The following is a 72089-nucleotide window of genomic DNA, read 5'->3' as shown; positions in this document are numbered from 1 at the left end:
CTCCTCTCAGTGTTGACTGCGATGTCCGCACTACAGTCAACACTAAGGGGAGCGCCCTTAGTGTTGACTGTGGTGTTGATACTACAGTCAACACTGAGGGGAGAGCAAATTGTAGCATGATAACTTTTCTGGGTAATGATGTAGTGTCTGGCCATACCCTTTTCTCTGCGCAAAATATTTTTCATGACCTCCTCTACCCTTTATCACACATCCCTAATGTTCCTTTTTGTAAAAATTGCGTTCCGGCCCATTGATTACACTTTATCTGGTCCGAGCGGGAGATTATGGCTCAAGCGGTAGATTATGGAGTACGGTCCGGGTGCAAGACAGTACGGTCCGGGTGCGGGGTTTCCGGCCCGACTGCGGACATAAAGTTAGGAGTCGTAAGTGATTTCTGTGAATACCAAAAATCATAAGTGACTTCTGTGAATACCAGAACTAATAAATTACGATTTTGTCTCAGATTAGTTCTGTGAATCGGCCCCTTAATCTTCAATTTTTCAGTCAATGAAAAGCATTTCTTTATGTGGGATGGTTATAGGCACCTGCAAAATATAAAGTTCTGTCTGAGAGCCATCACCATTTAATGTTTTTTGATTCTCCCCAAACAGATGGCTGTAAATGTTCACATTTATTGAAGTATCTTTTCATTTGTGTTATCAAAATCATCAAATTGTTGACAACCACATTAGTGGTTGAAAGTTTAAAAGACAGATTTGATAATAATCATTCAAATGGGATTCTGGTCATACCCATTGCCTCTTTGTTCAAACAATTACTTTTTTAGCCAGAAAAGGTGGCAAATTTCAATATAGTATCTACTAAAACAGGGATAGATAGGTGCTGTGAAGAAAGGGTTAGCAAGAAATCATCTGCATTTAGCATGGTTTTTATTTTCCTGGCATTTGAATTTCGTTGATATTGAGTGATTGAGAGTTAGCTGGTGCTAGTCAATCGAGAGCCAGCAAGAACATGAGCGGTGATAAAGAACTGTCTTGCTCAGTCCCTCTGCTGACCTTATTCTCTTCAACTAAAAATCCATTACACGTCACATGTACTGTTGGATTCCTATACAATATTTGAACCATTGTTAGAAAACAAGCCCTTGAGCCCTTTCTTTACAGAATTAAATAAAGATAGTCCCACTCCACTCTATCAAACACTTTCTCAGGATTGAGATGCCTGCCAATGTAGGTGAGTGAGGGTGCATAGGTGGTTCTTTAAAGATATTCTAGGAACAGAGTGTCCCAGATGTTTGTGCATCAGGAGAACAGTCACTCTCTTCCGTCTATTAACAAGCACATTTGCCAGTATTTTTACATCAAAGTTCATGAGAGATGTAGGTCTGTGATTTGAGCACCTATGGTGATCCCTGTCTGGCTTAGGAGTTAGGTAGATTTGTGCTTTACTGAATCCAACATATGTTACTTTGTTTAATTGCATCATGGAATACAGTAGGGGAATAGCTGATTTAGATGTAATTATTTGTTAAGGAGAGCTGCCTATTTGAAATAACTTTTTGTGCTTGGTTTACATTCAAAGCCAAAAGTGAATCACTCCAACATGACAAAAATTAATTAGCATTTCATGTTTAGTTTCTACCCCTGGTTATCATTTATTGATTAACTTTGATATCAAAATTCCATTTGACATTAATAATAATTATGTGCCGATAGAATTCCACAGGACTTTACAAACTTAGCTCAACACCCACATGGGTAACTACTTGTGGAATAACAAGTGAAACAGAGTTCAAAATTCCAAGGGATGTGTCCTTATGAAAATCATATATTACAATATATAATTTCTGGTTCCAAGATACCTTTTATTGACTTAATGGAAGAATAAATGCCAGAATTCCAGCAACAAGTCCTAGATGCAGCAACTATGTATAATCACCTGCCTTGCAGAAAAGATGCTCTGGGCCATGAGGATCTTACAATCTATGCTTCCAAGATGGCCTCCTTTGGCAAGTCTCAGGCTATTCCTGTGCACTCATGGTACATTTAGCTTTTCTTGTGTTGACGAAGGTGTTTAAAAAAACATGACCAAGCAGTACCAACACCCTTCCATCTTCTTCTGTTCCTGAAGATGTGCATGATACAAAGCCTCAAAATAACACTTCAGTGAGACAAGAGTTGTACTGTTAAATGCGTCCTATGCTGCATCCTGGGAGTTACTGTTTCACAAACTCATTGAATTTATCTCTCACTCACCCATCTACCTGCTCCCTGTAGGAAACTGAATTTGTAAGCACTGGGGAGGCAGGATGCTCTCTTGATTTGAGCTGTAGTTTAACTCCCACAAAGCCCAAAATAAATTGATTCCTACGAGATAAATTTTTTGAATTCGAAATATCCTACTTACTGTTGTGTTAGTGCCACTAGAGCAACTTGCTGTACAATGGCTGAAACTGCACCAACTGGCACGGCTCCTCCCACTGAAGCAGTCCCCAAGAAAAACAAGAAGCAAGGGATTATTTAGAGGGGAATGGTTCAAGAACTTAATTAACTTGAATGTGGCTGGGGTAAAACCTGCCTCTTCGAACTTAATTGGAGTTTTGACTGGGAAGAAGGCGTTTTGTACCCCAGGGACAATTGTAGCTGGGCTAACTCAATTCCATTGAGAAGGGGAGCTGATGCAAGAGCCAATTTGGTATGTTCAGGAAGAGTGTACTGCCCATTTCTCTGGACACTCTTTGGGTGGGCCTCATTCTCCTCCCAGTGCAGTAAGATTCTCACATCTTGATTTCCATGAGAATGATGCACTGTGGGGTAGCCTGCAGTAAGACAAACAGGATGTGCTGTACAATGGGTAAGGTTTACCCTCAGGAACTTGTTGACCACATTGGTTAATGGTTAGGAGTCCACCCCACCCATAGTCCAAAAAAGAATCACCCCAACATCCAGGGATTTTAACTTGTTCCCAAGGAACACAAACTAGAGTTATTTGAGGACTGTATTCTTTTTTTCATAATGAAACTGGAAACATTACTTGCTGGTCTTTTTTTCCAGGAACTCAAACAGTTCGAGAGGTTTCTGGGTTTTAGATAAATGTCCCTAAGTCTTTCGTGCTTCGGATCTTGGAAACCCATGCCTGATTCAAATAAGAGCTATGAAACTTATGGTTCCACTGGGTTTTGCTACTCCCTTCAATATTTAGGTGTTAATTTGTCAAAGGAAACAGAGATGGTCTATGAAGACAACATCCCTCCACTACTGGACACACTATACAAAGACCTCTATGGATGGGGGCAGATGGAGGTCTCTTGCCTGGGAAGAGTTGACTGTATAAAGATGAATTTTCTTTCATACCTGCTCTATGTCTTCCATGCCCGGCAGCTCCAATGCACCATGTATCAGCCTAAAAAATTGAAAATAGACTCCTTACCTTGGTGTGGGGCAACAAATATCCCAGAGTATCCCAACTTATGCTTTACTGCATATGGAGGGGTGGGAATTCACAATGTGGCTGGTTATGTCCTGGCAGCCCAACTCATGCTAGTACTGGAGTGTCACCAAACCCCTACTGCCACTCTTTGCTCAAGAGTAAAGGAATAGTAAGCCCAGGTATCCCATCACACATACCGTGACTCCCAGACAAACACAGACCGAACAACAATACACTTCTCCACTTGACTGCTATCCTACTGGCCCTATGAGACACAGTGTCCAGTATCCACAGATGAAACATGACCACATACCTTTCATCAATGAACCCGATCACTCACAACTCAGGCTTCCCACGGGGCATGACTTATCCATGCTTCTCACAGTGGAACAATGGATATGAGGGAATCCCCTACAAACAGGGTACTTGTATATTGATAGGACATTAATGGACAGGGACCACTTCCACCTCCAAGTACCAGGTGAATACAGATACAATGTGCTGGTAATATAGAGATCCACACACAATCAAACAGGGATAAAAACATCATTTGAGACTCTATTTCAGTACAAAATAAGAAAAAGAGAACCTCTCTCTTGTACTCAGCAATAAACTGCTCTTATACAGGTAAGGACCGCTCTTACAAAATTGCATGAGTAGAGACCTAGAATGGGAGATACCAGCTGACACCTGAGCACCATATGGACTAGGAAAGTTACATCGTCGATATGTGTACAACGTAAAGAAAACTCACACAAACTTCTCAGCTGATGGTACCCTTGCCCCAGTTAATTTGAAAGCCATAGGCAGGGGTTTTCAATCTGTGTTGGAGAGGATGCAGGAGAAGAGAGACATGCTCCACATGTGGTAGACCTGTGCCAAAGTTTGTTTCTACTGGGAGGAGAAAATACCAATGGTGGAAGCAATCACAAGAGTGAAACTCCCAGCTGATCCACTTCTTGTTCTGTTTTGGGCCCCAGGAAAAAACACTACATACTTGCTCACGAAATCCTCGTGCAAACTCATAACTCACCTCTTCCTTGTCACCAGTCTCACATTAGCACATTTTTTAAAGCAAGATGTGACACCACCACTACATGTACGGTGGGCCAATATCTCCAAAGTCTATGCGAGTGAGAAATGTACTGCCCCTTATGTAAGACACAACACAAATTTGAGAAAATGTGGTCCACCTCTAAAGACCTATATAAAAACCAGTAATCTTTATAAGGGTGGCCCAATGGGCAGATCATCTGTCCGACAACATTTAGGGATAAATGGGATGTCCTTAACTTCAGAGTCCTACCTGTCAAACACCGCAATTTGACCCTTCATGCAGTTACAAGCACAGCTCTGCAAATGCAATGTACTCCCCCTGGCACCAAGGCACTTTAATACCACTTCTTTGTTATGCATCATGGAGACAATTTGATTTCTTTCCCGCTCCACCTTCGTTATATAATTACAGGAATCCTTTAATTGCAACACTATACATAATTAACATTTCTTTCTGGACACAATATGTATGATGTTTATTTTCATATACTTGAGGATACTTATTGAATTAAATAAAGATAGAAAATAAATTACTCCATTGCCCTGGCAGAGGTCTGGACTTCCAAATTACAAATTTTGAAAGGTCCATCTGCCTGCAGGCATTTCAATCACTGACAGGAACTGGCAAGAGAATATATATTTGTGAGATATTGTGTTGCTGGGTGAGGGAGGTGAGACCCTACTAAAGCAACAGCTACAGTCCTTGTTTGGGTAAAAGCATACAATGTCACTAAATTAACCTGTGGTTGGCACAAAAGCAGTCAGACTTAACTTAAAGGCAGTGTGTATTTATGGAGCACACATATAGTAATAAAGTGAAGAAATAACACAAGAAAAATCCCATACCAATCTAGAAAAAAAGAGTGGAATTCGGTATAATATTTGACAACAAGAATCCAATCAGTAGAACCGGAGATATGCAATTTCAAAGATTTAAGGGAAGTATAGCGTATAAAAGCACAAAGCGCCTCTCCTGGATATCTGAAAATCTGGCAAGACCGGGTGATAGTCACAAGTTCAGGCCGACCACATGGAATGCGGGCGGATATAGGGACCAGGTTATTCAAATGAAACAGTTTCCTTCTCAAGTACAGCATGAAGAGTTTCATTCATGGTGGAGGAGGCAACGAGAAGTCGGGAGAGTGTTGATGGTGGTTGTTGCTCTAGTAAGAACAGCAGGCCAGGTGTCAAAGACGGATGTTGCAGAAGATTTGTGCTGTTGGTCACTGGGGTCTGTTGATGCTGTAGCATGACGTGCAGATATTGTATTGGCAGTATTCACTGTAGCACCAGAATTCAGGCTCACCAGAGCTTCACGTTTGCATGTGGTACGGGTGGCAAGACCTTTGTGCAAACGGGCAAGTGTGCAGTTGCGAACAGCCCAAAATTTCAGGATTTCACTCTTTCTTCAAGAAGGAGCTCAAATGATGTCACATATACGGTCCAGGACCTGAGGGACACATCTTGGGGATTTGGAACACACTACAGCAGAGGACAGAAGGACTCATTCAGTTCCAATTACAGATTCAGGTAGCAGGTCAGCTGGGAAGTTGCATGGAGTCAGGCTAGAGCTTGCTGTGTCCCTGTAGATGAGAACTGGAGGTCATTCAGATGACCCTTGGAGTTTCTTCAGCCTCCAATCAAGGGTGAAGGTCAAGTCTAGCTTCTCAGCAAGCAGGGAAGGCCTCAAGCAACAGAGCAGCAGAGCGTTCTTCTTCTGTAGTGTCCATAGGTCCATAAATGCACAGAATAGTGGGTCTGAGGCCCCCTTTTAATACCTAGTGCTCACTTTAAAGTGGGAGAAGCTTCTAGAGTTTTCCCCAAATGAAGTGTCTGGCATTTCCTGCCTCTCTGTCCTGGTCCCGATCTGTGTTTGCGCACAATAGGCTAGTGTGAAGTCCTTTGTGTGTGAGCAGGGCCAAAGCCTTGAAAGTGCAAGTGTAGTAGGTGACAGCTTTGCTTCCCCGATTAAGCCATGATGACACCTGCCAACACCCAGAGCATCTATTATGATGCTTTCTGGGAGGACTACACAATGGACAACTAAACCTAGTCATGTAACTGAAGAAAAGACTGTAGGTAACAAATGGTTAGGGCAAGAAACAGGTACCTTTCCTCAAAAGGCACATTTCTAAGATCTGTTACTTAACATATGCCAGAGTTTTAAATTACAATACATCAGACACCAAACATAACATTTCTACCTGCTCCTCCATCAATGTATTGCTTAATAAATGTAATAAGGCAACCCACTGTATTCCTATGGGAGAGGTAAGCCTTGAAATAGTGAAACATGTATTTAGTAGAATTTCACTACCAGGGAATGTAACTATAAAGTGCATGCCCAACTTTTTAAATACAATGCACCCTTTTATAAAGTGCATGGCCAACTTTTTAAATACAATGCACCCTTCCCTATGGTCTGTTTAGGGCCTATCCTGGGGTGACTTATATGTATTAAAACAGAAGGCTTAGGCCTGGCAAGTCCTTTATTTTACCAGGTCGAAATAGCAGTTTTAAATTGCACACATGCTGCAATAGCAGGCCTGGGACATGTTTTCAAGGCTTTCTTAAGTGTGTGGAAGAATTTGTCCTTCAGGCCCACTTGCAGCATTCAATTTACAGGCCCTGGGTACTAGTAGTACTGCTTTACTAGGGGCTTATAAGTAAATAGTAAATTAGATGTGTCAAATGGGTGTAAGCCAATATAACTATATTTATGGAGAGCACACTTAAGCACTGGTTAGCAGTGGCAAAGTGTGAAGAGTCCTAAAGGCTCAAAGTAACAGGAGTTCAGAAAACAGGTGGGTTAGGACAAAACGTTTGGGGTGACCCTTCAGAGAGGGCAAAGCCCAACAATATAGCAATAATTTGATTTCTCTATGTTGGTGGATGTAAGAATCAGGGTTGAAGTTCCGCAGAGCGGACAGGATTTTCTCGGCCCCAACTGTAACAACTGAGTTTCTGTTTACACTACTGTTCTGAGACCCTGTAATTCAGACCCTCCAACTGGGAATTAAGTACCGCTTTTTAGCACTTTTACACTGAGACCTCAGCAATGTAACAAACAATGCTTAATAAAATCACTTTACAGCTGGTGCTTTTCTCATAAATAGGAAACTCATTTTATTAAACAGATTGCTCAAAACAATGTACAAATTAACAAATAAATAGAGAATGACAGGAGGAAATGCCTATGATGAATCCCTCAAAGGAGCCTCACAACCAACAGGCAGTGCACCCTAAAGAATGGCCCCATGGCTCAGATAAACCTAAAAATAGACCCTGTACACCCACATTGTGGAGACCTTTAACAATTTGCACACCAGCAACCCAAAAGAAACAAAACTCAGCTACACTGCGACTAATAATGATGGCGGTGAGGTATTTTCTGCCTCTGACTACATGCATGAGCTAAGATGAAACCATTATGACACTTCTGGTGAGAGTCTCTCCAGATTCCCTCTGGGCTGAAACTGAGGAAGAGCAGGGAGAAGGCATTAGGTCGCATCCTCTTTGGAAAGCGCTCGTCCTCCATTTGCAGACTCCCTCTTACCATAAATCAAATATCTGTGAACACCTACGAACAGCCCTTACCTGTGCGGACTAGCAATGTTAATAATCTTGTTCCTTAATTGAGGAATACTAGTCTATGTGAGGGAATAAACCAGTGATAAATGCAAGTTAGTTTGTGAACATTACATTTTTCTTAAAGAATATAGGCACAAGTGAGTACATGTCACCCCGAGCCATCGGACTTCAATGTATGTAATGAGGCCAGCAGGTAGAATTCGTAGGAACACTTGGGCACTCCAAAAACCGCCAATTAGAAGCCAGAAACAAGGCCTCAATGTAGGCGTCTTTGCAGGGCTACCTCCTTGAAAAAACGTGTGAGGTCATGAATGAAAGTCACTCCTCCTAAGAATGACCAAAGCAATGACACAAAGGCACCTTATCTGAAATTTAAAGAGGACTCTATGAATTAGGGGCCTCAGAACCGTATGCCTAAGTTAAGAGTAATTCAGGGGACACAGAAACGGTAGAATGCATGCAAGGGACAGAGAAGCAATATTTACCATCACAGCTGTGAAGCAAAGGCAATGCAGATGTAAACTCATGCACAATACAAGCACGCCCGATGTAATGACCCATGATGTACCCACCTGTGAAGACCTATATTCGTCTAGTGCATGTTCCCAAGCACTCTGCAATGACCTTCCTGGTTGTTGTCTGCAAAAATATCAAAATCATCTATGAAAAAGTAGCTTGACACCCATAGAGCGCTGGGTCAACTACCGAGGTGAACATCTTTCCTACAGCCATTACTGCCCAGCTTCTTTTATATCAGAAGAATGTCCCCACAGTCCTGTGTAATTTAAAATCTTACTCAACTCTTTGCTTAAAAAGAACAATCAAGAGAAAACACCCGTCAAAGAGATATTCGAACACCAAGCTTTGTCAGTGTTGTTTAACATCAAGCGTCGCTTCATGATTACCGTAGAAAGACAGGAATTTGAACTCATTGTTTTGCTGTGATTGTTCTTGTAGAAAATTAGATTTGGTGAGCTAGAACTCTGGCATTTCCTGCTGAATCATTTTATTCTCAGCAGGAAACATTTCATCCATCCTTGAAGGCAATGTATCAGATTGTTGGAGTGCTGTAAAAATGGAGTTGTAGATTCACGGAGTAGCACCAAAGAGGAATAAGATGAATGTGTTTTTCTTCTTGAATTTCTGTTTGTACCTGTGGTGTTTAGTTTCTTGGCTCGATAAGTTGCTGAGACATTGTGTAGGGTTTTGTAGGTTATGCATGCAGTGCTAAGAATGCATGGTCTGTACATTTTAAGCTAGTTTGGTGACCTCTTAGATATGGGGAATATGAGCTGTATTTTTCATGTTATAGATTAGACTTCCTGCTGAGTTCAGGTCTGCTGTTAGGAGTGAAAGGCTGGCATTGGGGATCTGTGAAAACTTCAGGTCTATTGCCCAGGTTAGCTGGAATTAGGGACTTCTCTAAGGCCAGAATGTCTTCAAAAGCGACTTACCAGTGAGAAAATGAACTTGTTATTATAGCAGTATAACAGTGCAAGACCGAAGTAGGAATAGTCATAGAAAACACATTAATGCGGCCTATGAGGAGCTGAGTGAGTGTGACAAGTAAAGTAGGCGATGATCAGTTTAAAGACAAGCACGTGTGGGTGACAGCTTCAGGGGCAGATAATCAACAGCTTTTTCTATCATTCAAAGATTCGATTTTGTCTTTTCTACTACTTCTGTGTGGTAATTCTGATAAATTGACATTTCAAATCTGCTTCTCTTACAAATGGACAGGTCAGTGAGATAGGTGGGCCAGGTATTTCTTCCTACCAGACTCCTGAGTCCATGGATGCCAGACAAGCTGCCCACAGGGAAACTAGCTTTAACAAGTTGAGCAGTTCTGCTCTCAACATTTTTAGGTTTTGCTTCGAGCCCACCCAATACTTACCATTGGTTGGCTTCCAGGTCACTCTCATTTCCTTCCTTCGGTTGGTCAGTGCCTCCTCCTGCTTCGTGCTCGGCTACGTCCTTGCTGTGGAGCTTGGACCAAGAACTGCTTTAGGTGGCCAGTGACCTTCAACTGGTCCTGCACTTATAACATACTTCATTTTATTTTTTACTTTGCAGCATCTACAATCTGTTTGTTGCTTCTCTACCACCACCTCACATAAGTTGCTGCATGCCCCGTCTCCATATGCCCCTTCTCCATCTGTTGCTGGCCTGTCCCTCCCACCTCCTCGCTCCTGTCACTGCAAGCTCCTTCCCCACCTTGTCACTAGTTGCCTCCCTCCTACCCCCATCATAGCTTGTTTTATATAGCATGAAGTCGACTGGAAAGACTTGGAGTTCTTTACATGAGTGCCAGTTACATTACACAAGGACACACTCATTTTTACAGGCATTGGGAGATTAAGTGATTTGCCCATAATCACAGGATGTTGAGCCAGCACTAATACTCAAACCTGGTACCCCAGCTCCAAAGTCAGCAGCTCTGGCGTAACACCAAAGCCTCTCCATGCTCTGTGTTCAAGCTGCTAAGTGCAATGGGCATTTGTTCAAGAACATACACTGCATAAAATGTATAGGAAAAATACAAATTTTACCTAGTTTGTCTTTACACTTTTTTTTTACTTTTAAGTGTCTGCATTATGTTTGTTGCTTGCCCGTCCCTACCACCACCTGAATTCCATTGCTGCATGCCCCTTCCCAACCTTCCCCACCTTCCCTACCACCACCTGAATTCTATTGCTGCATGCCCCTTCCCCATGTATTGCTGGCCTGTCTCTCCCTCCTGCTTGTTTTCGGTTCAGGGAGGACCTGGCTTGGCAGTTCGGGCTGGACTGTTCCCATGAGGCACAGAGCCAAGACTGATTTGCATATGGCCAGGTCTAAACTGCGGTGGCATGGTGAGTAAAAGAATGATGGATTTAACCTAGATCTCTTGACTGGGGGTGAATATATTGATTGGCTCTGCATTCCGTCCATCAATTGTGTGTCTTTTGCTTTCTCGCCCTAAGTGCGCCGGGTATGCCCAGACGTGGGTCCTGGGCTCACTGTGCCACTGGATTCAAGCTATCCTGGCTGAAGAGGGGTGAAACCCCAAAAACGGTCCTAGGATGATTTTTTCTGGTCCAGGGAGGACCTGGCTTGGTAGTACGGGCTGGACTGTTTCCATGAGGAACAGGGCCAAGACTGATTTGAATATGGCCAGGTCTAAGCTGGGGTGGCATGGTGAGCAAAAGAATGATGGATTTAACCCAGATCTCTTGACTGGGGGTGAATGTATTGATTGGTTCTGCATTCCGTCCATCAATTGTGTTTCTTTTGTTGTCCCTCCCTCCGTCTCACTCCCGTGACTGCATGCCCCTTACTCACCCTCCATACTCCATTGCAAAGTTGACCGGAAGGGCTTGGAGCGCTTTACATGAGCGCTGGTTACATTGCACAAGGACACATTCATTTTATGGGCATTGGGAGATTAAGGTCCTGGTTTAGATCCCGACAGACAGGTTACTCCTGTCCGCCGACATATAAATCCCATCATATCCTATGGGATTTATATGTCGGCAGACTGGATATCAATCACTGTTATGACGGAGTAACCCGTCTGACAAGATCTAAATCCGGCCTTCAATGATTTTACCAGAACCACTGGATGCTGTAACGCCGCAGCTTCTCCATGCTCAGTGTCCCAGCTAGCTACACTTTGACACTCTGGTAACTGCAATGGGCATTTGTTCAAGAATATAAACTGCATATTAAGTGTAGGGAAAATAACAAAGTTTGAACGTGCAAAGCTTAAAGTAAAAAACAAAAGCGCTATGATGCAGTCTAGGCACGTCTTATCTCATTACTTTAAGCTATGTAGCCCAGCAGCCCGCACTGCAGTGCAACATTTAAAATAAAAACATTGACAAAGCCAATTCAGATTGTGTAGGTGAATCCTAATGGCTTTCCCAATGCTAGTTTAAACAATCTACTTAACCCCCAATGACAGCTTGTAAATGGGTATACTTCCTCAAATCCAGCTGATAGGACATTTCAGTGAACTTGTAAAGATGCGAGTGTAGCCTGTATGTGCTAGGTTTGAATACTACCGGCCCTCCTCAGCCTTCCATCCTTCTGAGGTCGATAAAAAGAAGTGTAATCGAATTTGTTAGGAATTAAAAAAATGACACTCTCACCTTTATAAGCCTAGAAAGGGTTGATATTCTTAAATCCTATTTAAATGCCCAATTTATTCAACTGAGAGTTTTGTGCTTGCTCGTGAGTGAAGAACAGCTGCCAAGCCATCAGATAGCCACCTTAGGGCCAATTAAATGCCAGTTGCAAAGACACAAAGGCAATAAGCTGCACTAATGAATATAATATTAAAAACAGCAATACACTGAGAAAATGTATAAGTGTAAAACTGTACAGCAAGCCTTGATAACAATCTCGCCCTCACTCGGTGAACTGATGCCCCCACTGCGAGGGCGTTCACGAATCTACCTTGGGGGATCGAGTGCTTTGCAAAAGAGCCTTCGATGCTGTCGTATAAGCAGGATGAATACTTAGATGAATACATGGGCGGGAATATCAATCTAGAAGCGAGTACTTCAAGTTACAAATGTATCTCACGGACCACAGAGCTTTATTTATATCACGTTCATGGAACTTGTCTTCGAGTGATTTAACTTTGAACCTTCCAGTTGTATATGACTTTCACTTACTAAAAGAATCATCTTTTTTTTTTAGCAAGAAATCTACGTTAAGTGCTATTTTAAAAGCATTTTCCGACGCTTTAAAGTTGGCTGTTCGCAACTTTAAAAAAAGACACTCAAAGAAGGCAACAATTTCAGGGAATTGCCTAGTATCACCGATCCGGAGAACTTGCTTTGAGGCTCACTTTTGTGTGAAACTTTGTAAAACTGCTCAAAATTAATCAAAAATGAAGATATTTCTTCCGATCTATCTGCTTTGCATCTTTTATACTGTTTCATGGTTAAAGGGCAGAGAAGAGGGAAGTCCCCAAAGGAATCTTCCTCCATCGCCAAATTGGATTCTTCAAAACAAGCAACAAGCCTGCCAGTTACTCTCGGGACAGGCGATGCTCATCATCCCGACTACATCAAAGCTACCAGCAAGAAGAGCTTGGAGCTGCGCTCCCCCGATGAAAAGACACTGTTTTGACTCTCTCCATCTAATGTGAAATAAAAAAACAAGCTGAATAGTCAAATGGCAAACAAAGAAATAGAGGCGCGGGCTGCCGAGGCCGAGCACCCCGCATCCGCTGACAGCACAATCGGGAGCGCTGCGGCAAATGAGAGAAATCCACTCAAAATAGAGAACAGGTGATTGGGGTCAGGGAAGAAGCGCGGCATACGGCCTGCTCCAGCTCTAGTCACAATATGACCGGTAGTGGTCGCTGTTCGAGGTGGGTGACCACATACCAACAACTGATCGGTCGTATCTTTATTCATTTTAATCTGAAAGCAATCGTTCGACATTTACAGTGAACTTTGGCATTTATATTGAATTTATACATTTGCAATGCGTTTGTGCTTCTATAAGTTGCATTAGTACACAAAGAAGGACACATTTCAAATTGCTACTCCCATTTAGAATACATGTTGTCCAATCATCAATAAGGTGATTTAGCATACACTCCATGAATGCGACGTGCCTGCCCCTTCACTCGGTGTGCACGGGCATGGCGGAAGGGAAACATATTGGGTAGTACAGCAACTGTTCATTTCTTAAAAGTTGAAACTGGGAATGTATGCATCGCAGGGCATTATGAAAACTGGCAATGTGACAGCTTCAGTGTCCTTATAAAAATTGATAATATATGTGCACATCATGGACCATAATGGACATTGGTAATCGCTGTGTGTTCCCGGTTTAAGGAAACTGGTAATGCCTGAGCATTTTTTGCCAGTATGGAAACAGGCAAAGGCTTTAAATTCTGGTAATTTATCAAAGTTGGCAGCATATACATATTTGGCCTATAGGTGAATTTCTAAGTCCATTGACTAATGCAATCCTTTGCAAGTCTGGAACGTGTGTATATCACTATCAGACAAACATGAAAACTATTAAAGTGTACTAATGGTCGAATTGTGAAAACTGGCAGCTTGTGCTTAGTGGTGAAAGACATGTTGCTCCCTCTGACCCTCCTTAATTTGTCCATTCCTGCTCCTACTCTGCAGAAGATATTCCCCAAATTAAGAGAGCCAGAACCTGACATATCTGCAAAGCAGCAACACAAAAGATGATGGACGGAATGCTGAACATTGTCAAACATTCACCCCCAGTCACAGATCTAGGTTTAATCCATCATTCTTTTGCTCACAATGCCACCCCAGTTTGGACCCAGTCATATGCATATCAATTTTGACCCTGTTCCCATGGTAAAAGTCCAGACCAAACTGCCAGGTCAGGTTTTCCCTGGACCGGAAACAAGCTTCTTGGGCTGGTTTTGGGTCATCACCCCTTATCAGCCAGGCTAGCTTGAATCCGATGTCCCAGTGAGCATGTGACTCACATCAGGGCATACCCTTCCCACATAGGGTGACTACAGTAACACAAAAAGATGATGAACGGAATGCTGAACATTGTCACACAGTAGTGGCCCGTGGAGGGAGTTCGGTGGGGCAGTGAGGTGGGGCGGGCGGGGGAGGGGCAGGGTGGGGAAATGTAAACACCGGAATATGGATGAACGGAGGTAAGCACACATTTAAATAAATAAAACAAATTCCTTTGCGCATGCTGCATCGCAAAGCGCTAGTTGCAAAGAAACATCATTGAAGGCTCTTCTGTGGCAAAGGCATGTAGCGAAACAATGCACACTGTCCTTTACTATTGGTCTCAGAGGGAAAAAATACTATTTAATACCAAATTAATTACAGAGTTATTGATTATGGTCCTGATAAAGACACTATAAACTGTTAAATATATTGTTGGGGGCTGATTTAAGCTACTCTTTCTCCAGTGAAACTCTTTAGTTATTGTCAAGCACATGGGTCTATTTCAGGTGTATTAGGCTGTGCCCTTAGCTACAAATATCATGACTCATGTTAAGGTTTCTTAGATAATCTTCATAGCCGCACCACCTTTAGGACTCCCTCTTGCGACCTATTTTATCCCACGCTGTCCTGGATCAAACGTTTAGGAACACCAGAGCTGGAGTTGAACGGGAATGGCATTGGCTGTGCTGGAAGCCTAAATGACCCAGACAGGGCTTTAAGTGGTTCGGGTCTCACCGGTGCTGAGCACCAGCAGTTTTTTAAAGAGGGCTTCAAAATGGGTCTCTATTGGGCTCTGTTGTGTGCCCTGGCACAGGCGGTCTGCTTTTTTCTGGACTGTAGTGACAGCAGGCACATCCATGTGTGCGTCCTCACACTGCTCACTTCTCACTAGTGGAGAGGTTACGGTATGACATCATGCCAGGTGCCAGGTGAGAATTGTAGGGGAAGGGAAATACTTTAAAGAGTCATTTTCTCTTTGGATTTCGCTTCTCTTTTTGAAACTCGGAAGCAGCAACATTGTCGTGGTTTCGCCAGGGCTTTAGGTGGAAGCTTTTTCAATATTATGTACAAGCCATAGCCGCTGCTTATTTATCTTATGCAACTAACAACTATTGACAAAGCCAATAGTCCTGACTTGTTGTAGGTATGATGTTACTTGTTGTATCATATATCTGGATGCAATGACAGAAACATCAAAATACAAGTCGGGCGGCACACTATGCTAAGCACAGGTTTTTAGCTTAGGTGTTTTAAGCCACGCCCTTAATGGCATTGACCACGCCCCTTTGCGAGACCTCACAGTTTTTTCATCCCACTTAAAGCCCTGGACCAAGATCGTCACATGTTTTCACGAATCATTTGGATATAACAATGAAATAACATCAATTTGAGGATAGAATTGTAAGATGAAGAAATATTGAAATGTAGTACTTTCCCAACTGTTCGTTGCGTACGTTTTGAAACCATTTGCTGCCACCTTCCCATAAGAATACAAAGCAATTATCACAATCTAGGCGAGTCACACCAAAATGAAATTGAATTTGCAGCAGGCCTAACTGCCATGTCCACAGATGCACTTTATGCTATGCAAATTACATTCCTTACACCCTGGGCCGATTTGAGTCCACCTCTATATTTGTCCCCACTCAAGTCTGCTCGGGAGCACATTCTAGAACAGGAAGTCAAGTTTTAAAACCAGTGAGAGAGTACACATCTGGGGCTCTTCGAATGCTGGTAAATGAGAGAATGGGTGCAAAGGATTAGTTGCATTCAGGGGAGTAGCTTCCATTGGTACAGCAGGTGAAGTGGCATCGGGTCCCGATGCAAGAGGGGGACCACACACTGGTTCATAATTCAAGCAGCAGCCAAGGGCCCATTTTCTTCTTTGCACTTGCCCATGACACACTCGATATACTAATGGCGTAATCTCATTGTAGAATGTTACCTGTCAGAGAGATAGAGAAAACAAAAGAATTAGAATGAGAGGCATTCCAGCATGATACTAGTCAACGAGCAGAACCAGGGGCGTAATGCATGTCCCCGCAGCCCCCATGGTGCAAGGGGACCAGGATTCCTTGTTTTGGAGAGAGATCCCCTCAACCTCTTTAGCCATGCTATTACATGTTTAGCAGAATGCGTCAGTGCTTAACTTGTAAAAAAAAAAAAGTGCCAGGGCTCATCAGGAGGCCACTGCAGCTTGCACCACACCTTGCCCCTGCTATGCTGCCAATGATAGTAACAACACCACTACTAACCATCACACTTCTATAAGTGTGACAATTCGGACTATTTCAGGCCACAAAGCTATGAAAATGGCTAGGGCGGCAGGTAATAGTCATTTTTAATGTACATGAATTAATAATAAACTGTTGTTTTGGTCATTTCTAAATCAGCCATAGAGTGCGACCTTGTGACAAACTGTCACAAGCGCCAGTGTTGACAATTACGTGCCCGTGCTGAGCACCAAAAGCTACTGGCTCAAATTAAGCACTGGAATGTGTGCACTGGCATGGAGTAAGAAACAGTTACACCCTCTGGAAAGCCCCTCACTTTCCTGAACAGAAACAAACAGAAAAGCAACTCTTCATTTTATATCACTGCAGACAGAGGACCAGAAAAAGGTACCCCATGTCTCTGTCCTTGGCAGTGGGCCCCATTGAGTTAAAGACCAGCCACTTATCACATTTTGCAGGGTGCACCATCATTTTGTTTTATGCCACTGATTACATTGGGATCTTTCTTCAATTGTGCTGTGTCTTTCAAAGGGAGGTGCAATGTACAAACAAGTAACACATAATAAGTTTTGCCGGACTTGACGTATTTGCTGGCTACCCATAATAAAACTATAAGTCAGTCAAAGGCAGCCCACAAAATATCTTATAAATCATCATCCCGTAGAATCATTTCCACCACTTGGAAAGAATCACAATTTTACCATTGCACACACAATATACTAGTGGTGGATCTGAACAATTCACCCACATCTCAGAAATATTTTCATGACAGTACTGACCCCTAGTTACCTATTGAGCATCATATAAGGTACTTGCATTACTTAACCCCTTAGTTTTTTAGGCTTCCTTCACCTAACCTCCCCCCCAGACCCACACTGTGCTGAGCTGAGTATTTTATGAAATTTTCGGGCACTTTGGGTTTGAGCCTTCATAACTTTTTTTTTCCACACAAGATATCCATGAACAATTTGAGTCCTTTTTCCCACTTGTTGGGGATTCTAAAGGCAAAAAAGGGTTTGTGGATTCCCCTGTGGGTAACCATAAAAATAGCTAAAACATAGGAAATTGTTTTTTTTTAAAACATGGGAAAAAGCTCTTTACAGGAAAGCATATGTCTTTTAAAAAAAAGTAAAAATGGCATCAACAAAAAGTTTGCTGTGCTTAAATCACCATCCTTCCAGCTTTCAGGAACAAGCAGCACTGTAAAACAAAAACATTTTAAATCAGTTCTGCAGTTTCCTAAGTCGTAGTACATTTTCCTATTTTATGTGGTTTAAACCTAACTGTAGTTTGTGGGGGAAACACACGTACAAACCATTGGTTAACCTAGCATAGTATAGATTGCTGAAAACTAGCCAACATTCTGAATCCAGCAAGGAGTCAGTTTTGTACATCACTCATTTACCTCGAGAAACTAATTGTTGAAATAAAAAAGAATGTAAATGAAATAGGAAAAAAATCTAAACAGCTGACATGATTTTCATCTGTAATTTTTTCTCCGATGGGGGATTTACAAACATAATGTACCAGTATGTCAATGAGACCCCTCTATTTGTAGGGCTATTTAGTGTTTATTGGAAGTCTGAATACATTTGATAGCTAAAGCCAACAACTGAGCTGCAGTTAGTAATGATTTACCATTGAGTACCGACTAAGCGCCAATTCATATGGTAAAAGGCAATGAAATAAAAAGTATTGTTGGACTTGGCCCTTTTTGCAGGGTCATCCCTGAACTTTTTGCCTTCCTCCTATATTTTGTCTGACCTGTTTTTGTTGGTTTTATGACTCTGGGCACTTTTTTACTGCTGATCAGTGCTAAAGTGCATATGCTATCTAGTGTAAATTGATGTTTTAATTAGTGACTCCATGATTGGATTATTTGATTTACTTGTCAGACCCTAGTACAGTGCACCATGTGTGCCCAGGGCTTGTAAATCAAATGCTGCTGGTGGGCTTGCAGCGCTGGTTGTGCCACCCACAGAAGTAGCCTGTAAAGTGTGTCTCAGGCCTTTCATTGCAGAGCCTATGTGCAGTCTGATACTGCCATGTTGACTGGCCAAGTGCACCCACTTGCCAGTCCCTAAACCTTCCCTTTTCTTCATATCAGACACCCCTGTGGTAGGCCCAAGAGCAGGGTGCATTGTAAGTATAAGGTAGGACATGCCCTGGTGTGTGTGGCATGTCCTAATAGTGAATCACAGCCAATGTCGTTTTTCACTATTGCAAGGCTACCTGTTCCCCATAGGCCAGAATGGGCAGTTTGATTATTACATCTTATTCTCCTAACTGACTCACGGATCTAGGTAGAAATTCGAGTTTAGTATGCCTGAACTCAGAATGATAAAATCCATCTTTTAGTGAAGTTGGTTTTAACATTCTGTGTTTGAAAATACCACTTTTAGAAAGTAGGTATTTCCTTGCTTAACTGTCCAAGCCTGCCTTTGCTAGATTGTGTATTGTGTGTCTGGTTCTGTGAGTGACAGGGGCTGGGGGATTCCAGGCGAGAGGGTGACTCAGCACAGGGCTGAATAGAGAGATCTACATCTAGATGGGTGGGAGGAGTTGCACCTGGGACCTGTATAGGGCTGTGCCTTCCCTCCACAATGCTGGCTCCACCTCCTGTGGTACGTCTGATGTATCTGCCCTGCACTCTGAAAGGAAAGAAGGAGTCTTGTCAACAAAGTGCTTCAGGACTGACCAGAACTGGTTTGGACTAGGCAAAGGTCTCTCTGCCTTCAGAGAACAAAGAGAAAAGTAGTATAAATATGGGGACCCAGACCCCAAGACTTTAGATCACTTGTGGAAAAACAAGATGAATCTCTGCCAAGGAGAAGAACCAAAGGAGGCTGTAGGAGTTGTACTGCCCCCCTGCCAGTGTGCTATGTTGCTGGGTTGGCCTACAGTAGTGTCTTCAGTGCCAAGGAGAGAAGAAGGAACTTTTGTGTGTACTTCATCATCTTGCAGAATATTTCTTCATGGGCTTGAACTTGTGCTTGCCTCCTGCCTGAAGTCTCAGGGACAAAAGACTTCACCACCAGCTCCCCTCTGAATTTTCTTGCTGGGAATTCTAGCTGCAGAAGCCTGCATGTTGCTTGGAGGGGGAACAACCTTTACAACGCAACTTTTACAACGCACTACCATTACAACAAAACTGTTACGACGCAAGAGGATTTACAACGCATGCCATTACAACGCAAGTCTTTACATCGACTTGCGCTAGATGGCGTGCTAACATTACAAATATTGTAGTTTACTATCCCAACACCTTCCCTACTGTTAAGTGGACTGGAGTTGCAATAGTAAATTACACTTTTCTAATGTTAGCACGCCATCTAGCGCAAGTCGATGTAAAGAATTGCGTTGTAATGGCATGCGTTGTAAATCCACTTGCGTTGTAACAGTTTCGTTGTAACAGCATGCGTTGTAACAGCCCGCGTTGTAACGTCATACATCCTGCTTGGAGCTGGAAGCACGATGCAACAAGAAGAAGCGTGTCGCTGCCGCAGCTGTAGTCGTCGCATCGCTGGAGAAGCGTGCCGCATCTCCAAGAAGCGTGTCTTCTTCGCAGCTGTCTGCTGCCGCATCACCGGAGAAGCGTGTCGTCACCGTGAGGGTCGCCGTCGCATCAGTGGAGAAGCATGTCACAGAGCCTGTTGCGGCTCCATAGTACAGAGTCGAACCACGGCTGCCAGGGTGTGGGCGCATCATCTTCACATCGTCGCATCAAGGGCGCCATCTTATCGCATCGCACCGGATTGTAGCATCGCATCGAGGTGCCATCTTGCCGCATCGCAACCGGGCTGCAGCATGAGAATCTACTCATCACCTCCTCTCCAGTAAGGATCAAGACGCATCCCCTACTCTGTACAAGCATTGAGGCGCGACGCATCGGGTCCCCCGAAGCAAGGAATCAACGCATCTCCAACGCTGCGAGCCTTTTGTTTATTTTGCGTTACGCATCCAGGTACTTTTGTGAGAACTGTGTCACATTTACCATCAACTTGAACTAAGTTAATTCTACCATCTTTAGGTCAATTTTGAGTACAGTATTGTGGATTTTTGTCGTTTGTGGTCTTGTGTTAAGTCTATATAAAGAATACTTATTTTTTATAAAAACCTGTGTGGTGTCCATCTGTAGTGTTTTCACTGTATTACTGTATGTGTTCACAAATGCTCAACACACTGCCTCTGAGATAAGCCTGTCTGCGCATGCCAAGCTGCCAAGGGGGTGAGCAGGGGTTATCCAGTAGTGTAATCCCCTTTCCCTGACTTAGAAGCAAGGTTCCCTATTTGGTCAAAGGTACCTACCTCGGCCAACTAGAGACCCCCAGTTCAAAAAAGTATGAAGGAAACATATACTCTTGAAATGTGGCCATGATTCCGAATTTTAGAATTGTGGGTATTTCTACAACTTTGAAGTTGAGGTTATCTATACTGTCATGTGATTAAGAGGGCATTTTGCAAAACGTGTTCTTTCTTGCAAACACTACCTTACATTTGGAGACCACAAATGAAGAAAAATCCTGCTGATTTAAGAAGATATTACACTACTCCGTGTTCTAAAACTGCTTCCGATAAAAAGGTATCTCTTCTGTGTGGATGGTCCAATCAATTGCAACTGCAAAGCCCCCAAAACACGACATGGAGAAAAATGACCCATTTTGGTGATGTGGTAACTGGATTTGGGCCAGTCCTCGGCTGTGTTCTGGGAAAATGTTGTGATGGAACTTTTAGCCTTCGAGAATGTATGGGTCAGAACACTCTAGGGAAGTCAGTTGACCCTGGTTCCTCACAGTGGCTCGACTCCAGGTTGTGTGCCCCATTAAAGCTTCAGTTCAAAATTCTACCAGCATCCAGGGTTCCTCTCGAGGTGGGCTTACAACATTTTGGAGCTGATAAGGCTCATTTGGATGAGGAGGTAACACACAACCTGGTGATCCCTGTAAGTGCCGTGTATTTTGAGGATCAGAGCTGTCTCAAGGCCATCTCACTCACTGAAGGAGCCCCAGGCAGTGTGCCCAGGTCAGGAAGATTCAAGGCACTGCTTTTTGTCATGTAAATGGAGTGGAGGCACTTACGGCTCACACAGTATGCGCTCTGGAGCTCCGGCACATGGGTGCGCTTACATGAGGGTGCAGCTGTAACTGGGCACGCAACGAATGCCCCAGCACAGTCTTAGGGAAAGTGACATAGCTGCTGTGACTTTTACGTTGCAGACTGAGAAGGTTACGCGACACCGTCACTGAACCGCTACAAGGTTGACGCAACGTGGCACCATCTTGGATGTGAGGGAGAGGATGTGGTCCGTCAGCTTAAACTGCCGACTTTGGTGCAGGAAACCAGGGTTCGAGCCTCGAGGTCGTGTCCACATCCTGTGATTCTGGGCAAATCACTTAATCTCCCCGTGCCTTAATGTGTAATGTAAATACGGTGCTCATGTAAAGAGCTCCTATACCTTCGGGGCGAGTTTGCACTATATAAATATGCAAAAAAAGAAACAAAAAAATAAACACCCAGTTCTTTGAGTTGGCAGGACACGTTACATGCAAGCACGTCACTTGTACATGCTCCCATTTTCAGTAAGGAGCCGGATTTTCTTTGTGGTAGCAGTTGGTGTAGTTCCTCTGCACACCTCAGCACAATTTCGGGAGCAGTTGTAGCTTATCATCAGCATTATGTTTCCAGGTAACAGGGAGTGCAGTCCTGTATTTCAGTGATCTGCATACCTCTTGTGAGAAGTTGGCCTGATATATGCTGTCCACTAGTTATAGTGGGCACCTTGTATCAGTCCAAACAACCCCTTATTGGTTATAGGTTAAAGAAAAACTTTATTGAAGGCTATCATAGTGGTAGCTATGGAGAGCAGCCTTCAGGCTAAGTCTTGAAGGAATGTAAAGCAGCTTGTTTTACCAGTCTATAAACTCTTGAGTTCCTAAATGAAAGATATCCACACCAGGTATATATATAAAATATATGTATGTATTACTAAACACACCCTCCTAGTCTCTTTATGAGACTAGAAGTCAAAACACATAAGTTACACTTCAATAATCACAGTAAAATAACACAAATATACGTCAGACCCTAGGGGCGAGCCAAACCATATACTAAAATAGTGGAATAAGAACCACGACTTAACTAGACACAAGGCCTAGAGCCTGTAGAATCGCTGGGACCCCACGGAGGCACCCAAGGTAGTGACACAGGGGACCCACGGGGGCCGTGTGCAGTGTGTGAACACAGCCGTGACCTCCCATTAGCTTCTATGGGGAAAGCCGCGGTTAGATTTTTAAAGATTAGGGACACTTAGAAATGAGTCAGAACCAAACCCTTTTGGAATTAGGAAGTTCTAGGGCTAGCACCCACGGGAGCACCAGAGTACTCATGTTACCTCACCCAGGGAAGCCGGGTGCATAGGTGTCTTTAGGTTTCGGGTCGCTTCGTCGATTTCAATGGGAGCTGGCGAAGAAGTGCTGCTGGCGTGAAGATGCGAAGTGTCCGAAGAGATCCAAGCCTGGATTGAAGATGAGAAGAACCTGAAAGCAGAGGGAACAGAGTCTGGGTCACTAGCCAGTGACCAGGAAGGCGATGAGCAGATGCCCACCGATGTCGCGTGATTTCAGGTGAAAGAGGTGAAGCTTGACTCTTCAGCCATGAGGACCAGGAGGTGTCGAGGACAACCAGGAGCTGGATTCGAGCTGTTCCATAAAGGATATCGAGTGCTGCAGTGTCGGTGCCCGGATTGGACACAACAAGCCTTAGCAACAGCAACCCACGCAGAAACAAGAAAGATGCTTCGGTGCAGACCAGCAAGGATTGGGGGACTCACCACTTGGTAGGGAGTTGGGGCATGTCTAGAGCAAACAGGGAAGCCCAAGGAAATTCAAATTTACCCCCTCAGGGACCCACCCGTCAACAGATCAAGGATCGCAAAGGGACCTGAAGACGAACCACAAAATGGCGGCCCACAGGTCACTCGGAATGACCAGGCCAACAATCTTCAGTGGATTCAGAGCTCGAGGTAGGGGCTGTAAGTCAGCATAAGCACGACTTCAGGAGACGTCGAGAAGTCAATGCACTTGCAAAAGTGCATTCTGACCAGGAGATCCGGTTCCACACTACTCACGAGGGCTGTGAGTCTCAGCTTTGCTGGGGACTCGGGTCAGCCTCTGAGATGTCTGGAAATCCTCTTCCTGGGCTGCAAATACTTCGGAGTCTGGTGGGAGCTTCGATAATGCAGAATGGCAAATTGCTTCATTGGTGCTTGCCAAGCAGGGGAGTCACTCCTTGACCCCAAGGGAGATTTCTTCAGTCCTCCGGTCTTGAGCAGAGCGTCAAAGGTCCAGGATTTGGCTTCAGAGTTTCATCCAGGGTAATCTAAAGTTTTGGTTACAAAGGTTCTTTACTTATACTAAGGAAGGGGTTGGACTAGCTCTGGGGACCCACCTATTGGCTACTAGGCCTGGGCAAAAATTTCGTTCCGTTCGCGGAAATTGCGATATTTTGACATTTTTGCGTTCCGCGGAGAGCGCGAAAATGTCAAAAATTCCGGTTTCCGCAGCTTGGCGATAATTTGTTTCTTGCTCGCGCTGTAAAATGATACATTCTCGCGCGCGCGCGATCGCCTTACCTGAATCCCTGCGTTCGCCGACAAGTTTTCTTGATCCGGTCGCGTTCTCCATGAGATGTTGTATTGTTTTTAGCCATTTGCGCTGTCTCGCGACAGTTCGCGCCCGCAGTGACGTCATGCGTCGCGCGATCACGTCTTTCTTCTCGCGATCATGCACCGCGAGAACAACTCAAAACAAGATGGCCGCGCCCGCAAGCAGCCACATGGGTAAGTTGGCGACCCGCAACCATGCAGAAAATCGCGCGAACATGCCGGAAAAAAACTTCCGCATCTTCGCGATATTTCTGCTTGTTTGCGATAATTTTAAACATTCTCGCGATAATTTGCGAAGGTTAATTCCGCAAATTCCGCCCACCCCTATTGGCTACACCCATTTCCTTTGTCCAGTTTCGCACCAGAGCAGGGGCTGGAAGCCCCTGAACCGGTCTGACCTGGACGATGCACAGGGACACCAAATGTGCCCCCAGTGCAGGACTTCAAAGCACTCAGAGAGTGCTCCCACCCAGTCCAAATACACATAAGCCTGTCTGGGAGGTGGTTACACCTCCCTGTGACAGGAAACCTATTGTCCAGGCCTCCCCTGCCAGAGTTTCGGTCAGCAGCAGGAGGCCAGACCCGTGTCTGTGGCTGCAGCATCCATTTTGTGATGCCAGGGCTCTATTAAGTTTCTACTGGGTATACCAGTGCTGTCATGTCTCTCCCTCTAGAAGGGTGGAATCATACTCCCACACCAGTTATTGGTGTGGGAGTATTATTCCAAGGTGTTTGACACCAAACACAACATGTTTCCGTGCAGCCAGTCCAAAGTCAGCATTTACCGTTTGGTTATAATGCACTTAAGAGTATATGGTCAGGCTGCACTACAAATAGCATCAGAGAAGGGTCTCCGAATGCTGCAGAGGGTCTCTGCTCATACAGGGGCACCCTCTCACATAAGAACCAAGCACTCTGCCTTCAGGATTGATAAGGCCTGCCATAGGAGTGAGTTATAGGTTTATATGTGTGTGTATATATAGTGATATAGGTAACCTATATCACAGTAAGGGTGCATGCACCACCTTACCCAGGCTGCAGTAGTAGATCTGTGGTGTCATTTTGGGTGGCTTTCCATGGGTGGCATAATACACGCTCCAGCCCCTGGTAGGCCTCTGGGGTACCTATGCCCTGGGTACATAGTATACCATATATTAGGGACTTATAAGAGCACCTCAGATCCAATCTGTAATGTACCTAAAGTACTTGCAATCATTTTAGAGAGGAAGCAGCTCGGCTGGCGCCCTGAATAGCAGGGTCCCAGCCAGACTAAAGTCGAAAAACAGTGAAACACCAGCAAAACGTGGGGGTAAACATGTGAAGCAGATCTTACTCTCCTACATAACCCCCCCCCCCAAACGCAGGGACATTAAACTAACCTTGAACAGTTGAGTCTTCATGTTCTAAGTGGAAATATCTGGAGAGTCCATCTGCATTGGCATGGCTACTCCCAGGTCTATGTTCCACTGTATAGTCCATCCCCTGTAGGGAAATGGACCACCTGAGAAGTTTGGGGTTTTCACCCTTCATCTGTGTTAGCCATAAGAGGGGCTTATGGTCTGTCTGAACAAAGAATTGAGTACCAAATAAGTATGGCCACAACTTCTTCAGAGCCCAAACCACAGCAAAGGCCTCCCTCTCAATGGCTGACCAACGTTTCTCTCTGGGGGTTAACCTTCTGCTTATGAAATCTACTGGTTGATCCTGACCTTCATCATTCAACTGTGACAGTACAGCCGCTACCCCCAACTCAGATGCATCTGTTTGGACAATGAACTTTTTGGAGTAGTCAGGACTTTGCAGAATGGGAGCAGTGCACATGGCCTGCTTCAGGTCATCAAATGCCTTTTGACAGCTCGCTGTCCACTGAACCTTTTTGGTCATTTCCTTAGAGGTTAAGTCATTCAGGGGTGTCACTATTTATCCATACCCCTTGACAAATCTTCTATAGTACCCAGTCAGGCCTAAGAAGGCTCTCACCTGAGTCTGGGTACTTGGAGCAACCCAGTCCATTATGGTCTGGATTTTGCTCTGCAATGGTTGAACCTGGCCTCCACCTACAAGGTGGCCCAGGTACACAACCTGACTCTGCCCTATCTGGCACTTAGTAGCCTTGAAAGTTAGGCCTGCTTTTTGCAGGGCCTCCAAAACATTCCTCAGGGGGACCAGGTGATCCTCCCAGGTGGAGCTAAAGACAGCAATATCATCTAGATATGCTGCACTATAGTCTTCTAGGCCTTTAAGGACTTGATTCACCAACCTTTGGAAAGTGGCAGATGCATTCTTCAAACCAAAGGGCATTACCACAAATTGATAGTGCCCACTAGGGGTAGAAAATGCTGTCTTTGGCTTTGCATCATCAGCTAGTCTGATCTGCCAGTAGCCAACTGTCAGGGCAAATGTGCTTAGAAACTTGGCTGAGGCCAAAGTATCTATTAGCTCATCTGCCTTGGGGATGGGATGGGCATCAGTACTAGTGACTGCATTGAGACCCCTGTAATCCACACAAAACCTCATCTCTCTCTTGCCATCTGTGGTGTGAGGTTTAGGTACCAGGGCTACTGGACAAGCCCAAGGGCTATCTGAGGGTTCAATAACTCCCAAATCCAACATCTTTTGGACTTCAGTCCTTATGCAGTCCCTGACATGGTCAGGTTGCCTATAGATATTATTCTTCACAGGCAGACTGTCCCCAGTGTCCACTTCATGAGTGCACCAGGTGGTCTGACTTGGAGTCAGAGAAAACATATGTCTGTACTGACTGAGAAGTTTTCTCCAGTCAGTTTACTGCTGGGTAGTGAGGCTGCCTACCAAGGCTATACCATACACTGACCCATCATCAGGGTTCTGAGAAAGCAAGTCAGGGAGTGGTTCACTCTCTTCCTCCTGTCCTTCATCAGTAGCCATGAGCAAGCCCATGTCTGCCCTGTCAACATATGGTTTAAGTCTGTTGACATGAAGTACCCTGTGGGGACTCCTAGGGGTTCCAAGGTCTACCAAGTAGGTGACCTCCCCTTTCTGTTCAACAATTGTATGGGGGTCACTCCATTTGTCCTGGAGGGTTGCCTGGGCCACAGGCTCCAACACCCACACTTTCTGTCCTGGCTGGTAGACAGTCAGTACAGCCTTTTGGTCATGCCAGGCTTTTTGTAATCTTTGGCTAGCCTCAAGGTTTTTGGTTGCCTTTTTCATATACTCAGCCATCCTGGAGCGGAGACCAAGTACATAGTCCACTATGTCCTGTGTGGGGGGCTTGAGAGGTAACTCCCATCCTTCCTTAACCAGACACAATGGAACCCTGACAGGGTGACCAAACGAAAAATTTCAAAAGGGCTGTAGCCAACCCCCTTTTGAGGCACCTCCCTGTGTGCAAATAAAAGGCAGGGCAAGAGTATGTTTCATCTTCGCGTAAGCTTTTCTGGGAGTCCTTTAATCATGCCCTTTAAGGTTTTGTTGAACCTTTCAACTAAACCATTGCATTGTGGGTGATAGGGTGTGGTGAACGTGTAGTTCACTCCACACTTCTTCCACATAGCAGTTAAGTAACTAGACATGAAGTTAGTCAGATACTGTCAGATACTACCTCCTTAGGAAAGCCTACTCTTGAGAATACACCCAAGAGATCTCTTGCCACCACAGGTGCTGTAGTGGTCCTTAGGGGAATTGTTTCTGGGAACCTGGTGGTATGGTCCACCACCACCAGTATAAACCTGTGCCCAGGTGCTGTCTGAGGATCCATGGGACCAACAATGTCACTCTCAATGCTCTCAAAGGGAACCCCCACCACAGGTAGTGGTATCAGGGGGGCCTTTGTGGTTCCACCTGCCTTGCCACTGGCTTGGCAGGTCACACAGGAGCAAAAAAACTCCTTAGTGTCTTCAGACATGTGGGGCCAGTGAAAGTGAGGGACAATTCTGTCCCAAGTCTTGTTCTGGCCCAGGCGTCCTGCTAGGGGAATATCATGGGTTAGTGTCAATAGGAAGCCCCTAAACGTCAGAGGTATAACCAACCTCCTGGATGCACCAGGCGTGGGGTCTCTACTCTCTGAGTAAAGGAGTCAATCATCCCATTAAACTTTATGGGTGTCACTAGCATTCCCAGCAGCCTCATCAGCAGCTTGCTTTCTGAGGTGTTCAATAGAGGAGCAGGTTTTCTGCTCCTGGCTCAGATCAGACCTGGAAGGGCCCCCTGTCCCCAAGAACTCAACCTGGTCAGGTTCAAGCTCCTCTGGGACAGTTCCTTCTTCAGGCTCAAGATCATCTCCCTGAGGAGACTGACCTGCATTCTGAGTCAGGTGGGAAGGCACTGCCTCAACCATACTGCTCCTCCTCTTGGGAGGCACCTGGTCCATTATTCCAGAATCCAGGGCCTGTTCAGATTTAGACATTTTAGCCTGTGACCTAGTCACAGCAAAGACATGAGCAGGGATCCCTAACATTTCTGCATGTGTCCTGAGCTCCACTTCAGCCCAAGCTGAAGTTTCTAGATCATTGCCAAGCAATCACTGTACTGGTAGGTCTGCACTTACCACAACTTTCTTAAGGCCAGTTACCCCTCCTCAGGAGAAGTTAACAACGCCAGAGAATGGTCTGTTCTGACATTGCTAGCATTGGTCACTTGGTACATTTCACCAAGTATAATCTGCCCAGGATCCACAAGATCTTTTTTCACCATTGTGACACTTGCTCCTGTGTCCCTGAATGCCAAAGCCTCTATTCCATTTATTAAAGGCTGTTGTCTGTATTTGCCCTGATTACTGGGACTCACAAAGGGGGACATATCCATGCCCCCATCACAGACTAGAACAGCCTAAGTTGGAACTCTGACTACGCCAGAGTCCATCTCAGAATCCAGGGTCAATCCTACTACACCCTTATTCTGGACATTACCACCACCAATTGTAGCCGTACTAGGGGGAACAGTTGCCTTAGGGGCAATGGTGGCTGGAGTAGATCCTTTGGACTTGGTGCAATCATTGGTCCAGTGAGTTTTCTGTTTACAAATTTTGCACCATGGTTTCTTTTGGCCTTTTCCCTTGTTAGACTGTGAATCCCCACCTGAAGAAGATTTTTGGGGGCCCTGTGAAGACTTCTGGTCTTTACCCTTCTCCCCACCCTTGTCAGAGTTTTTAGGATCTTGCTTCTTGGGTTCACCACCTTGGTTCTGTACTTTCTGCCTCACCCTGGTTCTGACCCACTTGTCTGCCTTCTTTCCCAATTCTTGGGGAGAGGTCAGATCTGAGTCTACCAGGTACTGTTGCAACAGCTGAGTCTGACAATTATTAAGGATCTGCTCCCTCATAATTAAATTGTACAATCCTTGATAGTCATGCACTTTACTGCCAAGTAACTAACCTTCCAGAGCCTTAGTAGCACAACCTACAAAGTCTACCCAGTCCTGAGTCTGTGCCTTGTGGGTATCCCTGAACTTTAACCTGTATTGCCCAGTGGTTAGGCCAAACCCATCAATCAAGGCACTCTTCAGACTGTTGTAATCATCTGACTCCTCCTCTCTAACAGTGAGGAGCTTATCTCTACCTTTGTCTGCAAAGGAGAGCCATAAGATTGCTGACCACTGCTCCTGGGGGACCCTTTGTGCTTTACAGGCCATTTCCAGTGCAGTTATCCATTTGTGGATGTCATCCCCACTCTTGCAGGGAGGGACAATCTAATTCAGGTTTCTATGGTCATGGGACCTCTCCCTATCTATAGGGATGTTGCTGCCACCATGGGAATCTAGTCCCATCTTTTTTCTAGCTCTGTAGAGCTCTAGGGCCTCCTTATCTAGGGCTACCTGCTTTCTTCTGATTTCAAGCTGAGCTTCCTCATACTTACGCAGGCTCTCCTTCTCTCCTGAGAGGTTTCCCTCCTATGAGAGGCGATAGAGGTCCCTATAGATGAGTTAGAATGGTTAGACTCCACTGAGGGAGCTCTTGACCTTCTTGGCCCACCACCAACTGTCCCAGGAGGGACAAAGAGGGGTCCATTATGGTCCTCTCCATCACTGTCTGGGGAAATTGGATTTTCCAGGTCCAGATCATTGTTATCTGCCTGGCCAGCCTCAGAGGTCAGGTCATGGGGAGTTACAACCCTAAGCCTTTCCTCAGGTGCTGTCCCACCCACTCTGCCTATCCCTTCAGATCCTAAAGATCTGCTAAGGTCATCAAGCCTGAGTACCTCTATGAGATGCTGGGTGGTTGGGCTTTTGCCTGTCTTCAGTTTCCTAGTTGTACACAATGCTCTCAATTCCATGAATGAGAGTTTATCATACTGGGAATCTTGAAGCCCATTGGCTTCTGGCAAGGACCTACTGGTTCCTGGCCTTGAAGACATTACGAGTGTGGTGTGGTGTATTGCACTACCTACTCTAGTGTGGCCTGCTAAACTCTCTTGAGTTGTAGAAAGGGTGTGCTAGCCCTTAACACACAACTCTAAGTTCTGTAGAACTTACTGTATTCTAAAGCTTGTATTATATGTACCTAGGGTACCTTTAGTTGTTTTCAGTTAGTCACTCAATTGAGATTATCTGGTAAAACAATAGCAAGCTGGAATCCCACACGCTGCACACCAATGTGAGAAGTTGGCCTGATATATGCTGTCCACTAGTTATAGTGGGCACCTTGTATCAGTCCAAATAACCCCTTATTGGTTATAGGTTAAAGACAACCTTTATTGAAAGCTATCATAGTGGTAGCTATGGAGAGCAGCCTTCAGGCTAAGTCTTGAATGAATGTAAAGCAGCTTGTTTTACCAGTCTATAATCTCTTGAGTTCCTAAATGAAATATATCCACACCAGGTATATATATAAAATATATGTATTTATTACTAAACACACCCTCCTAGTCTCTTTATGAGACTAGAGGTCAAAACACATAAGTTACGCTTCAATAATCACAGTAAAATAGCACAAATACACGTCAGGCCCTAGTGACGAGCCAAACCATATACTAAAATAGTGGTATAAGAACCACGACTTAACTAGACACAAGGCCTAGAGCCTGTAGAATCGCTGGGACCCCAAGGAAACACCCAAGGTAGTGACACAGGGGACCCACGGGGGCCGTGTGCAGTGTGTGAACACAGCTGCGAGCTCCAGTTAGCTTCTATGTGGAAAGTCGCGGTTACATTTTTAAAGTTTAGGGACACTTAGAAAATGAGTCAGGACCAAACCCTTTTAGACTTAGGAAGTTCTAGGGCTAGCACCCACAGGAGCACCGGAGTACTCGTGTTATCTCAGCCAGGGAAGCCGGGTGCATAGGTGTCTTTTGGTGTCGGGTCACGTTGTCGATTTCAATGGGAGCTGGCGAAGAAGTGCTGCTGCCGTGAAGATGCAAAGTGTCCGGAGAGATCCAAGCCTGAGCTTCTGCGATGAGAAGAACCTGAAAGCAGAAGGGACAGAGTCTGGGTCACTAGCCAGTGACCAGGAAGGCGAGGAGCAGATGCCCACCAATGTCGGGTGATTTCAGGTGAAAGAGGTGAAGCTTGACTCTTTAGCCACGAGGACCAGGGGGTGTTGAGGACAACTAGGAGCTGGATTCGAGCTGTCCCACAAAGGATGTCAAGTGCTGCAGCATCAGTGCCCGGATTGGACAATACAAGCCTTGGCAACAGCAACCCATGCAGAAACGAGAAAGATGCTTCGGTGCAGACCAGCAAGGTCTGGGGGACTCACCACTTGGTAGGGTGTCTGGGCACGTCTGGAGCAACCAGGAAAGCCCAAAGAAATTCAAAGTTACCCCCTCAGGGACCCATCAGTCAATGGACCAGGGATCACAAAAGGACCTCAAGACAAACCACAAAATGGCAGGCCACGGGTCACTCGGAATGACCAGGCCAACAATCTTTGGTGGATTCAGTGCTTGAGGTGGGGGCTACAAATCAGCCCAAGCACAACTTCAGGAGACATCGAGAAGTCAATGCACTTGCAAAAGTGCACGGTGACCAGGAGTTCCAGTTCCAGGCTTCTCACAAGGGCTGCAGGTCTCGGCTTTGCTGGGGACTAGGGTCAGCCTCTGAGATGTCTGGAAATCCTCATCCTGGGCTAAAAATACTTCAGAGTACAGCAGTACCTTTGATAATGCAGACTGGCAAATTGCTTTGTTTGTGCCTGCCAAGCAGGGGAGTCACTTGACCCCAAGGGAGATTTCATCAGTACTCTGGTCTGAGCAGAGCGTCAAAGGTCCAGTATTTGGCTTCAGAGTTTCATCCAGGGAAATCTAAAGTTCTGGTTACAGAGGTTCCTTACTTATACCTATGGAAGGGGTTGGCCTACTCTGGGGACCCACCTATGGGGGGGTTTGGAAAGAGGGGTGGCTACACCCATTTCCTTTGTCCAGTTTCGCACCAGAGCAGGGGCTGGAAGCCCCTGAACCGGTCTGAGCTGGACGATGCACAGGGACACCAAATGTGCCCCCATTGCAGGACTTGAAAGCACTCAGAGTGTGCTACCACCCAGCCCCAATACACATAAGCCTGTCTGGGAGATGGTTACACCTCCCTGTGACAGGAAACCTATTGTCCAGGCCTCCCCTGCCGGAGTTTCGGTCAGCAGCAGGAGGCCAGACTCGTGTCTGTGGCTGCAGTATCCATTTTGTGACGCCAGGGCTCTATTAAGTTTCTACCGGGTATGCCAATGCTGTCATGTCTCTCTCTCTCTAGAAGGGTGGGATCATACTCCCACACCAGTTACTGGTGTGGGGGTATGATTCCAAGGTGTTTGACACCAAACACGACATGTTTCCGTGCAGCCAGTTCAAAGTTAACATTTACCGTTTGGTTATAATGCACTTAAGAGTATATGGTCAGGCTGCACTACAAACAGCACCAGAGAAGGGTCTCCGAACGGTGCAGAGGGACTCTGCTCATGCAGGGGCACCCTCTCACATAACAACCAAGCACACTGCCTTCAGGATTGATAAGGCCTGCCATAGGAGTGACTTATAGGTTTATATGTGTGTGTGTATATATAGTGATATAGGTAACCTATATCACAGTAAGGGGTGCATGCACCACCTTACCCAGACTGCAGTAGTAGACCTGTGGTGTCATTTTGGGTGGCTTTCCAGGGGTGGCATAATACATGCTTCAGCCCCTGGTAGGCCTCTGGGGTACCTATGCCCTGGGCACATAGTATACCATATACTAAGGACTTATAAGGGCACCTCAGATCCAATCTGTAATGTACCTAAAGTACGTGGAATCATGTTAGAGAGGAAGCAGCTATGCTGGGGCCCTGAATAGCAGGGTCCCAGCCAGACTAAAGTCGAAAAACAGTGAAACACCGGCAAAAAGTGGGGGTAAACATGTGAAGCAGATCCTACTCTCCTACACCTCTGTCTTAAAGAGCCTAGTCTTCTACATTCTCCTGTTATGTGCATTTTCCCTCACAGTGACCTGCACACCACAGTAGATTGCTGGGAGCATTTGCGTAGTACGTGTAGGTAACAGCAGGGGCAGTTCCTCATTTCAGTGATCTGCACACCATTACTTTAAGCAATATCTCGCAGTGATTCGGTGATTCACACTCCAATGATTATAATTTATACGGTGTGCAGGGTGATTTTCATTTTGAAGGTGAATTTATAACTGCTCCACAGTGCAATGGCTATGTAGTCCAATATAATTATGCCACCAGTTTTATTTACCACAACCTGGCACACCAGCTATTGTTTGGAACGACTGGGTAGAGATGCTGGGAAATTATATTACATCGCTTGATGGTCGAAATCTTTGTCCGGTGAGTAAAAACGCCCTGCTTTTAAGTGTGCCAGGTAGTGAAGGGCAACACATTTTTGAGTACTTGCTAATGGCAGTTGAACCCAATGGTAAATCTCTGGACAGTGTTTATAAAGATGCACTTAATCAATTGGAAACAAGATTTGTGAAAGAAGTTAATTTAGTTACGGCGAGATATACATTTTATACCCAATCCCAAGCTGAACACGAATCCATAGATTTATTTGTGGCAAGACAGCGTGAACTTTCGGTCAAGCGTCGCTTTGGCTTAATGACAGAGGAGCTGATCCGTGACCAACTGATAGTGCAGTGTCAGAAAAAAAAAATTCAAGAAAGGTTATGGGCTGCAAAAGATCCATCTGTTAAGGAGGCGGTAGGCATTGCTAAAGTCATTGAAGAATCCCAGAAGTGTATGAAAGAATCAAGCAAAAGAGAGAAGGGCTGTGGTGAAGTTGCCAGCATAGAGAATGGTTTGCATGAGGAAGAAGGCGAGGTTTTTGTGGTGTCAAAACAAATGTTAAGGGGGTCCTAGGTACACCTTGAAGGAGCAAGATGAAAGAATGTGCATGGTATGGGAGTGCATATCATCTAGCTGACTCTAAGCTGTGTTTTGCAGTTAATCAAGACTGTAGGAAATGTGGTTGTAAAGGTCACTATTCACAGATTTGCAGACAGCGGAATAACGTCGACAAAGATAGGAGCAAATCTAGGGCTAACATCATCGAAGGAGGAGAAGAACATATGTGCAGAGATAGGATACTGGTGGTAGGTGGTACTATGGAAGGGGAGAAATGAACAAGGAGGATTAGGAGGCCTATGGCAACATTCAAAGTGTGTGGCTGTGGTGTCGAGCTCCTGATTGACTCGGAATCCCTATAATCCCAGAAGTTTTATTTGAAAACCTGTTGAAAGATATCTCACTGAAACCTAAAGATCTTAACCCTGTGGGATACCAGGGTGAATCCATAGATGTTTTGGGAAACATGGTGGGGTCCATATGGTGTGGGACAAAGTACGTTGAAAGAAAGGTATATGATTGAGTGTTGGTCCACCTATACTGCGATGGATGCACCAATATGGTCACCCTGTCAAGTCATGGTATGGAAGATGTCCATTTGACAGATATTTTACATGATGCACACAAAGGTTTTAAAGATAAACTTGGATGCTTGAAGGGATATATACACAAGATTATGCTAAAAGAGAATGCCAAACCGATACAACACAAACTCAGGAGAGTGCTATTTTCAGTGAGAAATGGAGTGAAAGAACTTTTGAGTGACATGTTAAATGGAGGGTTGATATAACCGGTGGAGGCTTCACCCTGGATTTCTGTGGTTGTTATTACTCAAAAAGCTGATGGGCGCCTGAGGTTCTGTGTTGACATAAGATCCTTAAATCATGATATTGTAACCAACACTTTTCCTCTCCCTAATATTAGTGAATTGTTGTTAACTGTTAGAGATGTTAAGTACTTCTCTAAACTAGACTTGAGAAGTGCTTATCATCAGGTCAAACTTCATAAAGATTTGAAAGCAGTAACTGCATTTATCACTACAGAAGGCACCTTTCAATTCACTTGCATGCCATTTGGCTTAGCATCAGCTGTGAGTGTATTTCAACGGATGATGGCAAGCATATTTGAAGGTATAGAGAGTGTTGTATACTTTCAAGACGATATATTAATTGCTGGAAAGGCAGTGGAACATCATAACGCTATCCTCAGACAAATATTTAGAAAATTGGAGGAGTCTGGCTTGACTGTGAGCCGGAATAAATGTATTTTCTTGACAGAACAAGTTGAATACTTAGGCTACACAATATCCAGTGCTGGGATTAAGCCCAAGCATTGTCTGTTGGTGGCCATATAATGGCGCAATATTTACCCGGGGATTAGACCTCTCTTATATGATTATCCTTTTCATGTGACAGAATTACATGTTAAATCAGTATGAACCACCAAATCATGTTTTTATTATCTAACCATTACTCAGCGATTTACAAATACAATTTAGGATCGCGATATTCGTTTTGGTATGGTGATTACATACATACCTATATGGGGCTATCGTTTGTAGTCCTTGTGGAATAGTGATTATGTCCCATTATTATCAGACTGGCACTCAAAGGATTATATTTATATTACATTGACCTGAACTCGGGTTGTTAGATGGTATGCGATTATATTAACTAGCAACTTTAAGATGGCGCGCAGAAGCTCAGAACATCCGCGCAATGTATTTCGGGCCCTCCTTAGTGACATCATATGTAATGAGACAAAGACGCGTTGTTTATTTAAACTAACAAGGTCGGTAAAAGCTTTGGCTTGGGCGTCGGCAGGAGAAAGAGTACGACCGTTTCATCATTCTGGTAAGTAATGAGAGGGATGTAAGGGGATTATATAGTTAGGAATTGGTTTAGCACATTAAATTCAAACCGCATTATCGGATTAAGTAACTAGACGCTTGCTGGTATGAGTAACGGTTATGAGGCAAAATCGCGAGCATATAACTTAGTCGGTTATGTTACCGTTTTTTCGAGTGTTCGTATTGTTATGGAATCTCGCATATATAGAGTGTTACGACAGCTATAGCTAATTTGCCAGGATTATGTCAACGTTCATTTTTTGTCAGTAACTAGGTAAATAGCTGGCATGCAATGTAATTAGCCGAGTTATTGTTTCTCTGAGTGGCCGTCTTTTCGTAAAATTACAGAAATAGTGTGTCATGCACTTCGTTGACTAAAACCTATATTAGCGATTACATAATTTTTCCCTTGCATTTTGGTGTTATGCTTTATCCCTACTCTTTTCCCTCTTGACTTTCAGAATCTTGTCATGTAACAGAATTATTTTAAACTAATTGGTGCCCACCCTGCTTCTTGAGATAAGAAATATAAACAAATAGAGCACTTCATTTATTATTTCTACCGATCGCCTTTAGGTTGGTATTTATCTTATGAACATTAATTTTCTTCTTTTGGGTCATTCTTGAGAAAACATTCTCTTGTGACCTTACTTTGGCACATATGTTTGTTTTAACATTAAGGCAACTGACGTTTTATGCGAATGGAGTGACCTTGTCGTCAAATGACCTGATATATGAGGAGAGGTTGTGATTTTTCCTTCATCTATTTCCTACGAGGAACTTTACACAGGTCACATAATAGGACTAGTAAGTGAGGATATTAATTTTTTCCATTAAGTATAGCAAGTACCGCAAGAAAATACACTATAAGGGTTAATATAAGGTCATAATTCTCCCTTTTTTTCAATTCCTTTCCTTCTACAGTATCATATTAAGGGGATTAAAACTCCATGTTATTGTCCTCTTTTAAGCAAATCCAACTTGTGACACGCACGAGACAGACTGAGGTAACATTATGCTTTATCCTATTTGATGAGATTCAAAATAGGACTACCTCTATTTATAAGAGTACTGTTAGGTTTGCTTATAATGCACATTGTTTTCACCAGCATGCCTTTGCTATACCTACAAGCTATTGTCACATGCATGAACTTTGAAGACTCAGTCTTATTAATGTGTAAATCAGACCACATTTATTGGTCTATTAAAGTCGTTGAGGTTGGTTTTCTAATTTGACTAACTCAGGGAATGAAACCTCTGATTATATGTATTTTCATCATTTTTGGTTACCCAAGGTGTTTTTAAATGTATTATATGTGTTTTGAAAGGGCTTATAAACTCTAGACTAAAATCATGTTTATATATATATATTTTGTTGTTTTGTTGTTTAGTAATCCCTATGACGGAGTCCTGATGAAGGCCTAGCTGAAACGCGTTGGTTTTTCCACAAAGCCGCCAGTCTCTGTATGGTTGTTAAATATGGACAGAAGCTCAAAATTAATATGTATACGAAAGGATTGCAATTGAAATAATTGACTTATCAGAGAATTATAATTTAGAAATTGTGCGATCAGGAATATGAAATCATGATGTCCATTGTATTGATTGTTTAAAGTATTACAAGCATGTGGTTCAATTTATAATATTGGGATTATTTATGTCTGTTATTTTTATATATAAAAAATATGTTCTATTAAAAAATAATATAAAAAAATAACATCAAAGAAAAAGAATGAAATAAAATAGTCTATATTTCTAGACAGTTGTTCCTGTTTTTATCATGTTATTGTGTTTATGTATGTCTTGACTTTACTTGCCCTTCTACAATTAACTACACTGTGCCCAGTGTTGTCATTTTTCCATAATGGTGGCCATAAGATCTGCACCCAACACTGAGGATAAAGACCAATTGAAATCTTTTCTAGGTCTCACAGAATATTGTTCTAAATGTGTAGAAAATGTTGCAGATAAGACAGAAAGTGTGAGGAAACGTTTGCATAAGGGGAGCACGTTTGAGTTTTGAGAGTATTAGGAAAGAGATAGGTGAAGCAGTGATTCTTGCTACATTTGATGTCAAGTGTATATCTCTTCTTACTGTAAATGCCAGTACCACAGGTATAGGAGTAGTTTTGTCTCAAAAGCTTGATAAGATAGAAAGAACAGTGGCTTTCACTTCTTACACCCTGAACCAAGCAGAAAGGAACACTTCGGTAATTGAACGAAAAGCCCTAGCAGCCGCATGGGGTGCGGAATATTTTCTGGTATATTTGTGGGTAGTGGGCTTCATATTAAGAGCCTCCGATCAAGATTCTGTCTGCTGGTGGGGCTGGTAAAGGATCAGCAAGATTTGCTAGGCCTGCAGATAGATTGCAAGAATATCGCTATGATTTAGAGTTTGTACATAGATGGAAGAATGTGCTGGCAGGTTGCCTAAGGAAGATGTCATTGGATTGGGAAACAGTGGATGGGGCAGCTGTCAAAAGCTTGGATACTGAAGTAGTTGCTTCTGTTCTGAATGTGGTACAGAGTGGTTTGGGTGCTTTCACTAGGTAGGAATGGGAGGAAGAAATGAGTGTGGGTTAAGTATTAAAGGAGGTGATGATTATGATAAAAAAGCGGTGGGGGGAAAATACTGTTTCTATGTTCCTGTTCTGATTAGTTACTGTGTCTGTTGTCTGTCCCTTGTTTTATTCTTGCCTCGTTGTTCCTGGGTTTGCCTAGTTCCTATTTTTGACTGCTTATATCCAAGCTGGTTTTTCATATGCTGATTCCTTGTCTTGTATTCTATGTTTCTTTTCTGGCTGCATATTTCTGTCCTGTCCTATTTAGAGTGCGGATTTCCAGAATTCACTGGTCTGTGTATTCCAGTCCTGTGCCTGGCCCTTATTCCAATCCAACTTTTCCCTGGGCCCATTTCCTGTTTCTGTGTTAGTTCTACTGTTTTCCTTTCACTTCTTGTATGTTTTATTATTATCCTGATTTTTAGTGCTTCCAAGAGTGCCAGTTGGACTCTAAGGGGTATGCCTTTTGAAAAGGGAACCACCCAGTGCTCCTTCTCTGTAGGCGCTGCTGGGTGTCTCACTGAACTCTGTGTGATAAATCTGCTAATTGCCTCATTGTAAGATCTATTTAACCTCACAGATAGATCACTTCCTGAGGAGCAAACTATCATTTATGATAGTTTGTTTATCGTTTCCCTGCTCACCCTTCCCGAGGTTTGTATTAGAGTATCTTCACAGTTTCTTCTGCACACTTCCCAATTCCCTGTTCACGGCCTGTTCAAACCTGCTTAAGTCCTCAGCTTCTGTCCTGCCTTCTTCTCAACCTTTAGGTAATCATTATATGTTTACCCCTTCAGGGGAAATTCCTTATTTCTGCAATAAACAAACACCCCTGTGACCGTGCCTTGTCCCAATCTGAGCTTGATCCCTGACACCAAACAGTGTTCCCACACTTCTCCTAATAAAAACGGTACCCCACTTTTGTGCCTGGGCCTATTGACCCCATCAGGAAAGGCCTCAAAAACAAGATGTGTAAACATCACATTTTCATCTTGAAAAATGTGGGCAGCTGCGGAATTTGGGCCAGCACTTTGCTGCCACTCAGGAAAACTTACCAAACCAATCAATCAATCAATTAGGTTTCTTGTAAAGCGCGACTACTTACGTGTTGGTATCCCTAGGCGCTAAAGGAGGGATCTGCAGTTCAGTCGAAGAGCCAGGTCTTGAGGTCCTCCCTGAATTGAAGCAACAAGACATCTCTGAAAATTTAGAGGAGTCCAAGGTGGATAGATTTGAATGGTTCCCACTACGCTTTCTTACCCAGAATGTGCTGCAAACCTTAAACTTTGACTAAAATCATTCATATTTCTCGCTTGTGATGGGGATGGAGATGCTCTGCCCCCAGTGGGGCAGAAAGACTGTCGTGCCTTAAGGAATAGGGGTGGGGCCTGATGTCAGGAATGGTCAGCCTCCAATTCATTCTTTTAAATATCCCTGGCATTCAGCAGGCAATCAATCAATCAAATTAGCTTTATTCGACGATTGTCATAAAAGCATACAAAGATTGGATATAAATACAGCAAGAAAAAACACATTAAAACAGTTTTAGGAAAATAAATAGTGTTACAATTTAATTCATAATTCAAGGGTTTAGACAATCTGCCCAGCCAACAATTTACTCCTAATCACCCAGGCCCTCCCAAGGAATTTAGCAACAGATATATAAATACATGGAATTTCAGTAGAGCGTAAAATTCTAACTGCTACCTTAGCATTCCTAGTGCCCAGCTGTCGACACATTGGTTTTATCCAAGCCCGTCGCGGGATTACATATGATGGACATTGAAACAAAAGATGGTTAATTGATTCAGCAGATGCCATGCAACCCGGGCAATTTAGTATGTTTCTCGAGGACCATCTAGATGTAAATTCTCGAACTGGAAGACTACCAACTCTAAATTGGAAGTAAAGCTTCCTATCCAAAGAATTGGTAATATCATCCCAGAAAGAAGCCTGGGAAATCGTATCCTTAAAATCGAGAAATACACCTGTTAGTGAGAGAGAGGCTGTACTTCTATAAACTCAAATAGCCACCATTTCCCAATATAAAGCCTTCAATACTTGTTTTGGCGGGAACCTGGCATTTACTGGGTCCTCCCACAGATCTTTTAGACCCAACTCTTTGAGCATCTCATATATCCTATGGAGCCACTTGACTTTGTGAAAGGTATCGATCTTAATTATGTCCATGAGGCCACGGGCAAAAAGCCCAAGTTCCGGGGTATCCCATAATCGTCGCCTGTATAAAACAGGGCAAAGCGAGGCAATTAGTGCTATTGGTCTCATTCCTAAATCATAAAACAAAGGACACGGGAGTACTCTGTGGTAATCTAGTAAGATTATGTAAAAATCTATTTTCTGAGGTAGACATTTTATGTAGGTTCTCAAACCCCCATAACTCAACTCCATAGAGCGCTGCACCAACCACTTTTCCATAATACACACGGACTGCCGGGTCGATTGGTTTTGTCAAAGATTTGGTATGTTCTTTGCTCAGCGCACCAGAGAGTTGAGAATGTTTGAGGGTTGCCAAATCTACCTGCTTCTTCCAGCCCAAATCATGTTGGATACAAATACCTAAGTAGATAAAATCTTGACCTTGATCAAGTGGCAGGTTATTCATGAATATTTTACCCTTGAAAGATTTAGACTGATTAAAAGACATAAATTTAGATTTTAAAACATTTATTTCTAGCCCACGAACTGAACAAAAGTCCTCAAAAAAAGATTTCTGGAGGCCGCTCGGGGTTTTAGCTATAATCAGACAATCATCGGCAAACATTAAAATAGGAATTTTGGCACCTGCCAATGTAGGGGCATCTACGGTTGCGTCAATTAGCAATTTGGCCACATCATTGATGTACATAGAAAATAAAGTTGGCGCAAGAACACAGCCTTGCCTAACCCCCTTCTGTATAGGGAACTGGGTGGTCACTTGTCCTACACAACCCCACCTGATCTGTGCAAAGTTGTCCACGTGGAGTCTAACAATTAGAGAAAGTAATAAAGGTGGCATACCCATTATGTCTAGGACAGCCCATAAAGATGCCCGGGGGACAAGATCAAATGCTGCCCTTAGATCAATAAAGGCAGCATACAGGCTGCCCCCACCTAAGAGCAAAATGCAACACCTGATCGATGGTGCTTATTCGAGCTCTGAATCCAGCTTGCAAATGGGAAAGAATTAAATGTTCAGAGGCCCAGTCCAACACTTTGTTCAAAATCAACCTACCCAGAATTTTTTGTGTGGTATCAATCAAACTGATTGGTCGATAATTACCGGGGAGGGACTTATTCCCCTTCTTAAACACCGGAATAATTTCAGCGCCTTTCCAGGAAGTGGGTGTCGGGGCACCTCTAGCAATCAGATTAGCTAATACTAGTGTATACTTTCCCCAGGATTCACTATTACTCAGAAAAATATCGGCTGGAACTCCATCCATACCAGGCGCCCTATCTGGAACCACAAGTTTTAGGGCATTATCAACATCACCCAGGGTAAAAGCTTCATCCTGGTACAACACAGGTTGAAACTCAGGGGTAGTGCTCTGGCATAAAGGGACTCGAAATGTTCAACCCACGCTTTTTGCGATACCCAGTTTTGGGGTTTATCAGGATTACCCCCACTTGCGAACTGCCCAAAAGAGTCTAGAATCATGTTGGGCACCTGCTTCCCTGAGTTCCTGCCATCTTTGGTCATCTCATGCTCGTTTGGATTTTGATATTACTTGCTTATAAGCATACCTTGCAGAGCGGACACAGGAACTTACACCACTTTTGAGGGCAATACCCAAATTCAAGCGAGCTTCTCTACACTCTGGGGAGTACCAGCGTGGGGAAGAATCATACTTGTTCATGTTTGGTTTACATGGCCTCACAAAAATATCTCTAAGTTCTAAGAAAAAAGATTCATGAATCGTTATACCAGGGGTACGGGATAAATCTAGGGCACTCTTTTTATACTCAGCCGCTAATTCCTCAGTAGCAAAACTTAGGCTACTTGAAATAAGATTGAGATTTTCTTTACTTTGGACTACTTTCACCCATCTAACATGGCGCATATCATTTGCAATGACTAGATCTTGTTGAGTCTGAACAGACAAGTCGTAGCAGGCAATAGGGTACGCCCAGGACAAGAGTGACAAAGAAAGAGGATTGTGGTCACTCTCTAATCTATCGATAATCATCGTACCTCTCAGATCAACCCACAGATCAAGGGATAACAAAATATAATCGATTCTACTGGCACGTAAGCCACTCTTAAAAGTATTGGACCCTACTTTATCTTGCTCAGACCTGCCATTGGTTGCTCGCAGCCCCTTGTTCAAACAGAGGGCATTAATCTGAATTGCCACTTCAGACCAACGATTGACAGGCTCAAGGTCTAATTTTGGGATACCCCATAGACTATCCTCCTCATCCGAAACACTGCAGTCGGCACCAAATAAAGGTTCAAAGGTAGTGTTGAAATCTCCTCCAATGATTACATGGGAGTGCTGAGAATAGAGAAACATAAGTTCCTCCAGGCAAACTATGGTATCGGACTTCTTACCACCAGTGCTTCTAGCATAAACATTATAAATGCCTAGAGATTTCCCATTTTTAAACTTGACATTGAGAAGCTGAATATCCGGATGTAAAGTAGGAAACTCATTGACAGTAGTGCCAAGGACCTGCTTAATCCAAATAGTAAGACCGCCTGAAGGGCGCCCTTTTTTACCCTTTTCTGCAAGAACATTACAATTCAAGAACCCAGGAGTAGTGGGCCTCTAGGAGCCAAGTCTCCTGGAATAAACAAACATCATAAAGATTGAGAAACGATGTCCAATCAGGGTCGTTAGTTTTTGATTTTAAACCTGCAATATTCCAAGAGAAAAGCATCCCATGCTCTGAATGAATTACACTTCCTTCCTGTTGAACCTCCAAGATGCTACTCAATTGGGGTGTACTCACCAATTCCATAGAAAAACCTTTAGATTCGGAGCTATCAATGGTACCTTGCTCTGAAACAATATTTAAGGTTTTACCAGTCACTAAGGGGCAAACTATAAAGTCATCTACAGCACTTTTATTAGTCAGTCAGTCATTTCGTTCTAAGCATGAGTCACCCATAGACTGACTGTAGAGAGCGTCTGCCCGTGATAACCGAAAGGGAATAGACCTCATTTGTATTGCAGAACAATCCGGGGAGCAGCTTCTAAACTCAAGATTGATTAAATTCCCTGCAATTTTAGCATCAATAAAACCCACCTCTATATAATCCAGCTCACTTCCACCCCGTGAAAACCTTCTAACTCCAGCAATGTCAGCTCTGATCACCGAATGACAGCCCCTCACATGTCTAATCCAGTGTATTACTTTGTTAGACAAGGATTCACTGGTTTCGTAATCGGACCCAGAATGCAACCTTGGGACATTCACCATATATATTTTGTGTGGGTGAGGCGTATAAATATTTGGTTCATGTTTTAAATCTCCTTGGTAAGTCCTACCCCCAGGATAAGTTCCAGGTCTCACGTTAACAGAAGGTGGGCCTCCATGATGCTTCTTGGCCGAGTAGTTACCCACGGGTGTTCTATTATCTCGTCCTACATTTCTCGGGGTGCAATCGAGAAATTGATCAGCCCTTGCCAGTTTTGAGAATCTAGACTGATTACTTGATGAGTTTTGCTCTTGGGGTGTGTTATTCTTACTAACATTAGAAAACTCGCTATACCTGTCTGCCACTATTGGTAAAACTTTATTCAGACCCCCACCTTGCATGGGTACCTTGTTGACAGGATAAGCACTAAAGCCCAAGTTAGTTTCTTCAAGCTTTTTAACAGTAACGGTTAAGATTTCGATTTTGCTTTGCATAGACACTATCAAAGAGCAAAGGTTTTTCACCACCACCAGTAGGGATTTCACATCACTAGCACTTGTTTCTACAGCAGGAGTTCCAACAGTAGAATTTATAATACAACCACCCTCTGTTGCAATCACATCTGGAGTTAGGGCTGGGGGAACTAAAAGAGGCAATGCAGAATTACACGTATCAGTACCAATTTCTCCCAAAATAGAAAATCTATTGTTACAGACAATATTTGCCATTTGATTAACCACAGGTAAGGTCACATTTGGAGAGAGAGAGACATGCTCCTTATCATAAATAATGGCTGTAGCCCTACAGGCAGACTCTTTACCAGGCACCACTGCACTCTGATCCTCACCACTTTTTTTGATGAGAAACATGTCCGGAACAACAACCGAACCTCTAGTAGCCTCCCTCTCCCGCCTGCAACAGAGGTAGAAGGGGTGTTAAGCAGCTCCCCACACTCTTCAATTATGTTGTCAATACGGTCCATTACACAGTTTCCACCTGCATGCAAGCGTTTTTTCTTAGCTTTGGTCTTCCTCAGCTTGCTCTTCCCAGGTGCTATGTTGCTCAGTTCGGATTCGCCCTCCAAATGTTTCCTCTTACCCATGTCTTATGTAGTCTCCGGACGATACACACAGCGCCTTCGGGTCTAGATGTCAGGGGGCAGCCCGTCCCGACCCCAGTCGACCCCTGACGGCCACAGACGGCCCGCCCTTTGCCCGGGCTTAGCCCGGCGCCGCCCGCGCGCGTCCCGCGACGCGGAGGGAGCCTCTTCTTTTTCTGCGCCTCTGGGCGCGATGGTAGGCGGAAGTAAGGTGCTCACGCTAGGCACGCTGGGAGCTGTAGTCTCCTCCAACTGCGGCCAATGATCTCAGTCGGCGGCAGAGGAGACCCACAGCATTGCCGTCCCAGGTGCAACTGTCGGAGCCCAGGTAGGTGCAAGCTCCCTGTCTGCCCTCGCTGGATTTCACAGATGCCCCCGCTCCACCGAGGGAGCCTCTCCCTTTTCTGCGCCTCCGGGCGCGATGGTAGGCGGAAGTAAGGTGCTAGCACTAGGCACGCTGGGAGCTGTAGTCTCCTCCAACTGCGGCCAGTGATCTCAGTCGGTGGCAGAGGAGACCCACAGCGTTGCCGTCCCAGGTACAACTGTCGGAGCCCAGGTAGGTGCAAGCTCCCTGTCTGCCCTCGCTGGATTGCCCCCCAATGCTAGGTATTGTTGCCGTTTAAATGCACCACGTCGATAAAGGAAAAAACACCAGAAAAACTGGTCCTCTCTGAACTGGAACAATGTCCTCCTCAGTGAAATTGACAACTCCAATTAAAGACTGTGATTAATAACAGTAACTAACACATGCAGGTAATTGGATATTATGCTCAGGACAGCATAATATGAAAAGAAGGGAGATAAGTCGGATCTCATTTTTTTGGAAGCGGGGAGGGAGGGTTACCTTTAGATGTTTATGAATCTTCCATGCATGAATTTGATCCAGGGTCAGAGAAGAACATCAGCCGGTGATGAGACATTCAAATAAATCAGGGTATCATTAGAATACTGGTGATAACCTATGATAAAGCAGCGGTTTACGATAGTAAAATGTTTGAAGAATAGATTGTGGATACTTTGCAGGAGACTGAATGGAAAGAGTGAGTGTGTAATCTATCCCCATCTGCTGGAGGGGACTGGTGCTATGCAGGAGGAGAACCAGTTGCTTCAAGCAAAATCTTGAGATAGACCTAATGAAAAAAAAAAGTCATGGAAGGAATGAATCAATTAACTCCAGCCTCTGATAGTCACGGGGTGTGCATTCCAATACACAATCAACAGTCCAGCCCAACCTTCCAGGTCAGGTCCACTCCAGACTGGGACACAAGCACCCCCAGACAAGTTTCAGCCTATATAGGCCTTTGCATTGAAGTGCAGTTTGTGCACTGTTCCCAAGAAGCAAATAATCCCTATCTGGGCATACAGACTGCACTAAGGACTTCATGTGCAACAAACAGCAAATTATTGGAAGAAATGTTTGAGTTAATCTGAGCCACTGGTGATAGCACAGGTATACATTGCAATTAATTGTTTTCTTATCCGCTATGCCTCTCTAGATAGAGACCAGCGGCATGCAAATAGGTTTTGGTCTGGCTCCAGTAGGAAAAATCCAGCTCAAGTTGCCTAGCCAGTAACATTTCCAGAGGGGAACACAAGCAACCACAGATCAACCTCAGACTACTTAGGCCTAGTCTATAAAGTACAGCATAAGACCCATTTCACAGCAAGACTGAGACCCACATCTGAGCACACCTGTCACATTTAGAGCATCTGCTGAAATAAACAACGAAGTGATGGAAGGAATGCTTGAAATAATCTCAGCCCATGCTGATAGCTCGGACTGCATTCCAGACAAGCCAATCACTTTGGCCCTGCTTCAATAGGAACTGTCCTGCCCAAACTAAAAGGCCAAGTCACATATGGAGAGCAACAGAAGACAAAAAACTGATTTTGTCTTTTTGTCCTTGTAAGTGAGTTGCAGCTTTGGTCTAATTGCATAGTGAGAGCAGGACCCATGTTTGTGCATACCCATAATGCTCAGGGCAACTGAAGTAGAAAGCAAAAACGAAATAGGTGGAATGCTTAAATCAATCTGAGACTCTATTAATTACCTGGGCTGCATTCCACCCCTATTGTTTTTTATTCACTGTGCCCACTTCAGACAGAGACCAGTCATATGCAAATCAAACCTGACCTGATTCTAATAGGAACAGTCACAGCCTGAACTAAAATGTTGGATCCTCTCCAGATGGAACCCAAGTGACCCCAAACAGGTTCTGATCTACATAGAGTTCAAGCAGTTGCACACTGATTAGCCCTTTGGCACAGAATGTATGGGACCCACATCTGGGCATACTCATCATATCTCTAGCACAGTCCTTAATTGGTTGCCCATATCCTCTCTAACCACTACTAACAGGTGCAACTTGAATCCTCCAAATAACAACAATCTGTAATGCAAGCCCTTATCCTATTCCATATCAATGGAGGTAATGTAATCTAATGTAAGCTGGACTTATATAGCGCACTGTAACCCAATGGGTATCCTAGCTCTGAGAGTTGCCATGTTGTCATTGTACGTGGAAACGGCCAACCCCAGGGACAAGACAAATAAAGGAAAAGTGGAGAAAGCCAGGGAGAGATGTCGGGACAGATCAGAATCAGAAAAACTCTTTGTTTTTCTCCTTCCTCTGGAACAACTAGGGGGCATATTATCAAGCCAGGCGATAAAATTATTGCCGCTTTAGCGGCAGAAAACTGCTGCTAAACCGGCGATAATCGGCTTGATAATATGCTCTATGGAATTCCAATTAAAGCTCAGGTTAGATGTCTTTCACATCTAACATGGGCTTCAATTGGAATTTCATAGAGCATATTATCAAGCCCATTATCGCCGTTTTAGCGGCAGTTTTCTGCCGCTCAAGCGGCGATAATTTTATATGCCCCCACATGTTTAGCTTTTTCCTGAATTGCAGCAGATTCTGAGTCTGTCTGAAGTCAGATGGGAGATCAATCCACAGCCGTGAGGCTGCAGAGCTGAAGGCTCTGCCTCCAGTCCTTGTTCTTTTAAATCTTGTAGTATTCACCAAATTTGCCATTGATGAGCAGAGATTTCTCGAGGGAATATAACAAGTGTATTTTCTCTGCAGCGGTTTAGGTCCCAAGCCATGTGCTGCTCTAAAGACGATACAGAGGGATTTGAATTGTATTCTCTGACGGATCAGCAACCAGTGGAGATCACTTAGAGCGAGAGATGTAGAGGACCTACGCTGCCTGTTTAGAGATAACTTTGCTGCTAATGTTTGGATTTTTTGCAGTTTCAGTATCAATGAGTTTGGTGCTCCCAGATGCAGGGAGTTACAATAGTCCAACCTGCTCAGAATAACGCTCCTCACCACTTGTGTCCTAGCAGAGATTGGCAATAGCGGAAGTATCTTCTGTAGGGCTCTGATCAGGGAGAAGCAGGTACCAACTATTTTATTGACTTGTCAGTCCAACTGAAGATTGTTATCCAACATTACACCCAGAATACGCACTGTTTTAGCTGGAATGCGCGGTTTATCTGTAGGAGTAAGCCAGAAATCAATTGGAAGGGGGCAAGCTATTTTATTCATGGAGCAATATACCATCGGTGATACCATTCTAACTCTGCCTCCATCTCAAGGCTGCTTTCCAAGCAGTGGCTTATCTTCATACCTGTGAGCACTATCTGTTCACCTACGTGCTTTTGAATCGTCACTGACTAACACCTGCAGCCATATCCGACTTAAATCGTACTTCTTGATTCACTAACCCTTACATGTTCACAAATCGTCCTTCCTAAGGCCTTCCAGAAAAAGCCTCTCTGGCCATTTGCTATCACAGGACAGAAAACCAACTGATTCTCGAAATTTCCAAATCAGATAAAGAGAAAACTAGAAAGCAAGCCTTCTCTTGCAGAAACTTTATTTAGAACCTTTCGACCTCCCCTAGATGTCCTTCTCCTTCAATACTTTCAAATCCAACCTTAAATATGTCCCTTTCAATGGATTTCTCTTTGTGCTGATAATTCTCTGTATTGATTGTTCTCTTCCTAGTTGCCAGGAACATTTAACAATTGGAAAAAATCAAACTGTACATTTTTATAATTGCAAAAAAAGTCTTTCTGTATTCTGCTGTATAATGATAAACATTTATTTCTTATGTGTTGACGTTTATGAAAAATGATTCCCTAATCCTTCTTCCTCTGCTTCAGATCCCTAATTCTCTTCCTCCCCCCAACTTTCCCACGTATTTTACTTCTATTATAAAATGTCCTGTGCTGGCTTCTTGGTTCAGGCTGACCATTTTATTCTGTCCTTTTATATAAAGCTCTGTTTTGCACTTCGCGGCCAGGTCTGACCTGCAACAAAATACTAAACATAAATTGAAAATAAAGCTGAGTTGCCAGGTCTGATAGATATGCAACTATAGCCTTCACCCGCAAATTAGGGTTGTCTCCATCAAAAGGACTAGAAACGACACCAATCTCCCAGATGAAGGTAACCTACGTTTTTGATACAGACTTATTTTTATTACTGGTATGTTGTTAGTGTGTCGAGTTATTGTAATGTGGTGATGTGATGTGTGGTTATGGTATTATGTTATTATTGGGGAATGTCAAAGGCAGTAGGCCATCTTAACCATGCGCACGCTTGCAACACAAGGCAGTTGCCTCAAACCCACTTTCATGATGTAGGGATAAAAGGTGTTAGTACCATACACTGTGTCAAGTACCACAAAAGCCACACAATAGCGTTCGATGAACGATAACATGGAATCTTTTGTCGGGTCATAGAAAAAATTACAAATAGTGGAGGAGATTTGCGCTGAAAGTATACATTGCGTGTAATCACCGCAGTAGCATACTCAAATGATTTCTACTATTAGTTTGTATATAAATATAGTAGGTTGGATTTTGCTGCTATCCCCATGACATACTTTTTAGTAAGTCTGTTTTATGAAATGTTATCTACGTTTTTTGCATTCATGAATTCTTTCACTTTTACACCTGAGACAGTAAACACACATCTTTAAAACATAGCAAAGGCATAAAAAGCAATATCGGTTTTCATTTGATTTAAGACAATGCGCCATGTTTCAACAATGTATAGGGAATTAGACATCGAAAGCTAGTCTTGCTGACAGATCCGTCTCGGAGGGACCTGTGATTGTATAAAATGAAAAGACATGCTTCTTGTACTACATGGTTCATGACTGTAAAAAATGAAATGCCAGCTAATTTTCTAAGACTTAATCTCACAGAGCCCAATTTTCCAAAAAAGGTCTCTGTATAAGGGAAGTAACAGTAACAGATAATGCACATGCATCTGCCAAAACTCAGTCCAACCAGCAGCATTAAATGATTTAACGGTGCACAATCAATATTAGCAAACGTTGTGGGATTATAAACAAGTGTAGTTAACCAAACAAAAAATAGGGGCTCAATTCACGGATAAAGTTACAATGCACAATAGTTTTAAATGACACCTGTTCTTAAGGTATGTTTGTTCGGTGTACTTATGTTCCCTCCCTAAACTGGACTAATTTACAACATTTGTCTGTGATATTTTCTACAAAGAGACACTTTATGCACTAAATCCATTATGTCAGTTTATAATTTGGAAATTAGACACCTAAATAATAGTTTTGGGGCCAGATGTACGACCCTATTTTGCATGCGCAAACGGGTTTGCGACCTTGTTTGCACATGCAAAATACATATGGGCCATGTACTAATCCTATTTAGTGAATAGCAATTTTTTAGCGACTCGCTAAATAGGATTTGCAACTCACTATTAGGAAGGGGCATTCCAAGGGTGTCCCTCCTAATAGCGAGTCTGAGCCCTATGTACGACTGTTTTTAAAAGCAGTCCCAGACATGGAGGTCTGCTGAGCTCAGCAGGCCACCATACCTGGGTGGCCCAGCCATTCCCAATGGGGTCGCAAACTGCAAGTGCCTCATTAATTCATGAGGCATGCAATTTGCGACCCCATTGGGAATCGCAAACAGTGTCTGAGACACTGTTGTACATTGTGATTTGCGACTCGCAATTTGTCGCAATGTGCGAGTTGCAAATCACAATGATGGTGCATCTGGCCCTAAGTGTGCAAAACCCATCATTCAGAACTGCAAATCCATGTTAGTAAGCCACAAAACACCCCCATATCCACCAGTTTTTGGCAGGTACATTCCCAGCCCATAATGCAATCAGATATGTGTTGCTATTAAGTAAAGAAGCAGGAACTTACCCAAGGAAGCAAGACCCTAAAAACTAGTGAGGTGTTGGAGAAAGGGTTTCCACACAGGTAAAAATATATATCGAAATTCAGATTTGCATTTCATTGGTGCTTGCAGAAATATAAATTTAGTATACAAAATGCATGCAAAATATATTCACAAAGTAATACATATGTTGAATGCCTTGACAGTCCAAAATGTAGTCACAATGTTGCTGGAACACTACAAGTGCACATTTCCGGCTTTGCAGCCTTCATCGATCAGGCACTGTTAAGACATCATTTGAAAATACAATATACTATACAATTTCTTACAGCAGCAATTGATGAAATTATGGCATGGTAAAAAACATTGTCAAAGATAGTGTTAAATAAGGAAGTGGCCTAATAGAAATGGAAGGTGAAGTCATGCCATAATAAATTATACCTTGATAGCCAAATCACTCACACTCACACTCAGTAGTCAGAGTTGTGTGTATGCTCTTTAGGAAACTAGGCCTGGGAGAGGTGTATTTGAATACACCCAGTTTAGAATGTTTTGTCACTGGCTTGGTGCATGATTAATTTATATTGGCGCCTAGGAGTAATATAAGTTCAAATGGCTGCATCCTGAATCTATAAGATCATATTTCAGTAAGTGACCAAGAGTGTGACACTCAACCACCTACTAAGCGCTCAAGAAATCCAGATATCCCCCCAGCACTGCGGAGGTACCTGTGTTACAGGCTAGGGCGACCCCCCTCATAGCACAAAAAAAGGCACCGAAGAAGGATAAGCCCCCGATATCACACAAGCTAGGTAATAGGGAAAAATCTATATCCAGCTTTAATTCATGCACGCAGAGTGATATCGCGAAGTTAAAAACTAAATTGGATATAATGGATACTTTTCTTAGAGAAACCCTAAACAGCCTAACTAGCAGAACAGGAGTAATGGAAGAAGCGTTATCCAAATGTCTCGGTAAATGGCAGCCTAATGTGCCAGAATTGGTTAATAATCATACTAGCGGCCCGGACTACTCAATTGGCAGTATGCGGCTACATTTCCAAACCACAAATCCCACTACTGCCAATCAAAAAAAATCAACGTGGGTTTCACATAATAGAGATCGACAAACCCTTATTACTAAACCAAAGACTCTCCATCCGGCAATTTCTCAAGTCCCGGATGGGCCCATGCATACCTCAGGTGCTAACAATATTAAATTGAGACCCCCGAGTGACCAGGAGTTAGAGCCTTTAACAACATATCTGGATCTACCCCCAGCCGTAACTCCGTATACGGTGGTACTAGCAAACATTCCAAGAATGCGCCATGGGGTGGTTGAGTCTTGGGATACTGTAAGAAAAAAGTCTCTATTTTGGCCGGGTGCCAGAACGGGCCTAACCGAGAGGCTTTTTTCTGAGTTCAAAATGGCAAGACTAGTGACTTGGATAGGGAGAGGATGTAAGAATTTGACTGGAGTTTGTGTGGTATTAACTTTCAAAACTCTGCAACTTGTACAAACGATTCTGAGTAGGGATGGAAATCACACCATCTCAGTGCAAAGTATTAATTTAGTTCCTTTAGAATATTTTTACCAACCAACCCATATCAATAACACCAATATAAGTAAGGAACCCCAAGTAGTGATTCGTAGACCCTGGTTTAGTGTCCCAAATTATAACCATTTTGATATACTCCCAAACCTGGAAGAATTTGACAGACTTTCAGTAGCTACTAGCGCGGCTGAGCCTTCCAACCTAGTGAAACAAAACTTGTTTTAAGTAGTGACCTACTTTTCCCAGCAAATTCATCTTTAAAGACCCTTAGTGCTCTTGATCCCCAAACCACACTAGAAACGACTGCGGTAGCTAATACTAACTCCATATGCCCCAATACACAAATTGCCCCCACAGTATACCCCACCCTACATGCTGATTGTATGGTATCAAATATAGATAAGTTAATGCTACACATTCTAACATTCTTGCCGCCCGCATAAGATCCTCTACCTCACAAGCTGATCTCAGAGCATCTAATACTGGTGAAATGATGGATGTAAACGAGGGAAACAAAAGGAAAGATAAGTGTCAGTTTGTGTTTTGGAGCATAGCTGGGTTAAAAACCAAGGTGACCAATCTGGTATGCAATGACTTTGTGAGGAAATGTTTGTACCCATGAGCTCTCTTTGAGCGATCACTTTCCTTTAAGTGTGGATGTTTCTGTGCATAGACATGAGATTTTTACGAGAGACAATTCTAACCACTCTGTTGGTACTATCTCTCTGATTAGGCAAAATAGGTATGCACTTCGCTGGGATAAATTGGACTTTGATGAGTTCAGAAGAAAGGTTGTGTTTAACTGTAATGACATTCTTTTAGCCTGCCTGGATGAAACTACCCCGCATAAGGATATTTTTGACGGTTTTGCCGTTATATCTGATTACATCAGGAAAGCCATTTTCGTGAAAGCCAATAAAAAAGCCACCGAAAAACAGGGGTGGTTTGATTCGAAATACACGAAGGCTTACTCGAAGCTTAAATATACTTTACATCGAACAGTTAAAAACCAGGATGATATTAGAGAAGCAAGAAAGGAGTACTAGCGGACATTAACAGAAAGGAGAAACTCATTAAAAGAAGAAGCCTGGTGTGTCTTACTTGAAGTCTCTGTAAACAGAGACTCCTCTGCCTTTTGGAAGGCAGTTAATGCCCCCTTCCTGGCCTATAGAGATGAGGCAACAATAGAGATTGCTATTAGCAAGGCAGAGTGGGTTGAGCATTATTCGACGTTGTATAATAAACCACTGCCTAATGCTGATGGAGATTCACCCATAGTGAATGAGATTGATCAATTGTTAATACACCCACAAACACATTTACATTTTGATCTTAGCGAGATTATATTGGCCATAACCGCATGCATGGGTGGTAAGGCTCCCGGGCCCGATGGTACCCCTTACGACCTTTTTAAATCCAATGTGGCATTATGGGGCCCACTCTTAACCTCAAGTATTTAATGCATGCATTTTGAGCGGATTCATACCAACCTGGTTCGAATTGATATTGGTCCCCATTTTTATAAAAGGGGACAGGGCAAATCCAGCATGTTATAGGCCTATCTCGCTGCTGGATTCTAGAGTTAAAGGCGAGTTGTGTTAAACAGACTGCAGGATTAGGCGGAGGATCAGTTGATCATAAGCGATTTACAATATGGCTTCCGTAATGGCGGCCTGGGCACAGTAAAACACAGCCTTAATCTAACTATTCTACTAGGTAAATATACTAAGGCAAAAAGTGGAAGGTTATTCCTGGCATTTGTTGACTTAATGGCGGCGTTCGATTGCGTCATCCATGACAAGTTGTGGAAGATTTTAGAGGGGATGGGGGTGGACGTTGTACTAATTTCTTTTTTGAGGCAGCTTTACTCAGGGGCAAAGCCAAGGGTCCTTTATGGGGTAGGGGTAGAGTGCACAAATTCCTTTAGAGTAATGAGAGGAGTGAGACAAGGCTGTGTCCTTGCACCTTTCCTTTTTACATTGTATATAAACGATCTAGGAAACACATTGGTTCAAGAGAGCAAGGACCTACCATTAGTAGGTACACATCCTATTCCCGCACATTTGTATGCAGATGATGTGGTCTTTATGGCCCGCACGCCGCTGGGACTCCAAAGGGTAGTTATTAGTTTTGCTAATCTTATGTCAAATTTGGGTCTTACCATTAATTCTTCCAAGACGTTTGTAATGAACTGTGGGGCAGACTGCACTAAGACTAGAGCTCTTTTTATCGATGGGAACCGGATTGAATGTACAAACACATTTTCTTATCTAGGGATTTTATTCAACCGCATAGGGACATGGACTCAGGCAGTTAAGGCCAGAAGGTTGTTGTTTATTAAGGCATTAACTGCTTTATCAAAGTTTAGCAGAAAACTGGGTAAACGATCCGTGGTAGAATTGCTTCATATATATATAAGGCAAAATGTGTAGCAATTGCTTCCTATGGTGCGGGTATTTGGGGTTATGATGACTTGAACTCATTACAGATTGCCAAAAATATGTTCTTTAGGTTTCTGTTGGCAGTACCAGACAGCAACTTTACTTATATATGCCACACGGAACGGAACTGGGTATGCCATATTTGGAGGATACAATAAATATCCAGCCAGTCCTCTTGTGGCACAGGATCTGGACCTCAGAAAAGACGGTACTCAATCGCCATATATTGAATGATAGCCTAGGGCTAGATGGGGCTAAGTATATTAGATGGCTAGAGTATGTTAAAACGTTTTTTATCTGACCTAGGCCATCTAGAATATTATAATGACCCCAATACCATGTGTAATGTGTCCAGGAAAGATCTTAAAGACAGTTGCCTGCGCTTATTGGGTGAAATCAGAACTACAACCGAAATGACAAAACCAACGGTTCAAGCCCACCATCTCACCCTTACGACATTAGCAATGCAGCCATATATAAGGATGATTAAAGGTGACTACAATAGCTTTTGTTAATGCGTTTTAGACTGGGTATTTTACATAGACCCATAAGTTTTTCAGAGTTAAACAATTGGACGAGAGTGTTAAGTAAATATCCATGTGACAATGTTTCTGTACAGTCTACCATGCATGTATTTTTATTTTGTAAATGTTACTGTCTTGAGAAGGATGTGGATCTTTCCTGTATTAAGATCATTCAGGTTGAGACAATGTCGCCCAGCACTCCTGGCTCTACAACTTTAGAAAAAGAATTTGTCATTGCTTCTGTGACTGCTTTTTTAAAAAAAAAGTATTTAAATGCAGAAAATCTATTATGATGGGATTTTATTATGGGTATGATCATGTGTTCGGTCCTATCCCTTTTGTAAATACTTTATGGCTGTATTGTAATGATTTTTTATGGATTATCAATCATGTAGAAATTTTAATATGCTTTTATAGTTATCTTAAATAAGTAACCGAATAAAGTCTGATTGAATTGAATAGAATATATATATATATATATATATATTCACTGAAAAAACCATGGGTTTCACACACGTTATAGTTAGGAATTAGCATTTAAAAAACCTTTGAAATTCAGTGAAAAAACCATAGGTTTCACACACGTTATAGTTAGGAATTAGCATTTAAAAAACCTTAGAAATTCAGTGAAAAAACCATAGGTTTCACACATGTTATAGTTAGCTGGACATTTTACTCGTAAAAAACCAATGAAATTGCCCCGTTATAGTTAGTTCAGCTAACTATAACTCGCGCGCCCGCAATGCACTGCTGATGACGTCACATATTACATCACTCATGACATGGTCAGTGACATCACTCATGACATCACTGATGACATCTCAAATGACATCACTGATGACATCACTGATGACATCATCAAGTGAATGTGTGTTTTTCTGAAAATTAAATATGTTTTATATATGTATATCTCAAGGTCGATGGAAGAATAAATGGGTATATAAGTGTCTAAATGGATGATTTGTTTTTGAAAAATTGATTGTGTAACTGACTGATTAAGTGTATCATAGTGAATACATGGCTTAGTGAGTAATGTTTAAATATGTAAATATCTGTATCAGTCTCTCACTTTGTGTATAAGTGGCTGCATGGGTTGGTGAGTAGCTACATGGGTGTCTATATAGGTTATTAGTTGGTTTTTTGAGTATCAGTCTGAGTGTCTGCATGGTTCGGTGGGGGGTATTACGTAGTGCATAGGTGCATGAATGAGTGACTCATTGTTTGTATGGGTTGAACACAGCATGTGTGCAGGACTGTATGGGTGGATGAGTGTGTGTATGGGTGTGTTAGTGAGTGAATGACTGTCTCAATATTGTCTTTATGAGTAACTACATATGTTTTAAACTAGTATATGTGACTATTGGTGTATATATGTGAGTATATGTGAGAGTGAGAGATTGAAAGAGTTCCTGTATGAATAAGTATGTGTTTCTATAAGTGATTGTTTAAAAGACTAAGTATGTGTAAGTTTCCGTAGAAGTAAGTGTGGTGGTGTGTGTATAACTGTATATGCAAGTAAATGTATGTTTGATTCTTTGTTAGCATGAGTGACTATGTGTGTGAGTAACTCTATGGATGAGTGGCATTGTGTAACAGGATGTATAGGTGTATGAGTACATATGATGAGTGAGTACATGTATGAGTGACTGAATTGGACTGTTGGTGAATGAGTGGATGTGTATGTGGATCTTAGAATTACTGAAAAGGTTGTTTTAACTGGTATTGGTATGTCCATTGTTTTGAACATTGTAGTTTCTATTTTTGAATGTGTGTGTCAAAGGTTATATTAGGGGAAGAGGAGGTCTGCCACTCTATCACAAGGATGATGTCATCAGTGATGTCATCAGTGATGTCATTTGAGATGTCATCAGTGATGTCATGAGTGATGTCACTGACCATGTCATGAGTGATGTAATATGTGACGTCATCAGCAGTGCATTGCGGGCGCGCGAGTTATAGTTAGCTGAACTAACTATAACGGGGCAATTTCATTGGTTTTTTACGAGTAAAATGTCCAGCTAACTATAACATGTGTGAAACCTATGGTTTTTTCACTGAATTTCTAAGGTTTTTTAAATGCTAATTCCTAACTATAACGTGTGTGAAACCTATGGTTTTTTCACTGAATTTCAAAGGTTTTTTAAATGCTAATTCCTAACTATAACGTGTGTGAAACCCATGGTTTTTTCAGTGAATTTGCAAGGTTTTTTAAATGCTAATTTTTTTTTTATTCTTCAATTTTTTCAAACATATTTTTAATTTAATTTTCTTACCTTTTATAAAGACTATGCTTTAATTTTTAAAATCCTTAAATATTTTTTTTTAATATATTTTTTAAAATAAACATGTAAAATTTATTTCCAGTTCTTTTTTTTTTTTTTTATTTTTTTTTAGTACGCGTACCGTAAGCTCACGGTAAGCGTACGGTTTACGCAACGTCCGTAATCTATCTACGCTGCTTGCGTATAGTTACGCACTTTGCGTAGCCGCGCGTACTGCACGTGGGACGCGTGCGCGCTTACGCCACACGCGCACGTTACGCGGAAGTGCCGGGGAGTGACTGTTATGCGCATGCGCGCAAGCGCGTGTCTTTTTTACGCGCACGCGTACTTTTTGCCGTAAGCGTACCGTAAGCGTACCGTAAGCGTACGGTAGGTCATGTGATCTTGAAAGACAACTTTTGATTGGTTGAAACTACTTTCAGTTCTAGAACTCTCCTACACCACACCCATTCCCCTCATTTCTGCTTGTGATCCCTTGGGAGAAGGAGCTGGTTTGTCTTTGGGATACGATGGCAGAACAGCAGAGCTCTTCTGAGAGTGAGGCTAGCACTAGCAGCACTGTCTTGAGGCAGAGATCGAGGAAACAAAAGCCTTCTTATGTTTGGGATTATTTTACTTTTCCAGAAGGCCAGCAAAAGGTGAATGCACCCTTAGTTACTTGCAAGCTGTGTCAGCGTGTACTTTCTAGAGGTAATCCTAACAGGAAGTATTCCTTTGGGAATCACACCATGAAGAGACACCTCCAGGATGTACACAGAAGGACACATGGTCATCTTTTTGGAGGTAACTCTTCAGAAAGACGAGCCAGTACATCCACAGCAGCTCAGCCTGGACCATCACCTGCAGGGCTTACTCCTTCTTCTGCAGGTCAGGTGAGCCCTTCATCTGTGGGGGGAGAATCTCCTTTTGCTGGCCCTCTGGAAATGAACCCTCGATTTCGGAAGGTTGATATTCATTGCACATTTTGTAAAGATCTAATTTGCCATAGGGAGACCAGTGTTTCCCTAGTGAACAACAAAATAGATCAGCACATTTGTCGCTTTGAATAATTTTCCCATGCTTCCTTTCCTCTGTCCCTGCATGAACACAACGGTTCTTTTAAGAGCCAACCTTATCTTTCATCTTTTTTTTACATATGTTTTTAAAAACTTTTTTTTATTTTTTTTTACCGTACGCGTACGGTGCGCGTACTTTTTTTTTATTTTTTAAAAAAAACACTAAAAATCATTTATCACATTACATTGTCCTTGAGAGACTACAATTATTATTATTGACTTACCATACTCACTGAAAAAATATTTATTCATTTCTTTTTTTTAAAAATAGTTTTAAAAATGTTTGTAGTTTTCGAAAATTTTCTATATCTATCTGGAAAAAAAGAAAAAAGTATTAATATTTTTTAAACATTTTATAATACAGTACACATATTTACATTTTTTACCAAAAAATCTTTTTGCCTTATTTTTGCTGTTTTCAGAATATATTGCATTTCACTATAAATTGTGAAAGCAATTGCATTCATCATTTTACAGCGGGCAAAAAAAAATACCAATCACAAAGATTGTATTAAAAAAGCCCTGATTCTTTTTTTAATTAAACTTAACATTATAGAAATGCATAATATTGTAAAAAAATATCATCTAATACCAATACTTATTTCTTTAAAATACCGTCTGATATGTTTGTTTCAGAACTATAATCACAATATTATATCTCAAATAACTCCAAAATACATCTGATTTCATTTCCTTTAGGCCAAATAGTAATTTTAATTTTTTTTTTGGAATAAATTTCCTACGGAAATCCAATAAAATTCTAAAGTTTAATTTGTCCAGATCTCACCGATTCTCTGTAACATTTTGGTTCACGAAAATTTTTTGAATAATTTATTTAGTCCACAATAGAATTGGTTACTTTTCCACATGGCCAAATAGTAATTTTTTAAATCATTTTTGAAAAAATTTCCAATGGCAGTCCAATAACATTCCAAAATTTAAAATGTGCAGAAGTTACCGATAATCTCTAAATTATTGGTTTTTCAAAATTGCATTAAAAATTAAAAAAGTCCACATTACAATTGGTTATCTTTCCATTAGGCCAAATGATAATTTTAAAAATCTTTTTTTTACAAAATTGCAATGGTAATCCAGTAAAATGGTAAAATTATTTTGTCCAGATCTTGCCAAGTCTCTCTAAAATTTAGGTTTCAGGAAGATTAGATAGGAATTTGCTAAATCAAAAGGCAAACGTTGTTTGAAAATCAATTGGGAATCATTACACAGTGTCCAGCCTTTTTCACATTTTAGATAAACTGTGTAATGTCCAGAAGTAACAGTAGGTCCATCATGGAAAATTATTGCAACAGTTACAAAAGTTTTTCCTGAAATTGATAATTGCTGTCCTGTAAACTTCTTTATTAAAGTATCCAATTTTGAACCATCAGCTCTACATCGTTGCATCATTAAAATTACATACTGTCCGTATTCCTTTAAAATTAATGTTGAAAACATGTCAGAATTACACTCACCACATTTCATGCTATGATTAGCATCTTTAACTAATTTTGCAAAAGTGACTGTTTTACTCTCTGGCAATGTCAAATAAATAAACCTTTCATTATCAACAATAGAGCCACATATATTATAACAATTATCACAACTATGTTCCCATTTATAAGAGAGACCAAAAAAAATGTCAATGGGAACTCCTTCTTCTTCCACTACCTGAAGAAAATACATCAAAAATTCATGTGCATCTTGCTGTTCATTTTGAGAAAACTGTGTTCGTCCTGAACATACATCTAAAAGTTTTCTAATGTCAGTAGCACTTTCTATTTGAGTTTTATCTTTACTCAACTTTTGAAAAAGGAGACTCAGCTCTGAACAGAATCTTTTTCCCTGATTTACTATTATCTGCTCTTGCAAACTTTCCAGATAAAATGCAACATTCAGCACTACATTTGCGTAGCAGTTGACACCAGAGCTATTTTCAAAATGACATCCTACAACCTGTTCTTCATTTTCCTTTTTCTTTTTGCTTGCAATTACATCACTCCTCTTTTGTTTCCTCTTCTCTACATCTTCACTACAGATATTCTCATTTTTTCTTTTACGAGAAACTACACGTTTCTCCAACACAGGATACTGACCTAAATGAGGAGCATAGCTTCTTCTTAATCTATTATACTCCTTTACACAATTTGTATCAGCACTAACTTTTGATTCTTCAAAGTCTATCATGAATAAACCTGATAATGTTTTGACTCGTGACAAAGCAACATATGCCATACCTTCTTTGAACACAGTTGAACCAATGTTCACAAATGCACAATCTACAGTCAATCCTTGAGACTTGTGAATAGTTACAGCATATGCTAGAGAAAACGGAAACTGCTTCCTACGTACATATAAGTCTTTCACAAGCATAAAACGAACTGTACAACGACAAATATCTTTAACTTCATCTATCTGATCAAATTTTATTTTTAAACATTCAATTCCTTCTTTTTTCTGATAATTAATAAAACCCACAACTCTTCCCATCGCTCCATTAACTAAACCTTTCTCAACATCCAAATTTCTCCTTAAAAACACTCTACAGTTCATGCAAACATATAGATTTTTTTCTAATCCAGCTGTTTTGGAGATGTTCTTCTCTAGTGAGTCCAATTTATTTTTCAGTTTGCCTGTTACTGTGACAGTAATTCTTCCATCCTCAATTTTGTCCACTGCTTCCAATTTCCTGATCTCTTCCTTTTCCAATTTCAAAAGCTCCTCATTGAATATTGAGCATTCACGTAGAGTAGGCATTAAGCAGATGACACTTTTGTTTTCTGCAATGTTCTTGTATATCTTCTCTGCAACTATTTCTTCCTTTGGAAATAAATTATGTAGCAGCCGAGTCTGTAATGCTTTTTTGCCAGCTTCTGTGAGTAGTCCAATCCTGATATCTTTCAGAATACTTCCATATTCTTCATCGTTTGCTTGCCTCATATTAGTTGTAAGTTCCTTGTACTCAAAGAAGGACCAAATATTTGTATTACCGATGCTTCCCAATGACTTCTTCGTGTCTTCATGTGTCACAGTATTAAACACTGGTTGTCCTTTAACTGGAGTAAGTTGCAAAAGATCTCCAAAAACTATGACGTGTTTTCCACCAAATAACACGTCATAGTCTGTCTTCAAAATTTGCTGCATTCTTAAATGCACAAAGGCAAGCATTAAGTTTGATACCATGCTCACCTCATCAATAATGAGAACTTGCATCTTCTTCAATACTCGTGAAACTTCCAAGGATGCTTCTCCAGTTAGCTTGTTGAATTGTATTTTGTTCTCATGCTCCACTGGTAACATTAGCAAACGATGTAAGGTGATTCCTTTTATGTTATATGCTGCTAACCCAGTTGGAGCAGTAACCACACAAGACAACGTAGAATCCGTTTTTTGCTTTAGGTAGCTTCTGATGACTTTAATTAGGAAACTTTTTCCAGTGCCAGCTTGTCCGCTTACATACATCCTGATTGGATGAAATGATGTGCATGAGCACTCTTTTTTTACATGTAGAAATCCGTGATCAATTTTGTTTTTGATCTCTTCATAAATTTGTTTCTGCTCTTGATTCAGTTGTCTTTCCAAATTTTCTAAGTCTATAAATTCTTCTTGAGCTTGATTCATAGCTGTTTCCACTTCATTCATGGCTATTGATGCTTCATTTTCAACGATTGGTTGTCCTAGGGGATCTTGACTGTGTGTTCCTGAACTTTGGCTGTCCTGAGAACTGTCTCTAGCTATTTCTGCTGCAATTGTAGTTTCCTGTTCAATTTCTTCATTTAACATTTGCAGATAAGTTGTGAATGTATTGCATTGTATGCTGTCTTCGCAAGCATTAAATGAATCCTCATAGCTTTGAAATTCTCCCAGTAGTTCATCCTCTGTACGCCATGGTTTAAACAACTGTAAAAGAGCCAAGTAGTAAAATTCTTTCTTGTCGGTAGTGTCGCAACTCAGCTTCCGGTGATTTATCAAACTTCCTTTGGTTTGCTTCACCAAACATCCTTCTTCACCAACAACTTTATATTTTCCATTATTAATGTCTTCTGCAGCTTTCCGTGAATAAATGTAGTTCTGCAACACTTCATAGAGACACATGTTCTCCAGATGATGACTTCTCTTGGGATAATATGTGTCCAACATGTTTGTTTTCAATATATCTGTACTTTCTGGGTCATTCTCGGCCAAATATTCAATTTCTCCAACAGATTTCAGTACCCGATTTCTCATTGCTGCAAGGCCTAAACTTGCCCAAATTATTCTTCTTGACTTTGAGTAGAGACTTGCAGAAGATAACCTATCTGAACATTCGTAGGATCCAATTTCTCGATGCGATAACATCTTCAAACTGAAACTGTACAGCTTCTTACTAACAGTCTTCTCGTGAGAAATCTCTTCCCACATTTCCTTCAATTCTGTTTTTTCTGATTTCGTAATGTAAGACGTTACATATCGTGCAACAGCAATGGAATTGTCAGCTACATACTGTATATCCATGTTAGCGTTCCACATGGATAAAATGACTGGGTTGTAGTCATTTATATTTTTTGATTCTTCTTTTCTTTTAAGGTTGTAGGTATTCTTAGGTGATTTTCTTGTGATAGTATGTCTCACAGCTGACATAAAACTGTTTACTCTTCCATTTGAAAGAACAGGTCTAGGAAATCCAAATCGACATTTAGTGTAGTATTTTTCTTTGCTCTTGTATTTCCGTCGACAGTATTTTCCACACCGATGACTTTGGAAACGTAAAACTTGCTCCTTTAACTTGTTCTCTTCTGTGCTTTTTGGTATACCACATGTTGCATATTCTTCAATGTAAGATAACACTGCTTCATCAGTATCTGTTCCAAACTTTGGGGCATCCTTGATCCACAACAGCATATGAATATGAGGAGCACCTCTTGCCTGGTACTCTTTTCTCCAAAAGAAATCCACTACTTCTCCAAGGGGTGGATTTTTTTTATTGCAGATGAAGGACATCATAGCCTCAAATCTATGATTGAAATATCTGCAAACATTAACCGGATCCAATGAGCACAGTTCTCCTGCTGTCTTGTATTCGATGTTTTTAATGTTTGAATTGGCCTCTCGTAGAAAATCCAGTAAATCATCCCAAGCGTACTCGGCACAGCTTAGGGTAAGGAACCATGTTGGTGTTCCTAAATTGCGTAACATGCATTTTAGTTCACCATGGCGTCGGTACCAATATTCATTTGTCCCACGCTGACAAGCCATCAGATTGATCAGTTGTGTTTCCAAATGATCATCTCGGTGCTGCACTTTCTCCATAAAATCCTTAGCAGACACATTTTGTAAATGTACTCCACTTTTTAAAATGTGATTTACTGCATAAGACAGTGCAGACAAGTCGCTTTCAAATAAAAGATGGAACAAATAAGGAATACTTTGTCGAAATCTGGGATCTTCAGCATATAGTCTTGTAGTCCGATACTCTGAAGCTGGAATCTGTTCTGGACGTTCATCGTATCGTCCTCCTTTTCCCGTAGGAAACAGCTGGGGAAAACATTGAGCTTCCAAGCTCTCCTCCCATACACTCACGGGAGTTCCTTTTGCTTTCTTCATCTGAAAGAGATCAATATTGTCTCCCATAACTTCTTTCGAATGAAGAGGATGTATGCTAAAATGTTCATAAATTTCTTCTTCCTTTGTCTTGTCCACTTTTTCAATTTGTCCAGTTGGTGTTTCTGTGTCTTCTTGAAAATCTTCGTCTTCTTCTTCTTCTTCTATATAAATTGATTCATACCATTTGTTATTTTTTTTCAAATACAAATTTGCTCTTTGTACTTTCCGCACATCTACCAGCTCCTGCCAAATCTTCTTATTCTTTGTAGGTACACCATTAACCAGAATAATTAATGGTTCAGTTTCCAAAGTATCCGCATCAATAGTTTCCATATTTTTTTTCAAATCCAAGGGCAAATACACCACTCTACCTTTTAAACCTCTCAGTAAATCTGAAGGAGGTAATTTACCAGTTTTGGGCTCCATACGTACTATGGTCTGGAACGGATGAACACATTGAATGAGTATAGACTCATATGTATTTAATTCAGAAAGTTCAGCAGGAATAGCATCCAATTCTAAATTATTATGTACAGCTCTGGTCGGCATTCTATTTTCCTCTAACTTGTTGTAACAGTATTTACAAATACGCTGATCTTCACCCAATTCAAAACAATTTTCAAGAAATATATATGTGGCAAAATCCATCCACTTATAATTATCTTCATTTTCACTCTTTCTGTAGAGATCAACATTCCTAGTTTGTTTTCTATAATGAGTTCTGCGGCAACAAATACAAGTAACATTTGGTCTTTCATTAGAGACTATTGCAAATTTTGTTATGTGATCATTAAATGTCTTACTTACAGAAGGTTCTACATTCTCTTCCACTTCTTCCTCATTTACTGTGTCCTTCTCTGCACTGTTTTGTTCAGGACCAAAGTAACAAAACTGAATTTCATCAACAACCTTCTCTACATCTGATACCGTTCCTCGGAACAGAGCCCTATTCAATTCATTTAACTTTATTGCTGGACTTTTGACAAAATACAACCGTCTCACAAACTTTCTCATTTCAGTATGATGAACAGCCAGCATCCTAAAATGATGGAAAACACTATTGCACACTTTTCTAGATAGACAAGCCAGAGAATGACCCTGCAAACCAGTATTCTCTCTCACTCTGCATGGATCCAGACTTTGAAGCACCTTAATCTTCTGTTTTACACTTTTTTTACTATATTCTCTTAGAAACTCTCGAAATCTGTCAATAGATTCCTGACGCACAGTGCAAATACTACTACAATTCCAAGTGTACACTGGGGCTTTAGGACGTCTCCCCATTGCCTCATCTGCCATCACTTGTACCTCATCTCTTGGAACCATTATCTCCTTCTCCATTATGCAACCATTTTTTACTTCGTATGAACGACCTCTGGTGTCAACTGCATGCAGCAAACTATTACTTTGAAAATAGCTCTCTTCATTAAAAAAAGGTTCACTACTTGAACTATGCATCCACTTTCCTAAAAACACTTTACAAAAGTTTGTTCTGTTCACTACTCTTTTGCTTTTGCTTTGTGATTTCAGTACATTAACCATTTTATCTAATGTACGCATCCTATTCAAAATTAATATGAATAGTTTCCTTTTTAATTCTAATGCTTTTGCTGCAATGGCTTCAATTTCTTTTTTTCTCTTGTAATATTTTGCCTTTTGCTTATATTTCTTCACATCCTTTATCAAATTGGACATAACTCTTCTCTGAAACATTTTTCTACGTATCTCTTTAAACGCTGTTTTTCTGTTTATGTAAAACTTTTCAGTTGCAGAAGGTATATTTGCATTAACTAAATTCTCAATTTTTTGCTGTTCTCTTCGTTTTGTTACATTCTTCCCAGGACAGACATTTTGTACATTTTTCTTTGTTTTGAATATTTTTTTAAGAAATTGTTTTTTCTGCTTACCAGAAGATTTTTTCTTTTTCCCAACATGAGCATCTTCTACTAACTTTGGTCCTCCAGTTGTCTTCAAATATAGTTTTTTTTTTAGCGTTTTTTGAACTCGAGATTTTGTAGGCATCTTAAATTTTGTTCACTGTTCTTCAGCAATACCTGAAAAAAACTAAAAAAAAATCCTTTATTGTATTTAAATATATTACTACATTTCTTTTCACAATAGTCACAAAACAAAATTTCTTTGCCAATTTGAATGCACACAAACTGCTCTTTTTTTTGGGCAAGTGAAAATCTCTTTTACAAACTGTCACATTATGAAACCACTTTTCAGATTTTTTAAAAAGCCCATGTCCAGAGTGCTACACTCCAGCAAGGGCAACCAGCCTTAGTGAAGCTCAATGTATTTGCATTACAGACTGAAACCTGAAAACCCCACTCGCTTCTAAATACTGTGCATGACTATACACGGCAAGCACATGGGTGTGTGCTAAGACTCTGCTTCTTCCCCCAAAAATTCACTCCCCCTTTCCATCTAATGCAACTGTGAAATCACCAGAGCAAGACGCAATAAATCTCTGCCTATAATTCCTCTATGCACACAGAGTCATGTTTTCACATTAGTCCCAAAACGAAATTTCTTTGCCATTTTTAAAGCACACTTACTGCTCTTTTTTTTTTCGGGGCAAGTGAAAATCACTTTTACAGACTGACACATTATGAAACCTTTTTTTTTAATTTATTTAATTGCACTTGTCCAAGCTGTTTTTTTCAGACCACCACCATGTGTATTCGCGGTGACTGCCTACACTCCAGCAAGGGCAACCAGCCTTAGTGATGCTGAATGTATTTGCATTACAGACTTAAACCTGAAAACCCCACTCGCTTGTAAATACTGTGCATGACTATACATGGCAAGCACATGGGTGTGTGCTAAGACTCTGCTTCTTCCCCCAAAAATTCGCTCCCCCTTTCCATCTAATGCAACTGTGAAATCACCAGAGCAAGACGCAATAAATCTCTGCCTATAATTCCTCTATGCACACAGAGTCATTTTTTCACATTAGTCCCAAAACGAAATTTCTTTGCCATTTTGAAAGCACACTTACTGCTCTTTTTTTTTCGGGCCAAGTGAAAATCACTTTTTACAATTGGAAATCACTTTTACAGACTGACACATTATAAAACCACTTTTTTTGATTTATTTAAATGCACATGTCCAAGCTGTTTTTTCAGACCACCACCATGTGTATTCTCTGTGACTGCCTACACTCCAGCAAGGGCAACCAGCCTTAGTGATGCTGAATGTATTTGCATTACAGACTTAAACCTGAAAACCCCACTCGCTTCTAAATACTGTGCATGACTATACATGGCAAGCACATAGGTGTGTGCTAAGACTCTGCTTCTTCCCCCAAAAATTTGCTCCCCCTTTCCATCTAATGCAACTGTGAAATCACCAGAGCAAGACGCAATAAATCTCTGCCTATAATTCCTCTATGCACACAGAGTCATGTTTTCACATTAGTCCCAAAACGAAATTTCTTTGCCATTTTTAAAGCACACTTACTGCTCTTTTTTTTCGGGCCAAGTGAAAATCACTTTTTACAATTGGAAATCACTTTTACAGACTGACACATTATGAAACCACTTTTTTTGATTTATTTAAATGCACATGTCCAAGCTGTTTTTTCAGACCACCACCATGTGTATTCTCTGTGACTGCCTACACTCCAGCAAGGGCAACCAGCCTTAGTGATGCTGAATGTATTTGCATTACAGACTTAAACCTGAAAACCCCACTCGCTTCTAAATACTGTGCATGACTATACATGGCAAGCACATGGGTGTGTGCTAAGACTCTGCTTCTTCCCCCAAAAATTCGCTCCCCCTTTCCATCTAATGCAACTGTGAAATCACCAGAGCAAGACGCAATAAATCTCTGCCTATAATTCCTCTATGCACACAGAGTCATGTTTTCACATTAGTCCCAAAACGAAATTTCTTTGCCATTTTTAAAGCACACTTACTGCTCTTTTTTTTTTCGGGGCAAGTGAAAATCACTTTTACAGACTGACACATTATGAAACTTTTTTTTTAATTTATTTAATTGCACTTGTCCAAGCTGTTTTTTTCAGACCACCACCATGTGTATTCGCGGTGACTGCCTACACTCCAGCAAGGGCAACCAGCCTTAGTGATGCTGAATGTATTTGCATTACAGACTTAAACCTGAAAACCCCACTCGCTTCTAAATACTGTGCATGACTATACATGGCAAGCACATGGGTGTGTGCTAAGACTCTGCTTCTTCCCCCAAAAATTCGCTCCCCCTTTCCATCTAATGCAACTGTGAAATCACCAGAGCAAGACGCAATAAATCTCTGCCTATAATTCCTCTATGCACACAGAGTCATTTTTTCACATTAGTCCCAAAACGAAATTTCTTTGCCATTTTGAAAGCACACTTACTGCTCTTTTTTTTTCGGGCCAAGTGAAAATCACTTTTTACAATTGGAAATCACTTTTACAGACTGACACATTATGAAACCACTTTTTTTTATTTATTTAAATGCACATGTCCAAGCTGTTTTTTCAGACCACCACCATGTGTATTCTCTGTGACTGCCTACACTCCAGCAAGGGCAACCAGCCTTAGTGATGCTGAATGTATTTGCATTACAGACTTAAACCTGAAAACCCCACTCGCTTCTAAATACTGTGCATGACTATACATGGCAAGCACATGGGTGTGTGCTAAGACTCTGCTTCTTCCCCCAAAAATTCGCTCCCCCTTTCCATCTAATGCAACTGTGAAATCACCAGAGCAAGACGCAATAAATCTCTGCCTATAATTCCTCTATGCACACAGAGTCATGTTTTCACATTATTCCCAAAACGAAATTTCTTTGCCATTTTTAAAGCACACTTACTGCTCTTTTTTTTTTCGGGGCAAGTGAAAATCACTTTTACAGACTGACACATTATGAAACCTTTTTTTTTAATTTATTTAATTGCACATGTCCAAGCTGTTTTTTCAGACCACCACCATGTGTATTCTCTGTGACTGCCTACACTCCAGCAAGGGCAACCAGCCTTAGTGATGCTGAATGTATTTGCATTACAGACTTAAACCTGAAAACCCCACTCGCTTCTAAATACTGTGCATGACTATACATGGCAAGCACATGGGTGTGTGCTAAGACTCTGCTTCTTCCCCCAAAAATTCGCCCCCCTTTCCATCTAATGCAACTGTGAAATCACCAGAGCAAGACGCAATAAATCTCTGCCTATAATTCCTCTATGCACACAGAGTCATGTTTTCACATTAGTCCCAAAACGAAATTTCTTTGCCATTTTGAAAGCACACTTACTGCTCTTTTTTTTTCGGGCCAAGTGAAAATCACTTTTTACAATTGGAAATCACTTTTACAGACTGACACATTATGAAACCACTTTTTTTGATTTATTTAAATGCACATGTCCAAGCTGTTTTTTCAGACCACCACCATGTGTATTCTCTGTGACTGCCTACACTCCAGCAAGGGCAACCAGCCTTAGTGATGCTGAATGTATTTGCATTACAGACTTAAACCTGAAAACCCCACTCGCTTCTAAATACTGTGCATGACTATACATGGCAAGCACATGAGTGTGTGCTAAGACTCTGCTTCTTCCCCCAAAAATTCGCTCCCCCTTTCCATCTAATGCAACTGTGAAATCACCAGAGCAAGACGCAATAAATCTCTGCCTATAATTCCTCTATGCACACAGAGTCATGTTTTCACATTAGTCCCAAAACGAAATTTCTTTGCCATTTTTAAAGCACACTTACTGCTCTTTTTTTTTCGGGGCAAGTGAAAATCACTTTTACAGACTGACACATTATGAAACCTTTTTTTTTAATTTATTTAATTGCACTTGTCCAAGCTGTTTTTTTCAGACCACCACCATGTGTATTCGCGGTGACTGCCTACACTCCAGCAAGGGCAACCAGCCTTAGTGATGCTGAATGTATTTGCATTACAGACTTAAACCTGAAAACCCCACTCGCTTCTAAATACTGTGCATGACTATACATGGCAAGCACATGGGTGTGTGCTAAGACTCTGCTTCTTCCCCCAAAAATTCGCTCCCCCTTTCCATCTAATGCAACTGTGAAATCACCAGAGCAAGACGCAATAAATCTCTGCCTATAATTCCTCTATGCACACAGAGTCATTTTTTCACATTAGTCCCAAAACGAAATTTCTTTGCCATTTTGAAAGCACACTTACTGCTCTTTTTTTTTCGGGCCAAGTGAAAATCACTTTTTACAATTGGAAATCACTTTTACAGACTGACACATTATAAAACCACTTTTTTTGATTTATTTAAATGCACATGTCCAAGCTGTTTTTTCAGACCACCACCATGTGTATTCTCTGTGACTGCCTACACTCCAGCAAGGGCAACCAGCCTTAGTGATGCTGAATGTATTTGCATTACAGACTTAAACCTGAAAACCCCACTCGCTTCTAAATACTGTGCATGACTATACATGGCAAGCACATGGGTGTGTGCTAAGACTCTGCTTCTTCCCCCAAAAATTCGCTCCCCCTTTCCATCTAATGCAACTATGAAATCACCAGAGCAAGACGCAATAAATCTCTGCCTATAATTCTTCTATGCACACAGAGTCATGTTTTCACATTAGTCCCAAAACGAAATTTCTTTGCCAATTTGAAAGCACACTTACTGCTCTTTTTTTTTTCGGGGCAAGTGTAAATCACTTTTACAGACTGACACATTATGAAACCACCATGTGTAACTACAACAAAAACAATTCCCATTTCTATTATTCATTTCTTAAGTTACCACATACATCCCCTCTCAAACTGTAAACTCACCTTTAAAATTAGTTAGTTGTGAAAGAAATGTGACACTCAAACAGCAGATTATCAGAGCCAGGATCTCTGTTGTGTTCACCTCTCTCCTCTCAGCAGAACCAGATAATGGCAAACTTTCCCTCTATTTTTCCACACATATACATGTAAGTTTCAAATCTCAGTGCTTCCCCCT

At 42.0% G+C, this 72089-nt stretch overlaps 1 protein-coding gene across 1 annotated transcript; it reads right to left on the bottom strand.

The window, feature by feature from the left end:
• Positions 1-16161: 16161 nt before the first annotated feature.
• LOC146855394 (uncharacterized) lies at positions 16162-70723 on the bottom strand. Its single transcript, XM_085651131.1, has 6 exons — positions 70164-70723; positions 64034-68358; positions 45234-45325; positions 42796-43777; positions 41113-41290; positions 16162-16437 (listed from the first exon to the last, which is right to left on the bottom strand). The coding sequence occupies exons 2-6, from the start codon at positions 67153-67155 to the stop codon at positions 16162-16164; spliced, it is 4650 nt and encodes a 1549-aa protein (XP_085507257.1). The 5' UTR covers positions 67156-68358; positions 70164-70723.
• Between the last annotated feature and the right edge of the window lie 1366 nt (positions 70724-72089).

This window comes from Triturus cristatus, chromosome 4_1, assembly GCF_964204655.1.
Source record: "Triturus cristatus chromosome 4_1, aTriCri1.1, whole genome shotgun sequence".
NCBI classification, from domain to species: Eukaryota; Metazoa; Chordata; class Amphibia; order Caudata; family Salamandridae; genus Triturus; species Triturus cristatus.
The sequence above is the reverse complement of the archived record's forward strand: the minus strand, read 5'-3'. Positions and strand labels throughout refer to the sequence as shown.

Bases quoted from the DNA above. Each gene is read 5' to 3' on its own strand.
- LOC146855394 (XM_085651131.1), bottom strand. From the start codon at position 67,155: ATGCCTACAAAATCTCGAGTTCAAAAAACGCTAAAAAAAAAACTATAT. The intron at 41,291-42,795 runs GTATGCTTATAA...TGTTTTATACAG, and splicing joins TCCTGTGTCCGCTCTGCAAG to GCGACGATTATGGGATACCC. The intron at 16,438-41,112 runs GTATTGAAGGCT...TCTCTCTGACAG, and splicing joins CCAGGTTCCCGCCAAAACAA to GTAACATTCTACAATGAGAT.